Source organism: Cannabis sativa, chromosome 1 (assembly GCF_029168945.1).
Source record: "Cannabis sativa cultivar Pink pepper isolate KNU-18-1 chromosome 1, ASM2916894v1, whole genome shotgun sequence".
In the NCBI taxonomy this organism is placed as follows: domain Eukaryota; kingdom Viridiplantae; phylum Streptophyta; class Magnoliopsida; order Rosales; family Cannabaceae; genus Cannabis; species Cannabis sativa.
This window is the reverse complement of record NC_083601.1, coordinates 3,463,731-3,535,819: the sequence shown is the minus strand read 5'-3', so window position 1 is coordinate 3,535,819 and position 72,089 is coordinate 3,463,731. Positions and strand designations below refer to the sequence as shown.

The window sequence follows — 72,089 nt, the reverse complement described above, 5'->3', positions numbered from 1 at the left end:
CTTCAAGAATAGGATAGTAATTAAGCATTAACGATTTGGGTAAACAACAACAGGATTCTCCTCCCTATTATCTCATCTTGCTCAACTTTCAATTGTGTTATTAAGTTTTCTGAATTACTTTCATACTTTACTATTTTTAAATCATAATTACTTTTGATCTGCCAGATAGAATTATAAGTATAGTTTAGTGGTATTTAATCCAATTCCCTGTGGGATCGACCTCACCTGTGTGAGATTTACTACTTGATTGCGTATACTTGCGTAGCGTTCATAAAATATAGCAACAGTATTAAATAATATTATTATTTAATTAATGTGAGAAAATTCGTAAGTTTAGAGAAATTCGCAGGTTTAGAAACTGGTTTACTAAAACGACCATATCTGGAGTTTTATAACTCCGATTGAGGTGATTCTAGTGGCGTTGGAAACATAATTCAAAGATCTATATATTTTGTAGAAATAGCTATATCATAATTCGTAATTTTTCTAGGTCAAAACTAATCCCTAAAGTTACGAGATTGAGAGCTTACAACTTAAAAGTTAGATATTTGTTTATTTAATAATTTATCATATTATTATTGTTATTACGTTAATATTATTATTATTCAGAAAACTAAACCTAATAAGAGTCAGAATAGTATAGGTTTCATTAACTCTAAAATTATATCGTTCTATTCTTCTCACCATCTGAGCAAGACTAACCCTAAAATTTTTAAGTCATCTTTCCATTACCTCCTTAGCCAAATCTATACCATTCTTCACTCTCATCTTTGATCACCATCATCTTGTGTCTATTGATCCAAGTAGCTTGAAGTATTTGAGGTAAGAAACTCTACATTTACTGATTTATTGATCATAATAGGAGAATATTCGTAGGTCTCCTTTTCTTATTTTTTTTTTCAGAATGAAACATGTCTTAGTAAAACTGTCATATCTCTTTAAATACTAATCCGATTCTTGCAATCTTGGTGCCTATAGAAAGCTTATTGAATTTCCCATAATTCTTATGAAGAAAGGTTTTACTGAATCGAGATTTATCTATGTCAAAAATTAGTATTCCTATGCTGTTTGTTGTAAATCATTTTTTTTTTCATATTTTCTATATAAGCTGTCTCAGTAAAACCCAAATATCTCTATGAATAATGATTTAATTCTAGCGATCTTGGTACCGTTGAAAAGATAATTTGATTTTCTAAAAGTTTTATGAAGGAACCATTCACCAATTATTGATTATTCTAAGTCAAAATTATTGTTTTATTGATGTAGTCTGAAATCCATTTGCTTCAGGATTTCTAAAAAACGGTTTCAGTAAAATATCTATATCTATTACGTTGTAACTCTGATTTTAAAGATTTTAGTGTCATTAGAAAGGGAATTCGATTTTCTAAAACTTTTATGAAGAGAGTATTCTCTGATTTGAAATATTTCAGTATCAAAACTTTGTATTTCTGATGTCTCTTGTGATTCGTTACTCCATATTCCTTCTCAGAAATAGTTTCAGTAAAACTATCATAACTCCCTCAGTTTTTAATCTATTTTTAATGATTTATATATCATCAGAAAGATAATTTAATTTCCTATAATTTTTATGAAGGAAACTTTCACTAAATTCGTGTAGTTATTGGTCAAAAATAGTGTTCTTTCTGCTGTACTGTAAGAGTGCGAATTTTAATGTTAGGGCATGTGTTGTTATAGGTAGTAGTGACGAGATAACAAGTCTTAAGCAGCGGGATTTGAGGTAAGGAAATTAGATAGTTTTGTATGTGTTTATCTGTATAAATTTAAATTCTTTATGTATTGAAATATGATTTATGATTTGTTATTATGAATATGTATATGGTACTGAGAATGTGTGGTATGGACACAATATGTTGTATGACTTGTATATGTTGTATGTTGTATTTGTATGTTTCAGATTGTATGTTGTATGTTGTATGCTAACGTCTCAAGTAAAGTGAGGGACCATGGTGGGGTATGATACGGGATAAGGCCGTTGAATGTAGAGATACCCTACCCTGCATTTTACTGAGCCGTGTATGAGATTGTTATGGTGGGTATGATATAGTGATGTTACTCTTGAATATAGAGATACCCTATCCTATAACAATGGTAGGGCTGCATAGGCCCAAGTTATTATATGGGCAGATTAGGCCCAGGATATTGTAGGGCCAGGTTAGGCCCAGGTTATGTAAGTAATTGCTATGATATGCAATGTTATGGTAATGACATTATTATTTATAGTATCGATATGATTATGTTATGAATATGATACTGAAGTTATGATCTCTGTAAATATGTATGGTGTGAACAATTATTATGATACTGAAGTTATGTATACAGTTATTTGGTTATGGTTATAACATAAGGTGTATGATATTGCTAAAACTTAATAAATACATTAATGGTATGTGTGATATTATATGGTATTGTATGATAAGTATTTCCTTACGGAGCTTTTAGCTCACCCCCTTACTTTCCCCTACAGGTATTAGACAGGGAAGTATGTAAAGTGAGCAGGGTAGTTCTGGTACGTATACTGTGAGTGGCTACGGACGGGCAAACGATCTAGAATGTCGGTAGTGCCTATTTTATTTTAAGCAGTTGATAAATCTAAACACAATGGAAATGTATTATTTAAAATCATTTACTTATTGTATTTTGTTTTACAAATGAAAGATCCTTCTATATTGCATTTTTGATTTCTAAAACTCATTGTTGTATTTTAAGGATATTTTTTTTATCTTTTTAAATTATATATTTAAAATGGTATTTTTGTAAAGTAAATCAAAATATCGGGGCGTTACACATCCTAAAATGCATTTCCTAATGTATAAGTTCCATATAGATTTTTTTAATTTTCCAAGTAACTCGGATGGAGAAGACAATACTGAGTAAGTTATTTCATCAAAATGAATTATTTAGTTTATATCCCTTAGTAAGTCGACTTGGGCTGATTTATCAGATTTTGATATTATCGATCCAATCGCAACCGCAAAACCCAGCGCAAGCTCCGCCCAGACCCGCTTATAACAACGCAGCGCCTCCTTGTCATTTTTAGCTTAGATTAACACTAAGTTAGATAGTTGAGTTAGTTAGCTTTGTAAGTATACTGTTATGAGTTAGTTTAACTAATTTTTTTTAATCTCATTTCTTTTAAAATTTGTGGCTTATAAATAAATGAAATACGATCTCAGAGTTAAGCCTTTTGGTACTCTGTTTTTTCTCCATTTTTCTGTCTTCGTGCTCTGCTTAAATTCTACAGTCATTACTGGTAATTGATTGGTTTTTTTTTTATCTCTGTACAAGACTACTATTAATGCATTTTTTCACAATGCAATATCTTCTTAAACGTAAAGGTGAGGTGCACCACAACTGAGAACAAAACTTCGGAGTTAGGAAGATAGAATTCGTTCATTTTGATGGAGGCTGCAAAGTTCAAAACCAGTTAAGAGAGTGGGCCCAATAACTTTGTTATAATAAGTTTAAAGGATCAATACGATAAGTTAAGAGAAAAACAAACATATAACAAATGGATATGATCTGTCTCTAAGTCTCTAATCATGTGCTATCATAGCTTTGTCCTAGCTAGCGAGGTTCCCAACAATTCTAAGCAATTTAACCCCACATACCCTTAATTCATTCAAATATGGTTGGAGTTAGTTTATTATAAATAATATCCAAGTATAATATAGCATAAAGGGTATTATGTATTATGGCCAGCCGCCAATCGTGATATTTTCATCATTATTATGTTAATATCTTCCATTAATTATTTTGATTGGAATATTATAACGGCATGTAGTCCTATTATATGTATATATAATATCTATTTGCAATTCCTCGACGACATATATAGACAATGGCTGCCTCAAGATTTTAGTTGAGGGGTACTTTTATTTTTTTTAATAGGAAAGACGTATTTTATTTTGGTACTTTTTTATTTTTACACTTCAAAATATTTTTTTTTTTGTATTTTTACGAAATTTTACATAGAAATCCATATTGCAACTAGCGCTGCAATCTAAATTACAACAAAAAATCGTATAGAAACCCTTATTGCAACTAGCGCTGCAACCACTTTAAATTTGAAAACAAAAAATTAAAAAAATAGTATATAAGATAATTCTCCTTTTATTTTCTATAATAATAAAAATATTGGCATACAAAATTTAGTAGAGATTTAAAAAGTAAAGTTTAAATAGATTAATAAATAAAAATCGTCGTGTTAAATTTCAACTTTTCACCTTAAATATAAATGTAAATTGAAAAAAAAAAATCACAACTTATATTTTTAATTAAATGTTATACATTAATATATTTATTATTATCCTAAATTTAATAATAAGATATTAATATATAACACATTTAATTAATTTTTTAATTTTTATAGTTTAAAGTATTTTTTTTTTATATTTTTACAAAGATTCACATAATAATTAACAAAATATCTTAAATATTTACAATTAAAATCCACATAACAAACACCCATATACCCATACGTGAGCTGCCAATGTACGCAGGGCCGGCCTTGAGCTAAGACGGAAGAAGCGGCCGCTTTAGGCCCCCACCGCTCAGGCCCCATTTTAAAAAAAATAAATTAAAATATAATTAGTAATAAAATAAATAATAATACTTTTAATGTTAATTTTTTACAAAAATACTATCACACGGAGATCTTTATAAAAATAATGTATTTTTATAAAACACCAGTAGAACATAAAACAGAACAACTAAAAACAACAGTAGAATAACAGTAAAAACTTAACACAGTATACTGCAGTATGAAATTTATAAAAAAAACACAGTAAATTTATAAAAAAAAAATACAGTAAAAAAGTAAAAAATACTACCTGACAATATTTTTGTAAAAAATAACAAAAATTAGTATACGATGTAAATTTTTCTATATAATTAAGTACGTTGTTGGATTTAGAATTCGGATAGACATGAGTTACATTTGTTTTGTCGTGTACTTAGTATAGTATAGAGTGTATAGACAAGAGTCTAGTGGGAAGAAATCTACATTCAAAATCAAATTAGATTAATCAACTCTACCCATAACTTTAATTGCCAAATCTTTATATATATTATCATCATTCTTTTTCCTTTTTATTAGTCTACAAAGTAGCATATAGGAATAAATTATTTAATTCCCTTTTTTCTTGATGGGTCCTCAGTAAAGAAAACAGGAATGTAATATATACATTCATTAATTTGTCTATTATCGTTATTCTATTAATTAAACTGGAAAACATAATTTAAATTTATATATATATTAATGAAACTTATATTATATACATAGTTAGACTGCGCCGTATAATATATTAATTAATCAAGATTTTGTTAATTTCACTCAAAGATATTCTTAGTTCTTAATTGTGTCCTTTTCCTAAGTAACACGATGGATATAATTTAGTTCACGTAATTTGCCACAAATGTTGAAATGACTACTATTACACTACAAAGACGAGTACATGCAAGTTGGAAAGTTGGGGACCTAATTAATTAATTTTGGTTATATATAGCCACCAAGCAAAATTAAAGGGACCAACTAAAGGGCTCCCAATTCCAAAAATTTCATGCAGCAATCAAGGGAAACAAGTTGGGTATCTCTTGATTGGCCAATTACTTTCCTACATATCACAATATGAAGATGATATATTTTTTTTATGAAAGAAGATGAGATATTATTGTCCCATTTATTAAATATAAAGGATATTTACTGCAATAATACTTAATATTTACTTAATGTAGCACTCAAAATATTTACAAAAAAAAATTGACTGAAAAAGAGAATAAGACTATTTATTTTTCTAGTCACCAGCCTCCTTTTCGTAAAGAAAAAGAAAAGGGAAATTTACACTCTTTACTAACTTTTCCCCATGTATTATAAAAATACTGTGACACGCCCAAATTTACGTTTTTACTGTTTGTGTTTTTTTTTTTAATTTCGGCAGTATACTGCCAAATTGTATATGTTATTGTTTTGTTTTTTTTTTGATTGATTGGGACATGGGCTCAAGTTATTTATTTAATTTTTTATTTTAATGGATGTAAAAATTATTATTTATTATTTTTAATATTTAATAATTATTATTTTTTGAGATAATTTAATAATTATTATTTTGATTAAAAGGTTGATGGGATGTGTCATAAAAGTGACATGTTTTACTTTTTCTTTTATTTAAATAAATTTAAAAATCACACCCCATGTCTCACTCTTTTTCTTTTATTTAAATAGATTTAAAAATCTCACTCCCATTTCTCACTATTCATCTTCTTCTTCATCTTTATCTTCTAGCTTTTCACATAAATCTCACCCCATGTTCTAATATTCATCTTCTTCTTCAAGTTTTTTTTTCTTCATCTTTACCGTTGTTTTAGTATTGTTTTACTGTTGTTTTTCATGATTTTTATTTTTTTTCATGTTCAGTTCTTCTTCTTCATCTTCTTTTCTTTTCTTCTTCTTTTTTTTTTTTTTAAATTTTTTGAAGTTCTTAGTTATGTTTTTTTTTGAAAATATAAGAGTTAGTGCGGTTTTTTTTTTGTTCTAATTTTCCAGAACTTTCTTGCAAATATAGTGCATTTAGTATTGAGGATGTGCACAACATAGTTAATTTTTGATCATTTTTTTCTTTTATTGTTTTATTTGTTTTAGTATTGTTTTACTGTTGTTTTTCATGATTTATTTATTTGATGCCGATTTCACTGCCCTTGCTCCATCTCGCTGGAATTAATAGGTATTTTCTGGGTGTTCTCGTGTTGTTGTGATGGTTCTGTCTGTGAGTGTGGAAGATGGAGGCTATAAATACATTTCTTCTTCGTTCTCTTTGGCTATTTTTGTGGTTTTTTTCTTTTAGTTCTCCTATAAATACATTTGACGAGCTCACTCACAAGAGAGTTTTGAGGTGTGTATTTCTTTTATATTTTTCTAAGTAGTTATATTTGCTTCATTTGTTTTTGTGTTGTTTCAGTGTTGTTTTAGTAGTTTTTTTTATTATAATTTTCTAGGAATAGACTTGCAAATATAGTTGATTTTGCATCTGGTGTTGAGGTTGTGCAGCAGATTGTTTGTTTTTTTTAATCATTTTTTTCTTTTGTTTTGTTTGATTGTTTTAGTGTTGTTTTACCGTTGTTTTGCCATGATTATTTATTGACGTCGATTTTACTGCTTTTGTTCAATCTTGTCGGAATTAATGGTTATTTTCCGGTTGTCTTGGTGTTGTTGTGGTGGTTATGTCTGTGATTGTCAAAGATGGAGGCCTCATACTTTTGTTTTGGTATTGACAGTATAAAAGAAAAAAAAAGGGGGAGGACAGTATAAATGTTAATTCTGCCGTGTGGCAGTAAAATTGAAAAGTATTACCCCAAATCTAGTATTTTTGTAAAATGCCCAAAGAAAAATATCAAAAGATCATATGTCGGCATGCATAATTGGGGCGCCACCCTCAGTCCCTCGTCCTCACTCTCAGCCCGGCGGCCCACCCCTGGCCCATCCAACCCCATCTCCAACAAATCTTTCGTTCTTTATATAACTTTTTTTGATGAAATTATTTTATATTAATTTAAAATTATATATAATAATCATCCCGTGACTATATATCTTAAAATATCTATATCTTTAATTAAGCACAATCGCGGAATTGTATTTGACAATTTTACAATAATTTAATGTGGTACTTTGTATTGTTAGTGACAATTATTATTACCATCCCAATGCAATGTGTGTGTATAATATTATCTTACATTGTATGTATAATAATGACCAAAGAATAGAACTCTAGTGCAATTATTATTAACTATAGTACAAACTACAAAGTAGTGGAAATAATTATAAGAGTAATTTATAGTATAAATATTTAAGTTTAATTTTTAGTTGTAAATTAATATTTAATTAAGTTTAATTTTTGCGATAATAGTAATTAAGTTATATTTTTAGAATTCAATAGGTATCTGATTGTTAATTATTAAAAAAATTATTGCAACGTGGCAATCTTTGATTGGTCTAGGTGATGAATTTTTTTTTTTTTTTAAAATTAATTTAAATATACTAATAAAAAAATGACACGTCATTAAGTACTTAAGTTTCAAAATATAACTTAGGTATTATTAGCAACAAAAATTAGATTTAGATATTTATTTGTAACTCAAAATTTAATGCCACAAATTACTCTAATTAATGGAGTTTACCAACAAAAAAAAAGGTTCAAATTGTTCATACAAAGATAAGAACTCAACTATGTTCATACACATCCTTATTGGTTTGGTCCTACATAAAACATCCCTATCATAATCTAGCTAATATAGTTAGCTAGGGACCCCATAAAAGGCTTCAACTTACATAATCTAAGATAGTAAGGTTTACCCGCCCTTACTTAATCCTACTTTCTTTTGGGGCTCTATAAATTGATCACAACTTCTCTATTTTTTTTCATCAATACCTTCCAAATTCAAATAAAATATTTTCTATTTGATAAAAGTTAGAGAAAAAAAAAATGGAATCATCGACCACATTCCTTCTCACAGCACTAATTTTAATTTCTTCATACACACACTCAACCTCAGCAGCAAGATATCCAACATCGAAAATAAACACAGAGTTCATTAGAACTTCTTGTCTTGCCACAACATATCCCAAACTTTGTTATAGCTCACTCTCGAGCCACGCAAACTCAATCCAAACGAGCCCTCACCTCATTGCTAGCACGGCCCTCGAGGTGACGCTGTCGTCGGCCAAAACGACATCAGCCATGATGTTAAACCTGTCGTTGAGCCAGGGCTTGAAGCTGAAAGAGGTGGCTGCGATGAAGGACTGCGTGGAAGAGCTGAGTGACTCGGTAGATGAGCTGAAAAGGTCTATGGGAGAAATGAGCAAGGTAGGGAAGGAAAGCCGTGACTTTAAGGTGATGATAAACGATATTCAAACTTGGGTTAGTGCTGCTTTGACGGATGAGAGTACGTGCAGTGATGGGTTTGGAGGAAACGATATGAATGGGAATTTGAAAACTGTGGTGAGAGGGAAGATTGTGAATGTTGCCCAATTGACTAGCAATGCTTTGGCTTTGATTAACAAATATGCGTTGATTCACGGGTAAAACGGTCCGGTGTTAGGTCCATTATTATATGTGTCTTAAAATTAGGGGTCTAAGTTTGGTGGTATTACAAAACAAACAAAAAGAAAATTGATTTGTGACGCTAGCTTTTAAGATGTTTGAATTAAGATGATATAAATATATAGGGTAAATCTATTGTGGGGCTCCTTATTTTTTCCGCATGCTATGGGGAAAGAAATTGAGCCAATCAGAAGTTAAATAAATGTAAGTGTTGATAATTTTTGTTAAGACATATTTAGTAGATTTTTTATATTTGCAGCTAGTGGGTATAGTGTTTGTTGCTATATTTTTAAACGCTACGCAAGTATACGCAATCAAGTAGTAAAATCTCACACAGGTGAGGTCGATCCCACAGGGAATTGGATTAAGTACCACTAAATTATACTTATGATTCTATTCGGTAAATCAAAAGCAATTACGGTTTAAAAACAGTAAAATTTGAAAGAAATTCAGAAAACTTAATAACACAGTTTAAAGTTGAGCAAGATGAGACAATAGGGAGGAGAATCCTGTTGTTGTTTACCCAAATTGTTAATGATTAATTACTATCCTATTCTTGGGGTGAATGACAGATTATAAAATAACCTAGCTCCTTTCAGATCTTCTAGATTCTAAATCACATGTTATCTAATTAATTCCTTAATTAAACTAACATGAAATCAGCATTAAACAATAATCTACTCGTCACATAAGTCATGTAAATACTTTCGTTTCACATAGAACATCGATTATCTTAATTTTAGCATTCTCAATTCTCACTTTTCAGATTTTGAATTGAGATCATAGAGCATGCACAAGGTGATCAATCTTAAACATGAAATTAAACACAAATTAAGATAATTTCACACACACAAGAATTGAGGAATGGTAATTAAACATTAACTAGGAAAACATTAAACAACAATCATCATCCTCCCTAAATGGGAAATTTAGTTCAGAAACAAATCCATAACCATTCCTATAGCAATATTCAACATAAATAAATTAAAGAGGAATAAAGAAAAGAACTGTTTAAGGGTGAATTCTGGATCTTCACTTGAATCTCTACGCTCTTCCTGCCGCTCTCAGCTGTGTTTTAGGGTTCCAAATCGCTCTCCCTGACTTCCAATCGCAGTTTTCTATTTATACTTGAAATTTAGGGTTCGATGGACGAAATTACCCCCGGTCCGTACGGGATCTCGCCGCGGCCACACTTCCTCTCGCCGCGGCGAGAATGTGCCAAATTCTGCCTCTTTCTGTTTCTCGTATCTCGCCGCGGCGAGACTCTTCATCGCCGCGGCCAGATATGCAAAAACAGAAAAAATGAAGTTTTTCTTCGGCTCAGCACGTTTTTCAGTGAATTTATGCACCCGAGACCTCTTTTACTCCAAAGAACCTGAAAACATAGAAAACAAGCGTAATTCCGTCCCAACACAGCTAAGAATGCACATAAATCGGATCCATAACATAGGCTAAAAATAGCCTAACAAACTCCCCCAAACTGACTCTTTACTCGTCCCCGAGTAAACTAAGACTAAACTAAAAAAAACTAAAAATGATAGCTGAACTTTCCAACAATTAAATTGTTACCACCACCTGCACAATTTCAATCCTTCAATAACCAGAATTTCAACTTGCCAACTCTAAGAACTAAGTTGAATGTGCAGTTTACAAGTAAGTAATTCATACAAACATAAAGCATCGCAATTCCCATCAATATCACAACTGTTCTAACTTTCCAACATCCCACTAACACATGATCAATAAGTTTGAATGACATACCTCTCTCCACTAATGTTGACAAATTTCTACCTGGAATCAATAGGTCTTTTTCGGTTAAAATCACATGGCTTAGGTACATGGGTAGATGAGAAGTCATTTAGGCTATACTATACCATAAGCACTATTAACCAAGCAAGCCTAGACATTTATTTTGCTTTCTTTCCATATACCCCAAAAACAGAAATAAGAGATTGCAATTTTTTTCTTGTGTGTGCACCTCATAATTTTCTTAACTTTTTTTTTCAAGAAGACACATTTTGTCTTTTTTTTTTCATAGGCACAACACACAATATTCTTATTATTTTTTTTTTTCAATCTCTCATTCCTACAATTTATATTTTTTTTTTTTTTCACTTACAGCACTTATTCCCCCCAAACTTGCTTCAAGGCTCATGGCATAACAAAATATGTTCAGGGTGAAAAGAGTTTAGAATAACGAATTCAGCTCCGTGAAGTGGTGAAAAATTTTAAAACAGGCTAAGGCTCAACTTTGGGTATACTATGGATAAAACTTTTTTTAGGTAGGCTTGAAAGGCTCAATCGATCCAAAGAAAATTTGCCTAAATCATTTTCCAAACAAAAATCATCAAGGATTTCGCTTCAAGAGAGTATGTCAAACAAATTCTATTCCATGTTCAATCAGTCATTCCACAATCCAAATAGAACACAAGTGATATGTGAGAATAGCAAATGTTTTAAACCTACATGAATCACTTCCTAGCACACATCCAATTTAATTCAAACAGTTGCAAGTCAAGCACACAGTTATGTTTCAATCCATTGCACAAGTGAATAACAACAATTCAATCCATCTTTCAATTTAGCTATCACGCAAAACTAAAAAAAAACTAAAACAAATAAACGCGAAAAAATAGATTAAGTTTCCCCCCCCAAACTAAAATGCACATTGTCCCCAATGTGTGAAAATAAACCAGGAGGAGAGAAACTTACCTGAGCCCCTTAAAAGGGGTTTGGCGGCGGTGGCTGGTCATACGGGTTGAAACGGGGTGGCATGGGAAAATAGTTTGGATCATCCACACCGATGTTCATCCTCGTGACAAGGGTGTTCAATTGAGCCACCTGCTGCTCATCGAAGATACTCCTCTGGGCCATGTAATTTTGCATATGAATGTTCTGCTGAATCAGATAATTCAGCTGATTGTGAGTGTACTGCATGGCAGGGTCAAGAGGCCCGACAAGACGTGGTGGTTCGATGTCCTCACGTTCCTCTTCTTCTCTTGCCGGAGGACCTCCTTGAACTGGCGGTTGACCATGAGGATGAGGAGGTTTGAAGCGCAGAACAGTCGCCAAAGTAATAGGGCGCTGGGGCGGTACCTTTGTATCATATGAGTTTTGTGGTACTCCATGTTTCTCACAGAGGTCAGTGATTATTCCAGCCAACCCCAGTCCTCCACCGGAAGATCCCTCAACCATAATATCAAAGGTTGTTCGAACAATATCCCCCACATTCAGATTATACCCTTTCATAATACCGTAAACCCATTTAAGTCTGTCCATTTGAGCATCAGAAAAATGCTTGTTGGGGAGCATCCTTGCACTAACAAAGTATAGCCAAGCCTTGGCCACTGGATTGAGTTCACATCGGTACAATTGGTATGGTACTCCACTAAGCTCATGGAACCTAAGGCCAGGATACCCTAGAGTCTCAGCCATATCCACATAATTCGTACTTCTCTCATAGAATTGTTGTTTCAATTGTTGTTCTTCATAAGTGAAAGTTCGGAGATCATAAAGGGCATGAATAGCGTCTACGGTAGCAGGCACTCTAACCCCCCTAACTCTAACTTTTCCCTCTTCTCTTTCAGGCCAGTTGGCTAAAAACTCCAAAGCTAGAGTTTGATTACCACGCTCAGTGACATCGACGAACTTAGTCCACTGCCTCTGTAGGATTTGATCCCTAATAGATGCAAAAGCAGGGGGAATATTGGCAGTTTGGCTTAGGTTGACTATGTCTATCCCTCTATCTTCAATGAACGCCCTATCTTTCAATTTTAAAAACCTCTCTTGAGCCTCCACGTTGGCAAACCTAACTCTATCAAGGTTAGGGCGTCCCCTAGATGGGTTGGATGATGAAGCTCCCTCTTCATTAACCCTTGACCTCTTTGGACCCATAACTCCCAAATTTTTTCTAACTTTCAAGATTTTTCAAAATTTTGACAGCACTTCCCCTTAAAAATTGACTTCCCGGGATTAAAATCCCTTTCAATTTAACCCAATTCTATTCACACAATCAATTTCAACAATGTATATAGCAAAAATCCCAAATATCCACCAAATAATTCAAAACTATCCAACAAATTCAGAAATTTTTCAATAAAAATTGGAATGGAAGTCTTAGAATCAATACCTCAATGAAAATCACTCTTTAGTCAACCTCCATTGATGAGAACCTTGAAGCTTTAGGGAAGAAGAAGATGAATAGTGATTTTTCTGAAATTTGGGTGAGGTTTAGGGATTTTGGAATGGATTTTTAGAGGAAAAGAGTGTTAGATGAGAGAAATAAGAGATTATGATGATTTGGGATGAAAGTTTATGGGTGATTTTGAGGAAAATTGGTTTGAATGGGATTAGATGAAGAAATTAGGGTGAAAAGAGGTGGTTTTCGGCTGGGAGAAGAAAGTGTTTGAATGAGGTGTGATTTTGAAATGTTAGGGATTTTGGGATTTAAAAAGGGAAATCTGGCAATCTCGCCGCGGCGACATATACCCTCGCCGCGGCGAGAATTCGTGGAAATCATCCTGTTTCTGTAAGTGTTATCTCGCCGCGGCGGTATATACCCTCGCCGCGGCGAGAAATCTCGAAAATACGGGCCATTCTGTAAGTCTATTCTGGCCGCGGCCAGACATCTCATGGCCGCGGCCACTGACCCCAAATCAAATTTTTTTTTTTTTTTTTTTTTTTTTTTCAGTAACGAAACAGAATGAACATCAAGAAAAATAGCAGTAAACTTAAAAAAAAAAGTTCAACTAAATCAAAAGAACACTTGGGTTGCCTCCCAATTAGCGCTAACTTTATCGTCGCTCAGCTAGACGTTGATCGAGATCTTCAAAGTGGCGCCAGAATCATGGCGGACTTGGTTTGATCAAATTGACCTCCCAAGTAGAGCTTTAATCGTTGTCCATTCACCTTGAAAGTATTAGGACTTTCACCTTTTAGTTCCACTGCTCCGTAGGGAAACACTTTGATCACCGTAAATGGCCCTGACCACCTTGATTTTAATTTACCAGGAAACAACTTTAGTCTTGAGTTAAAGAGTAGAACTTGTTGACCAGGTTGAAACTCTTTTCTGACTAGATTTCTGTCATGCCATCTCTTAGTTCTTTCCTTGTAAGTCTTGGCGTTCTCATATGCTTCATTTCGAAATTCTTCCAACTCATCCAACTGTAGTAGTCTTTTCTGCCCAGCAGCTTTTAAGTCCATGTTTAGAGTTCTCATTGCCCAATAAGCTTTGTGTTCTAACTCTACCGGTAGATGACAAGCCTTTCCAAACACCAACCGATATGGTGACATCCCGATTGGCGTCTTGAACGCTGTTCTATAAGCCCACAATGCGTCATCCAACTTTCTTGACCAATCTTTCCTTGATCTCTGCACCGTTTTCTCCAGAATCATCTTTATTTCTCGGTTAGAAATCTCAGCTTGGCCATTACTTTGCGGATGATAAGGTAGAGCTGTTCTATGACGAACACCATATCTCGAAAGGAGTGCTTCAAATTGTTTGTTGCAAAAGTGACTCCCTTCATCGCTTATGATTGCTCGGGGAGTTCCAAACCGAGTGAATATGTTCTTTTGAAGGAACCGAAGGACTGTTTTACCATCATTAGCTGGTGTGGCTGCAGCTTCCACCCATTTTGACACATAATCCACAGCTAATAGGATGTATAAATTGCTAAACGATGAAGGAAAAGGACCCATAAAATCTATCCCCCATACATCAAACAATTCAACTTCCAAGATTCCTGTCAAAGGCATTTCGTTTCTCCTTGAGATGTTTCCTGTACGCTGACAACGATCACATGCCTTCACAAAAGTACTAGCATCTTTGAAAAGCGTTGGCCAAAAGAATCCACTTTGCAACACCTTGGCAGCTGTTCTAGTTCCACTGAAGTGTCCCCCACATGGTAAAGCATGACAGTGATTAAGAATAGAATACATCTCCTCTTCAGGCACACACCTTCTTATTATCCGATACGCACGGTGCTTGTAGAGGATTGGCTCTTCCCAATAATAATGTTTCACCTCAGAAAAGAACTTCTTTAGTTGTTGACGAGATAGCTCAGGAGGAGTGATATTGGCAGCCAAGAAGTTAACATAATCAGCATACCATGGTACCATCAGACTTTCCCTCACACTAAAGAGTTGTTCATCGGGAAATTGTTCATTTATTTGTACCTCTTTTGTATTCTGACTTTCTTCCAGCTCTAGTCTTGACAAGTGATCTGCCACCAAGTTCTCAGTACCCTTCTTGTCTTTTATATCTAGATCAAATTCTTGCAAAAGAAGAACCCATCGAATCAGTCGTGGTTTGGCATCCTTCTTAGTCATCAAGTATTTGATTGCTGAATGATCTGTATACACTATCACTTTATTACCAATTAAGTAGGGTCGAAATTTGTCACAAGCAAATACTATGGCCAGCATCTCTTTTTCTGTAGTAGCGTAGTTTAGTTGGGCATCATTCAAGGTTTTGCTTGCATAATAAATGGTTGAATACCTTGTCAACCCGTTGGCCCAGGACTGCTCCAATAGCATAATCACTTGCATCGCACATGATTTCAAAAGGTAATTCCCAGTTTGGTGTAGTCACAATCGGTGCTGAGATTAACTTCTCCTTGAGAATTTGGAATGCTTCAAGACAATCTTTTCCAAATTCAAAAGGAACTCCACTAGCAAGAAGATTGGATAGCGGTTTGGCCACTTTGGAGAAATCTTTGATAAATCTTCTATAAAACCCGGCATGACCCAAAAAGCTTCGGACTCCCTTCACTGAAATTGGAGGAGGCAAGTTCTCAATTGTAGATACTTTGGCTCTGTCAACCTCAATACCTTCTTTTGAGATTTTATGTCCCAAAGACTATTCCTTCGTAACCATGAAATGGCACTTTTCCCGATTCGGCACCAAATTAGAGTCTTCACATCTTGCTAAAACCAACTCCAAGTTACTCGGACATTGGTCAAACGATGAGCCAAACACCGAAAAATCATCCATGAACACCTCGATGCACTTTTCTATCAAATCGTAAAATATAGCCATCATACACCTCTCGAAATGTTCTTTGGAGCATTACATAGCCCAAATGGCATTCGTCGAAAAGCAAAAGTACCATATGGACATGTGAATGTTGTTTTCTCTTGATCCTCCGGTGCTATAGCTATTTGGTGATACCCTGAGTACCCATCAAGGAAACAATAGTACTCTTGTCCTGCCAACTTGTCTAACATCTGATCAATGAATGGGAGTGGAAAGTGATCTTTTCTTGTGGCCTTGTTGAGTTTTCGGTAGTCAATGCAAATTCTCCATCCCGTGACAGTTCTAGTTGGGATGAGTTCATTCTTCTCATTCTTCACCACCGTCATCCCTCCTTTCTTTGGAACCACTTGGACTGGGCTCACCCATTTACTGTCTGAAATAGGATACGCTACCCCTGCATCTAACCACTTCAAGACTTCTTTTCTGACAACCTCCTTCATTGGTGGATTTAATCTACGTTGTGCATCAATGGTTGGTTTCACTCCTTCCTCCATTAAGATTCTATGCATTACAGTTGAAGGGCTGATCCCTTTAATATCTGCTAAAGTCCATCCAATGGCTTTTGAATGCTTCCTTAGAACCCGTAATAGCTTATCCGTCTCTACGAAGATAGGGAAGAAGCCACAATAACAGGAAGTGTCTTATTTTCACCCAAATATTCATACCTGAGATGCTCTGGTAGGACTTTTAACTCTAGTTGAGGAGGCTTTTCAGTAGATGGGGTAGGCTTTGTTGGTATGACTCCTAACTCTTCATAATACTTTCTATTCAGCGGTCCATACGAATCGAGCCACATAGCATATTCAAAAGCTTCCTTACCATCTTGTTCTACCACCTCTTCTTGTACCAAAGTCAGATTAAGAGGATCTTCAGCATGTGTCTTTGTCTCCACCAACTGATCCACCACATCAATTGCAAAACAGTTGTCACTAGCTGTAGGATAGGTCATTGCTTTGAGTACATTAAATACAACTTCATCTCCTTGTACCCTTAGCTTTAACTCTCCTTTTTGAACATCAATTAGTGCTTTCCCTGTTGCCAAGAAAGGTCTCCCCAGAATGATAGGAACATTACTGTCTTCTTCCATATCCAGAACAATGAAATCAGCTGGGAAGATGAACTTGTCCACCTTTACTAACACATCCTCAATGACTCCTCTAGGGTGAGCTAGCGATCGATACGCAATTGAAGAGTTACGCGTAGTTGGCTTTGCTTCACCTAGCCGCAATCTTTTGAACACCGACAAGGGCATTAAGTTAATACGGCTCCCAAATCACATAGTGCATTTATCCACTTCAATTTTACCAATAGTACAAGGAATAGTGAAACTCCTGGATCTCCGAGTTTTGGAGGGAGTTTCTTACGTAGAATAGCGCTACACTCTTCGCTTAGAGCCACCGTCTCATAGTCTTCCATCTTCCTCTTCTTTGACAAAATTTCCTTCATAAACTTCACATAACTTGGCATCTCGCTCTAGAGCTTGACAAAAGGAATGTTAATGTGAAGTCTTTTGAAGACTTCTAGAAACTTGGTGAACTGCTTGTCTAAGCTTGACTTTCTCAGCCTCTGAGGATATGGTATCTTTACATGATGATCAATACTAATCGGTGGAGACTGTTGTGGTGGTGTTGGGCTATCAGTAGCCTTCTCTGCTGTCGGTGTTGGTGTTGGCACTGGTTGAGCATTTATTTCTACATCTACCTCAACCGTTGGTTGTGGTAACTCGTGCCCATTATACTTCTTACCGCTCCTCGTGGTAATTGCCTTGCAGCTTTTCTTTAGGATTAACTTCGGTGGTGCTAGGCAAATTTCCTTGAGGGCGGGTTGCTACCCGAGTTGCTACCGGCCCATCCGAGTACGCAGGTCTTTAATTGAAGATCTAGTTTCGGTCATGAATTGGAGCAAGAAATGTCCGCAAACTAGAACTTCCACCGCAGGATTGTTGCCGATTAAACTGTTGGGTCTGATTTCTTTGTTGATAGAACCCACTATTTCTTCGGTTGTTATTACGGTTGAACCCATAATTGTTGTTGTTGTTGTTACGTGAAAAATTCCCAATGGCCTTAGCTTCATCCATTGGCAAATCATCCACATCTGCTTGGCACTCCGAAAAGTGATGACTTCCTCCACATAACTCACAAACAATTTGGGCTTGCTTAGCTTGCCCTGCAATGATTTTAGTCAATGCCTCAACCTGAGCTGTTAACTTTGTGATGGCATCGACTTCTAACACACCAGCCTACTTTCTTGGATTGACTCCTTTCGGTTGGCCACCGCTGGTTGTTTAGAGCCATCTCCTCCAATAGATCATATGCCTCATTAGCACTCTTTCTCATAAAAGCTCCACCAGCTGCTGCATCTATTAGAGTTCTAGTATTACCAACCAACCCGTTGTAGAAGTTGTGAACCAGCATCCACTTCTCTATACCATGATGGGGACACCTCCTGATCAGATCTTTAAACCTCTCCCAAGCCTCATGGAGAGATTCATTATCTTGTTGGCAGAAATTATTAATTTCTCCTCTTAGCTTTGCGTACTTCGCTGGAGGAAAGAACTTTGACAAGAATTTTGTTGCCAGATCATTCCATGTAGCAATAGAATTCGGTGGCAAAGAATTCAACCAACTCTTGGCTCGTTCTCTGAGAGAGAATGGAAACAACCTCAATCTAATGGCATCGTCGCTAACTCCATTAACTTTAAAAGTTTCACAAAGTTCCATGAAGTTAGAGAGATGCAAATTAGGATCTTCAGAAGGGAGACCACCAAACTGAACTGAAGACTGCACCATTTGAAGGATGGCAGGTTTGATCTCGAAGTTGTTTGCATCCACTGCCGGTGGCCTAATACATGACTGCACTCCCGTCAGAGTAGGGAGAATGTAATCTCTCAAGCTTCGGCCATTAGCTTGATCTTCCACAGCGCCTCCATTATTACCATTATTACGCCCATTGTTCCCAACATTATTGTTCACATTGGCAGCCATGATTTCTGATGTTTCAGCAGTTGCTGAAACTCTTTCTTGCCTCTTGTTCTTTCGATTCTTCCTGCAGGTTTTCTCAATTTCAGGATCAACTGGTAATATGACTGATTGTCCTTGACGGCGCATGCACTTAGGATTCCTGAGATAAATAAAGAAAATATTGCAAGAAAAAGGTTAGAAAAATCAGCAAGAGAAAATATACCAAAGTAGAAGTTAGTATAATTTTATGTAATATTAATCTTTAAACAATTCCCTAAGCAACGGCGCCAAAAACTTGTTGCTATATTTTTAAACGCTACGCAAGTATACGCAATCAAGTAGTAAAATCTCACACAGGTGAGGTCGATCCCACAGGGAATTGGATTAAGTACCACTAAATTATACTTATGATTCTATTCGGTAAATCAAAAGCAATTACGGTTTAAAAACAGTAAAATTTGAAAGAAATTCAGAAAACTTAATAACACAGTTTAAAATTGAGCAAGATGAGACAATAGGGAGGAGAATCCTGTTGTTGTTTACCCAAATTGTTAATGATTAATTACTATCCTATTCTTGGGGTGAATGACAGATTATAAAATAACCTAGCTCCTTTCAGATCTTCTAGATTCTAAATCACATGTTATCTAATTAATTCCTTAATTAAACTAACATGAAATCAGCATTAAACAATAATCTACTCGTCACATAAGTCATGTAAATACTTTCGTTTCACATAGAACATCGATTATCTTAATTTTAGCATTCTCAATTCTCACTTATCAGATTTTGAATTGAGATCATAGAGCATGCACAAGGTGATCAATCTTAAACATGAAATTAAACACAAATTAAGATAATTTCACACACACAAGAATTGAGGAATGGTAATTAAACATTAACTAGGAAAACATTAAACAACAATCATCATCCTCCCTAAATGGGAAATTTAGTTCAGAAACAAATCCATAACCATTCCTATAGCAATATTCAACATAAATAAATTAAAGAGGAATAAAGAAAAGAACTGTTTAAGGGTGAATTCTGGATCTTCACTTGAATCTCTACGCTCTTCCTATGCATCTCGGTTTGTGTTTTAGGGTTCCAAATCGCTCTCCCTGACTTCCAATCGCAGTTTTCTATTTATACTTGAAATTTAGGGTTCGATGGACGAAATTACCCCCGGTCCGTACGGGATCTCGCCGCGGCCACACTTCCTCTCGCCGCGGCGAGAATGTGCCAAATTCGCCTCTTCGTTTCTCGTATCTCGCCGCGGCGAGACTCTTCATCGCCGCGGCCAGATATGCAAAAACAGAAAAAATGAAGTTTTTCTTCGGCTCAGCACGTTTTTCAGTGAATTTATGCACCCGAGACCTCTTTTACTCCAAAGAACCTGAAAACATAGAAAACAAGCGTAATTCCGTCCCAACACAGCTAAGAATGCACATAAATCGGATCCATAACATAGGCTAAAAATAGCCTAACAGTGTTGCTGGCAGAGGGGCTGAGGACTCGCCACGTGTCGATTGAAAACTTTGTGAGCTTTCTGCCTTTGTTTAGATTGCATATACAAACGGTTTTGTTTGTTTTGGGCATTGTATTTGCTCTTTTTTCATTTTTTTTTTTCTTTTCAAATATACCTGTTTTCTCTATTAAATTAACTAAAGATTAGAATATATGCAAACTAATTTTTTTTTTAACTTTATAAAAATATTAGCTAGAATTCATTTTATTTTGTACTTTCACATTAAAATAATATATTTTCTTTATCATTAAAAAAAAATATGTTTTAAAAAAATATGTATATAATTTTAAAAATGAAAAAAATATTAATGTGTCATAAAAAAATATATCACCAAGAAACTGGTTCCTTCATCAAGAAACCAGTTTCCTGGTAATTTTTTCAGTAATTTTTCTGGCGACAATACCAATTTCGATGACTTTTTCAGTGTCGGCAGCTAGGGGTGCTCGCGATGCGGGTGGTGCAGTTTTTGACTATTTTTCAAACCAACCCGCACATGTATTTTTCTAATTTCCCAAACCGCAGCGCGAAACTAAAAAGCCGCAAAAATCACACCGCAAAAAATGGTGTGGTGCGGTGCGGTTTATGCAGTTTTTGCAATTTGGACTATCACTAAATAATTAAATTATTACAAATACAACAAAGTTTGAGCAACACTTGTCAAAAATATCATAAGACTTGAAAAAAAATATGAAAAAAAAATTTAAGTTTCAACGATACAATAATTATTTTTTCAGCAAAAAAAAAAAAAATTAGTGGGCTTAGGTTGGGCCTTCACATATTAAATAAATATAAAAATTGAAATTTTTATAATATGCGATGCGGTGCGGTTTGAACCACATATTAACAATTCAAAACTGTAAATCGCACTGCACTACGCAGTTTAGGAAAAATTCAAATCGCCGCAAAGAATTTCGAACCACATTTTTTTGCAGTATGGTGCAGTGTGGGCGATTTGAACAGTTTGAGCGGTTTAATGAACACCCCTACATGCAGCAGCTCTAACGACTTTTCCGACATCGGCAATTACTCCGACGATAAAAAAAAGAGATGCTAATCTAGAAACCCATAAAATTTATTAATCAATAAAATGAAAAAAAAAAAAATAGAGGCTCCCACTTCAATTGTTGATGTTTTTACTGTAAATTCTTAAGTGATCCAAATCAATTTGTCATAATAATAATAATACAACGTAATATTATAGTCAAAATTGATAAAAAAAATGACTTGATAAAAAAACTCCTAAAATTTATTGATGAATAAAAGAAAAAGAAATTTTCTAACAAAAAAAAAAAAAGAAAAATAAATAAAAGAAAGAAAAAAAGAAGAACACACTAGTTTAATAGATTGAGTGAGAAGAAAAATTAGAATAACAATAATATTGGTGCGGAAACTGTCAAGATTTACATGAGAGTTAACTTAAAAAATAATAATAATTCAAATTAAAAATTAATAATTTTTTTAATTATTAATATTATTTTATTTTTTAAAATAAATATATAATTAAATATTATTATAATATGTATAAAGTTTTAATTGTATACAAGCAGTCTTATTGTAAGAGTATACACCTTATATCTTAATAACCACACGATTTAAAATCAATGGTTAAAAAAAGTTTCCTACCGGTAGGGAATTTTTATTAGGTCCTACCATAGTCTTGCCCTAAATATATATTATATATATACAAAGTTTGTGTTGTATGTATATTGTAGATATGTTCTATTTGGGGCCAGTTTAAGTATTTATGAATGTGCTCTATTTGAGGCTAATTAAAGTGGTTGTAGTGATTACGTCTGATTATTTACATTAAAAGTAAAGAAGAAAATTAGTACTAATTTTTATTAATTTGTTATAGCATGATCATTAAAAAAAAAAAACTTATGCTATGGTTAAGTAAATATTAGCATACCAATTGTTGAATACTCAGCTACAAGCCTACAACATACGTACATGTACATGTAGAAAACAAAAAAAAATTGCTAAGAACATATATATATATATATGTAATTAATGAGATATTTGCAACCAAAATACTGCTAAAATTGTACTAAAATTCAAATTCAATTACTACATAGCTTTATTTTTTACCGTAAAAATATCTAACATTAGAGTATGGCCCAACAATTTCTTTAAAATAGAAAAATTTCAAAAAATTTAAAGAATCGTACTAAAAATACACTATAGTAGATGCTCTAAAATTCTTCTTCATTTTAAAGTTTTTTTAAAATTTACTATTCATGCTCTACATTTATAAAATATTATTCATTGCATCTAAATATCTTTTATTAATTGTTTTAAGTTATAGTAATTATTTTTGCATGGAGATGTGTATATATATTAATATTATATATTTGAAATGAATAAAATATAATAAAATTTTAAAAGGTTGAGATTTTGATAATGTATTTTAAAGAAGTTGATGTATAATGTAATATAAAAGTGTGCTGTAAAATAAAGAAATTAAAATTTTGATGATGTATTTTAAAAGATAGAGTAGAGAAAGTTTCTCTACTCTATCTTTTAAAATACCTCACCAAAATTTTATTTTTTTCAATTTACCTGAAACTTTTACTTTTCACAATACAATAATTTTTTTATATTTTTCTCTACATCATTAAAATACTATATCTTTAAATATTTTAATTTATAAAATAATAATAAAAAAATAACAAAAACAAAAATAAATAAATAAACAAATATATATTTGAAGAGAGAGAAATAAATAAATGATTAAAATATGTTTAGTTCACATTGTTAGAAAGGGTATAGTCCATCACACATGATTATTCTTACCTTGATGAGCTGTCCATAGATTATTCTAGAATTCTAATTCCATGGGATTCCCTCATCCTAAGGAGCCAATCATATTAAAAGGAAATATTTTATTGTTATAGATTTTTTTACCTTTTTGTACTTTAAATATACACGTGTAATGATTGATACAATCATTGAGAAATTAATTCAAATCATATCCCAATATTCTCTCTGTCCCTTTTCCTTCTTTTAGCATTTTTCCTATTTTGATTTGGTATCAGAGCTGATGACATCTCCTGCTTCCCAAGGCGATTCCTCAGTCAACAATCCCAGGAACCAAGTCGTCGATGCTCCTCCTCTAGCTCTGGCAGCCCCACTTCCAGTCGTTGCTCCAACACTACCAACTCTGCTGCATCAGCCCCTTGCTCCTATCATCATTCGCTTGGATCGAGATAACTATTTGTACTGACGATCACAGGTTATCCCTATTGTACGTTCTCATGACCCTGACGAATTTCTATTTTACACAAGACCATGTCTGCCCCAGTTTCTTGACGTTCCAGTCGATCCCAATCCTGAAATAAGACATGTAAACCCTCAATACACCATTTAGATTTGTACTGACCAAGCCATTTTAAGATGGTTGCTTAACTCCATTTCTGAAGCGCCATGTGCTCTACTGTCAATTTTCTCATGAGCTATGGTCATTTCTTGAAACTCTCTTTGCCACTCAATCTAGAGCTCGCATACTCTACCTGAGATTCCAACTCCGGTCTCTTAAAAAAAGGATCCATGTCGATACACGACTACATTCTCAAAATAAAATCTCTTGCAAATGGTCTCAACCGTGCAGGTCAGATCTTCAATTATGATGAACTCATTATGCATATTCTTGGGAGCCTTTGACCAGAGTACGATTCAGTGGTCATAAATCTCACTTCCAGAGAAGATCAACTTACTCTCTCTAACATTCAATACATGTTATGAAGCCAAGAAATGCGTATAGATCAAGCTAATTTTTCCCCTACTACTGATCTTGCTAATCCCTTTACTAATTTTGCTACTAGAAATAAGAAGAAAAAAACACTTTGTTCCCTCTAATTCTAGTAGGTCCTCTAACTTCCACGGTTGAGGACGCGATCAAGGTCGAGGAATCAAGGACGCATTGTTTGTCAACTCTACAACAAACCTGGGCACCCTGTAATCAAATGTTACTATCGATTTAATGCCAATTTTGTCCCTCCAAATAATTCTCCCAACACATCTCAGGGGTCTTCCTCTGCCTCCCCACATGGTAATACCCAACAAGCCTTCCTAGCCAACTCTGGACAACATCCTCGACTAATGACAGCAACCGTGATGTGGATAGTGGAGCATCAAACCATATAACAGATAATGTCAACAATCTTCACACCCATGATGAGTACAATGGTAAGACACGACTCACGGTAGGTAATGGACAGTCTATCCCTATATTCCACAATCGAAGCTCTATGATTAAAACTAGTGATGCTTCCAAACCTATTAAACTAAATACTATCTTATGTGTGCCTCATATTTCTCATAAACTTTTAAGTGTTTCCCAACTCACAAAAGATAATAATGCGTATGATAAATTCTATGCTGACTCTTGTGTTTTGAAGGACATGGATTCGAAGAAGGTGCTTCATAAAGTGAAGGTTAGCAATGGGTTGTATCAACTCACACCACCAGCAACATGCTTTGCAAGTCACAAGTTCTCTGGTCTTCTAGCTCACGAGTCAACCAACAAAAGCTCTAGTGTTAGTCCACACTTAGAGTCTGTCGAGTCTTGTTTTTAAGTTTCTGTCAATGAATCAAGTTTGTGGCATCTTAGGCTAGGCCATCCTTTCTTAAATGTACTCAAACATATTTTACTTAATGAAAAGAAGCTTTTACCTTCTCATCTGTACTTTTGCTCTAGCTGTCAACTAGGCAAGGCACATCACAAAGCATACCCTTCAACACTAAAAGAAACCAAACAATCCCTTGAATAAATACACTCAGACATTTGGGGACCAATTACCAACAATAACTAGGCATGGTTATTATCGTTATTACATTTATTTCATAGACAATTACAGCCGCTACACATGGATCTTTCCCCTTTTAACCAAAGATGAAGCCTTTTCCACCTTCAAGTCCTTTCAAACTCAAACTCAAATCAAAAAACAACTTAATGCCACCATTAAAACTGTTCAAATAGATTGGGGAGGATAATATCGCACCTTTGAGCCTTATCTCAAAACCATAGGTACCAAGTTTAGACACCCATGCCCACACACTCAGCGAAAAAATGGCAAGGTGGAAAGGAAACATCGTCACATTGTCGAAACAGGCTTGACCCTCTTAGCCCATTCTAGCATGCCACAAAAATTTCGGTGGGAAGCTTTTCAAACAGAAACCTTCCTAATTAACCACCTTGCTGGACCAATTTTGTACTACGTACAAGTGTCCTATACAAAAACTCTTTGGTCTCACAGCCAACTATAAGTTTCTCAAAGCCTTTGGATGTGATTGCTACCCCTACCTTCGGCCATATAACTCTAATAAACTTCAATTTCGATCTGCTAAGTGTGTCTTCATAGGCTATAGTCCAAGTCGCAAAGGTTATCTCTGTCTACATACCTTTGGTCGTCTGCACATATAGACACACCACTTAGCCCAAGTCAATACCCCCAATGGCTACCATACCTCTGAACAGGGACTTCAAAACATGCAAATGGTGCTTTAATTGATGATACAGCTCCTTCATCATCATCCCAGCAAGAGTCACAATCTTCAAGTCATATTGTCTGTCATAAACATGAGACACAGTATCCACCACTCCACAAAAATTCAACCTCTACAGCCTCATATTCTAATGTTCCAATACATATTAACTTGCCTTTTTCCCTAATACTTCTTCCCTCACCCTCATCAAACCAGCAATCTCCATCCACCACTGCAAAATTACCTACCCCATTTCCTAAACCATCTCATCCTATGATCACCAGAGCCAAGGCTGGGATACACAAGCCTCACATATTTCACGCCTTTTCCTCATCGCCTTTAGCCTTACTGACTGATCTTGAACCAGTAAGCGTTGCAGAAGCTCTTTGCTTACCAAAATGAAATGCAGTCATAGACAACGAATTCTATGCCTTGCCGAAAATAAGACTTGGATCCTTGTCCCACGACTTCCTGACATGAGCACTGTTGAGAACAAATGGCTCTTTCGTCGCAAAATGAAATTTGATGGTACCGTACAACATCTCAAGGCACGCCTTGTGGCAAAAGGTTTCCAACAAAACCAAGAGTTGATTTCTTTGAAACTTTCAACCCCGTAGTCAAAAGCTCCACCATCCGTGTCAAGGTCCAGTAAGATAGAACAATAAAATAGTATATGAACAATTATAATAATCACATTTCATACATTACACATCTGCGTATATAATTGTGCCACCCCACTGTATATCACTGTTACGAATTTTATGTTTATTACGCAAGTGTACGCAATCAAGTAGTATCTCACGCAAGTGAGATCGATTCACAGGGAATTGGATTAAGTACTACTAAACTATACTTATGATTCTATTTGGTAAAATAATAAGTTTGCAATTTGAAAGTAAATTACTCAGAAAATTAAAGAGAAAATAAACGAAGATTAATCACGATGAGAGATTAGGGAGGTGAATCCTGTTGTTAAGCTACCAATGTTAATACCTAATTGCTATCCTTATCTCAATGTGAAGGACAGATTATAAATTAACCTAACTCTTTTCAAATCTTTTAGGTTCTAAATAATATGTTCTCTAATTAACTTCTTAATTAAATCAACACAAAATCAGCATTAAGCAATAATCTATTAGTCACTGAGGCTATGTAAATACTTTCGTTTCACATCAAAACCTAGACTATCCAAATTTTAGCATTCTCAATTCTCACTTTTCAGATTTCGAATTGAGATCATTGAACATGTAAAAGGTGATCAAGCTTGCACATGGAATTAAACACAAATAAAGATAGTATTCACACATAAGAATGGCAATTATTTATTAACTAGGCATAAACTTAAACAACATTCATCATCCTCCCTTATTGGGAAATTTAGTTCATAATAACTCTAAAAACATCCATGATTAATTCAGAAACAAAAAAAACAAACATAAAGAAGAATTTAAGGGTAAAAGAAAGAAACTAGAAGGTGATATCGCTCCGGGTCTTCAAGATAGCTTTCTCTCCACTTGCCTCCACTATTTAGGTCTATTTCTGCTTAATTCTGACCTTCAGTGTCGTATTCCTTATATAGGGATGAGTAGTGTGCCTCCAATTGAGAGAAAAATCAAAATTAGGTCAAAACCACGACGTCCGTACCAAGTCGCGACTAGCCCTTAAGCTGGTCGCGACTACAGGCAATCCTCGAAAATCAGAGGTTCTGCCAAATCTCGAAGTCGCGACCAGAGTCGCGACCTGGAAAAAGGGTCGCGATCTGGCTCTCATGAAGTCACGACTACTATAGCTTCTGGAACCGAATTTTCCAATTTTTTTCCAGTTTATCCCAGTTTTTTGCCATTTGGCTGAGTTTGAACTTTAACACTCCGGGAACCTGAAATAATGAAAATCAAGCGTAAAACTGCTCCAAAAGACACCAATAGACGAGATAATGCTAACTTTGAAGACCCGAAACATAGGCTAATTATAACCTAACAAAATCCCCCAAACTAGATTCTTACTCGCTCCCGAGTAAGATAAAAAAAAACTAACTACGCTATCAGATAATTACTATGCTGCTGACTCATGCTCTGTTTTCTTCCTTGCATAAACTAGAATTTTGATCCTACTAACTCTAACAATTAACTAGGATGCTCAATTAATAACACTATGTACAACTGCAACAATTTATTCAAATGTGAAACACTGTTATACAAGTTTTACTCTTTCCAATAATTCCACAATCCGAAAACTCATAAGCTTGCATGCTTACCTTTCTTCACTAATGTTGACAGTATTCTTTGGAATCATTAGGTCTTTTAAAGGCTTAAGTATAATGGCTCAGATATTCAGGGATAGGCAAAAGACAATTTTTTTGGCTTAACATATCATAAGCACAGAAATAGAACCCACAAGCTTCTTACTTTTCTTTTTCAATACCCATAATGTTCCCAAGTTTACCAAGATTGAGAGAAGACATCTCTATTATTTTCCAACATCAATGAAATCATTTTTTTTAACACATATTTTTTTTTTACTTTTTCATTGTATTGTTTTTTTTTCTTTCTTTTTTTTTTCAGTGACATTGAATTACACAATTTTTTTCTTCTCAATCTTACAAGTTTTTCTCCTTCTCACTATTTCCTCACACTAAATGTTTCTCCTCCCCCAAACTAATCATGTAGCTTATGATATCATGGATAACATGGTGAAGAAAAATTAATAGTGTGGTTGCAAAATTTTCAAATCAATGGGTGAAAAACATAACAGGTTTAGGCTCAAAAGGTTAACTAGGGATACACCTTATTATGGTAGGCTTGAAAGGCTCAAACTATCCAACAAATGCCTAAGTCATATTCCAATTGAACACTATCAAGGATTTCGCCTCAAAAGAATAAACATGCAAGTTCTAAGCTATCCTGTCAATCTTACCATAAACCATAGTAAAACAGTTATAACAATTTTCACAGATTGAATATTTGCAGAAAAACATAGGTTTCAAAACATCCGAACTAATCCAAAGAGTTAACAAAATCAAGCACACAGTTATTTTACAGTTTCAGATCACATCACACTAATCAGCAGTATACAACTATCATCAAGCTTATTGCCATTCCTTTACTAAAACAAAAAACTAAAATAGAAAATTAAAAGGCAGAAATTAAAGTGCAGAATTTAAAATGCAGAATTAAAAATTTTAAGTCTCTCCCCCCAAACTAAAATATGACATTGTCCCCAATGTGTACAGTACGATACAGAGAAAAGAGACTTACCTGAGACCCTCTCAGAAAGGGTTGGGTGGTGGCGGCTGGTCATAGGGATAGAATCGAGGAGGTTGCGCCAAATAGTTCGGGTCATCAATCCCAGTGTTCATTCTGTTGATAAGAGAGTTAAGTTGCTGAACTTGTCCCTCATCATAGACACTCCTCTACACCATGTATTGTTGCATGTGGTTGTTCTGCTGAATTATATAACTCGGTTGTGCATGAGTGTATTATGTTGTACGATCGATAGGCCCAGGAAATTGTAGGGGCTGCTCCTCTTCTTCTTCAACACTAGGCTCGCGTTGCCGCCTACGCCCTTGCGGTGCATCAGGTGGTGGTTGGCCATAGGGATGTGGCTCTTTCAGCCTGTTGACAAAGGCGATGTCCATCTTGCGAAGTGGCAACAGCGTGTTGTCATACTCTAATTGGGGAACTTCATATGCCCCGCAGAGTTCTGTGATCACTCCCGCCAAACCAAGACCACCTACCGTGGCTCCTTGCACTATCTGCTCAATGCTTTGCCTTATGACTTGTCCAATGTTAATGTTGTACCCCTTTATTATGGCGTACACATATTTTAGGCGATCCATTTGGACATCGAAAAAGTGCTTATTTGGCACTAACCGAGCACTCACAAAGTACAGCCATGTTTTTGTCATCGGGTTCAGCTCACACCAGTATAGGATATTTGGCGACCCCTCTGTGCCATCATTGTCATGGAACCTCAACCCAGGAAATCCCACTGTCTCCGCCACATCCACCATATCAAACTGCTCTTCCTCCTCAATAATTCGGAGGCGTTGTTCTTCCCTAGTGTAATCTTGGACAGAGAACATCACATTAAATGCATCAGCAGTAGCAGGAACTTTCTTCCCACGCACTTTCACTTCCCCATTCCGGCGGTTGGGCCAATTTGCAAGAAATTCACAAGCCATAGTAACATTAGCCCGACCCCGAGCATCCACAAAACTTCCCCACTTCATTCTTTCTATTTGAGCTCTGATTGTTTCAAATCGAGGTTGACGCCTCAAAGGATTCTCGGGGAATTCAATACCCCGATCATCAATATAAGCCCTATTCTTAAGTCTCATGAAGCGGTTTTGGGCCTCAATGTTTCCAAAGCGAGTCCTATCAAAACCTGTTGGTGGTGGGTTTGAAGACGAACCCCCCTCTACATTCCTAGTCCTTTTAGGTGCCATTTTTTTCTTTTTTTTTTTCTAAAAAATTGGGCAGCACCTCCCCTTAATTTTCTATATCCCAAAAATTGAAAAAAAATTCACCAATAAATCACACAACTACATTCACAATCCCAAATCTCACTATAAACCTAACAATCCTTATAGCAATCACTAATTTGCACCAAAATCACAAACAATGCTCAATATTTCATGCAACTTTCCAAATTCACTAGAAAAGAATACTTACAAACCCGAAGACGTATTACTCCACCTCCATTGTTGATTATCTTTGAATGTTTGAGGTTGAAGATGAAGAACCAAAATATTTTTCGGATTTGGGTTGTTATTGATGAGTATTTGGGTTGTTTTTGATGGAAAGTGTATATTGAGGAAAGAAATTAGGTTTTAGGATGGATTGGGATTAAGAAATTGGATTGGAGATGAAAGAATTGGAAGTTTGGTGAAGAAATTTTGAATTTTTGAGAGGAAAAGGGGTAGAGTCGGCTGAGAGGGTTTTTAAATTTTGAATTTTTGATGTAGGGTTGAATAAGGGGGAAAAATTTGATTTTATAGAAAATTTCGAGGGCAAGTCGCGACCTGGCCTAGGGCAAGTCGCGACTAGCTTACGATCGATTTTTAGCCTTCTCTGGAAAATAGGGAAGTCGCGACTGGGGTCGCGACTTGGAAAATAGGTCGCGACCTGGCAACAGGCAAGTCGCGACTATTGGAACCAAAAAAAATTCGTGAGTTTAAGTAAAAGTCCAGGTCGCGACCAGGGTCGCGACTTGAAAAATAGGTCGTGACCCAGGAACCCTCAGGTCGCGACCACTGGGCTCCAGGTCGAAAAAAAACTTTTTTTTTCACGCTTTTCACGATTCAACTAAAAAGAAATAATGTTTGGTACTAATCTAAAAATTGAAAATACTAAAAATGCTAAAGCATACTAAAAACATAATCAAAAAGTCTGAAAGATTAAAGAAAACACTTGGGTTGCCTCCCAAGAGCGCTGTCTTTATCGTCATATAGCCGGACGCTGAGCCTTGTGCTTCAAAGTGGCGCCAGAATCATGGCGGACTTGGCTTGGTCAAATTGACCTCCCAAGTAAAGCTTTAAACGCTGTCCATTAACTTTGAAAGTTGCTGGACCAACACCTTTTAACTCCATCGCTCCATAAGGAAACACCTTGACCACTGTGAATGGTCCTGACCACCTTGACTTCAGCTTCCCGGGAAACAGTTTCAACCTTGAATTAAAGAGTAACACTTGCTGCCCTGGTTGAAACTCCTTCCGTACTAGACCTTGATCGTGCCACTTCTTAGTTCTGTCCTTGTATATTTTTGCGTTTTCATAGGCTTCGTTTCGAAACTCCTCTAACTCATTCAGCTGTAACAATCTTTTCTCCCCTGCAGCTTTTAGTTCCATGTTAAGAGTCTTCATGGCCCAAAAAGCATTATGCTCTAACTCCACCGGTAGATGACAAGCCTTTCCAAACACCAACCGATATGGGGACATGCCAATCGGTGTTTTGAAAGCAGTTCTATACGCCCACAATGCATCATCTAATTTTGTTGACCAATCTTTCCTTGATCTTTGCACTGTTTTCTCTAGAATCATTTTGATCTCCCGATTGGAAATTTCGGCTTGGCCATTACTTTGGGGATGGTATGGTAAAGCAGTTTGATGTCGGACACCATATCTTGAGAGAAGTGCTTCAAACTGCTTGTCGCAGAACTGACTCCCTTCATCGCTTACTATTGCTCGAGGAGTACCAAACCGAGTAAAGATGTTCTTTTGTAAGAAGTGGAGAACTGTCTTACCATCATTCTGGGGTGTAGCTGCAGCTTCGACCCATTTAGACACATAATCGACGGCCAAAAGAATGTACTGGTTGCTAAAGGATGAAAGAAAAGGACCCATGAAGTCTATTCCCCACACATCAAACAATTCAACTTCTAAAATTCCTGTTAAAGGCATCTCGTTTCTTCTTGAGATATTACCTGTTCGTTGACAACGATCACATGCCTTCACAAAGGTAGTAGCATCCTTGAATAGCGTTGGCCAAAAGAATCCACTTTGCAACACCTTCGCAGCCGTTCTGTTTCCACTAAAATGTCCTCCACATGGTAAAGCATGACAATGATTTATGATAGAATACATCTCCTCTTCAGGCACACATCTCCTAATTATCTGATAGGCGCAGTGCTTGTAGAGGATTGGCTCTTCCCAATAATAATGTTTCACCTCAGAAAAGAACTTCTTCAATTGTTGACGCGAAAGCTCGGGAGGGGTTATTTTTGCAGCCAAGAAATTAACATAGTCAGCATACCATGGTACCATCAGGTTTTCCCTCACACTAAAGAGTTGTTCATCAGGAAATTGCTCATTTATTTGTACCTCCTTTGTATTCTGACTCTCTTCCAGCTCTAATCTTGACAAGTGGTCTGCTACCAGGTTTTCGGTGCCCTTCTTATCTTTTATCTCTAAGTCAAACTCTTGAAGTAGAAGTACCCACCGAATCAGTCTCGATTTTGCATCCTTCTTGGTCATAAGGTATTTGATTGCTGAATGATCTGTGTAAACAATTACCTTATTTCCAATCAGGTAGGGTCGAAATTTGTCACAAGCAAACACTATTGCCAGCATTTCTTTCTCTGTAGTGGCGTAATTTAATTGAGCATCATTCAGAGTTCTACTAGCATAGTAGATTGTGTGGAATACTCTGTCAACTCTTTGACCCAAGACTGCTCCAATGGCATAGTCACTTGCGTCGCACATCAACTCAAACGGCAACTCCCAATTTGGTGAAGTTACTATCGGTGCTGTAATCAATCTCTCCTTTAGAACCTTGAAAGCTTTTAAACAATCTTCTCCAAACTCAAATGGAACACCATTGACAAGTAAGCTAGACAAAGGTTTTGAGATCTTGGAGAAGTCCTTGATAAATCTGCGGTAGAAGCCAGCATGTCCTAGGAAACTCCTCACTCCTTTTACAGAAACTGGAGGTGGCAAATTCTCTATTATTGAGACTTTGGCCTTATCCACCTCAATTCCTGCCTTTGAAATTTTGTGCCCAAGAACAATTCCTTCGGTAACCATAAAGTGGCACTTCTCCCAGTTTAACACGAAGTTAGACTTCTCGCACCTAGTTAGCACTTTTTTTCCAAATTTTCCAAACAATGATCGAAGGAAGAACCAAAAACCGAGAAATCATCCATAAACATTTCAATACAAGATTCAATCAAGTCTGAAAAGATAGCCATCATACACCTTTGAAAAGTAGCAGGGGCGTTGCACAAGCCGAATGGCATTCTTCTGAAAGCAAAGGTACCGTAGGGACATATGAAAGGAGTCTTCTCTTGATCTTCAGGTGCTATAGCTATCTGGTGGTAGCCAGAATATCCATCAAGAAAGCAGTAATATTCTTGCCCTGCCAATCTGTCTAGCATTTGATCAATGAAGGGCAAAGGGAAGTGATCTTTTCGTGTTGCTTTGTTGAGTTTGCTGTAATCGATGCAGATCCTCCAGCCAATGACTGTTCTTGTAGGAATCAATTCATTCTTTTCATTCTTGATCACAGTCATTCCACCTTTCTTTGGAACCACTTGCACCGGGCTAACCCACTTACTATCTGAAATAGGATAAGCAATTCCAACATCCAACCACTTAACTACTTCTTTTCTGACCACTTCTTTCATGGGTGGATTGAGTCTTCGTTGAGCGTCGATTGTCGGTTTGGCATTGTCTTCCATGAGAATTCGGTGCATCACTGTTGAAGGACTGATTCCTTTGACATGACCTAGTGTCCAAGCGATGGCCTTATTATGAGCTCGGAGTACCCTCAGAAGTCTATCAGTTTCCACATCAGAGAGAGAAGCTGAAACAATAACTGGCAGCTTTTTATCTTGACCCAAAAACTCATACCTCAAGTGACTAGGAAGCACCTTCAATTCAAGTTCTGGAGGCTTTTCAGTAGATGGCTTTAGCTCTTTTGGAACTGCTCCCAATTCCTCAAAATATCTTCTGTTCAAGGGCCCATAGGAATCAAGCCACTTCACATAACCCATGACCTCTTGTCCCTCTTGCTCCGTCAATTCATCTTCGGATAAACTTAGTTCAAGAGGATCATCTAGCAGCTTTTTATCACCCACAATTTCATCAATCAAGTCAATGAAGAAACAGTTATCACTTGCCTTTGGGTACGTCATAGCCTTTAGCACATTAAAGACCACTTCTTCTCCTTGCACTCTCAGCTTTAATTCACCCTTCTGAACATCGATCAAGGCTTGGCCAGTTGCCAAGAATGGTCTCCCAAGAATGATTGGGACATTGCTATCTTCTTCCATATCCAAAACGATGAAATCAGCTGGAAAGATGAACTTGTCAACTTTAACTAACACATCCTCAATGACTCCTCTAGGATGGGCTAGTGATCGGTCCGCCAATTGGAGAGTTACTGTTGTTGGCTTTGCTTCACCCAGCTGCAATCTTGTAAACACTGATAGAGGCATCAAGTTAATGCTGGCTCCCAAGTCACAAAGTGCATTTATTCCTTCAATTCTCCCGATAGTACTAGGAATAGTGAAACTCCCTGGATCTCTGAGTTTGGGAGGGAGTTTCTTCTGTAGAATGGCGTTGCACTCTTCAGTTAGAGCCACTGTCTCATAATCCTCCATCTTTCTTTTCTTTGACAGAATTTCCTTCATAAACTTCACATAACTTGGCATCTGCTCTAAAGCTTCAGCAAAGGGAATGTTAATGTGAAGTCTTTTGAAGACTTCTAAGAATTTGGTGAACTGCTTGTCTAGGCTTGACTTTCTAAGCCTTTGAGGGTAGGGTAATTTCACATGGTGATCACTATTAATTGGTGGAGACTGTTGTGGTTGTGTTGGGCTGTCAGTAGCCTTCTCTGATGTGGGTGTTGGTGTTGGCATTGGTTGAGCTTCGTTCTCCTTTTCTCCATTCGCTAGTTGTGGCATTTCAAGACCATCATAATTTTTACCGCTTCTCAGGGTAATTGCTTTGCAGTTTTTTTTTGGGTTTACTTCAGTTGTGCTAGGCAGATTCCCTTGAGGACGGGTTGCTACTTGAGTTGCTACTTGGCCCATCTGTGTCTGCAGGTCTTTGATTGAAGATCTAGTTTCAGTCATGAATTGAAGCAATAAATCTGTTTGCAAACTAGAATTTCCACCAGGGGTTTGTTGCTGATTAAACTGTTGGTTCTGATTTTGTTGCTGATAGAACCCACTGTTTCTTCAGTTATTACCCTGGTTAAACCCATAATTGTTGTTGTTATTCTGTGAATAATTTCCAATGGCTTTAGCTTCATCCATTGGCAAATCATCCACATCTGGTTGACACTCTGAAAAGTGATGACTTCCTCCACATAACTCACAAACAACTTGGGCTTGTTTAGCTTGCCCTGCAATTAGCTTTGTCAATGCCTCAACCTGAGCTGTCAACTTTGTGATGGCATCAACCTCTAACACACCAGCTACCTTCTTTGATTGACTCCTTTCAGTTGGCCACTGCTGATTGTTTAGAGCCATCTCCTCGAATAGATCATAAGCCTCATTAGCACTCTTTCTCATAAAGGCTCCACCAACTGCTGCATCTATTAGAGTTCTAGTGTTTCCTACCAACCCATTGTAGAAGTTGTGGACCAGCATCCACTTCTCTATACCATGATGAGGGCACTTTCTGATCAGATCTTTAAACCTCTCCCAAGCCTCATGGAGAGATTCATTATCTTGTTGGCAGAAGTTATTGATTTCTCCTCTCAGCTTTGCAGACTTGGTTGGAGGAAAGAACTTTGACAAGAATTTCGTTGCCAGATCATTCCATGTGGCAATAGAGTTGGGTGGCAAGGAGTTTAGCCAACTCTTGGCTCGTTCTCTAAGAGAGAATGGGAACAGTCTCAGTCAAATAGCATCATCACTAACTCCATTAACTTTAAAAGTTTCACAAAGTTCCATGAAGTTAGAGAGATGCAGGTTAGGATCTTCAGAAGGGAGGCCACCAAACTGAACTGAAGACTGCACCATTTGAAGTATGGCAGGTTTGATCTCAAAGTTGTTCGCATCCACTGCCGGTGGCCTGATACATGACTACACTCCCGTCAGAGTAGGGAGAATATAATCTCTCAAGCTGCGGCCATTAGCTTGATCTTCCACGGCGCCACCATTATTACCGTTATTACCTCCGTTGTTTGCAGCATCAGCATTCACATTAGCAACCATGATTTCTGAAGTTTCAGCAATTGCTGAAACTCCTTCTTGCCTCTTGTTCTTTCGGTTTCTCCTACAAGTTTTCTCGATTTCAGGATCAACTGGTAATATGATATCTTGTCCTTGACGGCGCATACACTTAGGATTCCTGAAATGGATCACGAAAATATTGCAAGAAAAAGGTTAGAAAAATCAGCAAGAGAAAATATACCAAAGTAGAAGTTAGTATAATTTTATGTAATATTAATCTTTAAACAACTCCCCGGCAACGGCGCCAAAAACTTGTTACGAATTTTATGTTTATTACGCAAGTGTACGCAATCAAGTAGTATCTCACGCAAGTGAGGTCGATCCACAGGGAATTGGATTAAGTACTACTAAACTATACTTATGATTCTATTTGGTAAAATAATAAGTTTGCAATTTGAAAGTAAATTACTCAGAGAATTAAAGAGAAAATAAACGAAGATTAATCACGATGAGAGATTAGGGAGGTGAATCCTGTTGTTAAGCTACCAATGTTAATACCTAATTGCTATCCTTATCTCAATGTGAAGGACAGATTATAAATTAACCTAACTCTTTTCAGATCTTTTAGGTTCTAAATAATATGTTCTCTAATTAACTTCTTAATTAAATCAACACAAAATCAGCATTAAGCAATAATCTATTAGTCACTGAGGCTATGTAAATACTTTCGTTTCACATCAAAACCTAGACTATCCAAATTTTAGCATTCTCAATTCTCACTTTTCAGATTTCGAATTGAGATCATTGAACATGTAAAAGGTGATCAAGCTTGCACATGGAATTAAACACAAATAAAGATAGTATTCACACATAAGATGAAGGAATGGCAATTATTTATTAACTAGGCATAAACTTAAACAACATTCATCATCCTCCCTTATTGGAAAATTTAGTTCATAATAACTCTAAAAACATCCATGATTAATTCAGAAACAAAAAAAACAAACATAAAGAAGAATTTAAGGGTAAAAGAAAGAAACTAGAAGGTGATATTGCTCCAAGTCTTCAAGATAGCTTTCTCTCCACTTGCCTCCACTATTTAGGTCTATTTCTGCTTAATTCTGACCTTCAGTGTCGTATTCCTTATATAGGGATGAGTAGTGTGCCTCCAATTGAGAGAAAAATCAAAATTAGGTCAAAACCACGACGTCCGTACCAAGTCGCGACTAGCCCTTAAGCTGGTCGCGACTACAGGCAATCCTCGAAAATCAGAGGTTCTGCCAAATCTCGAAGTCGCGACCAGAGTCGCGACCTGGCTCTCATGAAGTCGCGACTACTGTAGCTTCTGGAACCGAATTTTCCAATTTTTTTCCAGTTTATCCCAGTTTTTTGCCATTTGGCTAAGTTTGAACTTTAACACTCCGGGAACCTGAAATAATAAAAATTAAGCGTAAAACTGCTCCAAAAGACACCAATAGACGAGATAATGCTAACTTTAAAGACCCGAAACATAGGCTAATTATAACCTAACAATCACATTCTCTTATATACAATGATGTCACTGCATCTAATGTCTATAAGATAGAAAACATATATTAATTATTAAACATTAATTTTATATGTTATTTATTTTCTACTTACATTTTATTATAGAGCATTGTTACAGTAGAACCTCTATCTAAGAATACTCTATTAAAGAATAACCTCTAATTTATTATAAAAAAATCAAGTCTCAATTTGGGCCAGTTATAAATAAGAATAACCTCTAAGTTGTAATTAGTTATACAATTTTTTAAGTCCCGTATTAACAAAGTATACCTTTATATAAGAATAATTATATCTTAATAAAATATATACATATATTTTGTAAATTTATTTATGTAGAATTAATAATTTTATTTCAAATTGTATTACATGTATAAATATTTTATTTACTCAAAAATAATTCTATTATGATATAGTATTAATGATAGTTTATTGTTATTATTGTTACATTGATATTTTTTTTTTGTATTTTGATTTTTTATTTTCTAGTGTAACTCTATTTTGTTATAACCTCTTAATTAGAATATAATTTTCTTGGTTCTAAGTATATTCTTGGATAGAGGTTCTACTGTATTAGGTATTAGTGGTGCTTATCACTATCTAGATGTGTAAGTCCTATGATTGGTTAGTGATACTCTTTAAAAGTTATTAATCAAATTATATGAGACATGATACTTAATTGTGCCAATAGACACTTAGGAAAATACTAAACATCAATAACTCTTTTGGCATTACTCTAATTTTTTTTTTATTAAAATGTATATTATATTAATATAAAATTATTACTAATATGTACTTTACATTTTTTTTTAAAATAAATAATAATTAAGAAAATATTATAATATATAATTTTTATTTTAAAAATCAAAAGATTATTTGCTATAAAATTAGAAAAAAAAATTAATAATTTAAATATATGGAATTGATTAGTATATAAATATTTTTATTTGTAAAATTGTTTTTTAATTATAAATACATTAATGTATTTTTTAAAAAAAATGCAGTAGAAAGAATAATATATAGAATAAATCATTAAACAAATAATAATGTATTTATTTAGAAAAAAAATTATTTATAGAAAAATACATTTAGAAATTGTATTATTAGAGTTATCCTTTTTTTTTTTTTTTTTTTTGTAAATAACTATTTGTTTTATTTATTAATGAGGTGTTAGTTGAGTGCCACATGCTCAATATGTGCTTCCAAAAAAAAGGATAAAATTAATAAAATATTTTTCCAATTTATATAATGTACATGTTATTCCATAATAAATAGTTTAAATCTTCAAAAGTCAACACAATCAATGGCTAATAAAATGTCACTATCCTATAGGGACAAATGAAGTATTCATATTGTAGAATTTTTCTATATATATATATATATTTAGATGAGATTCAAAAAGTTTATTTCACACACGTCTGTGACTCCTTTTAGAAGATACATTGTAAAAGCATCCTATAATAAATATGGACAATACACATTAAATTGTCAATTTAAATAATATAATAAATGTGTAAGAAAACAAATAATATGTAATATATGATTACATATTAAGTTGTCAATATTTTATAACATATAGTAAAGTTAGTTATGTTATTAATGTAAACCATAATTATTACCTTTTATCCCATATATTAGTGACTAAAGAGAAATCCCTTGAGATAGATATTAGGAGGAAGTGCACTCATATTGGGGACAAATGATTAGATTAGAATAAGCTTCTCTTTTTTTTTTTTTTTTTTATGGAACCAACCAATGATTAGATTAGTTAGAATAAGCTTATGGCTTGAAAAATTTGCATGTTGCATTTGACAATTTCCTATGCTATGGCTTAGTTGTTGTATTGTACGTTATTGTAAAAGGCATTAATGTAATCGTATGGATGGGTTTGCATATTGTATGATTAGGATATGGTTCTTATCACCCTCATCTCATGAAAGACATTGTATGACCATAATTTGGGAGATGGGAAGGAATGTAGCCATCAAAGGAGAGGACTCGCCCATAAAAGACAAAACATAAAGCGACCAATGAAAACAACTTAAGATGCATCACATGCAGCGTCCTATGAAAAATCTTAATTCCAATAAAAGAAAAAAAAAAAGTAGTTGGATTAATTGTTCAACTTAATATCTCACAAATATTTCCGAACAAGTGAGGTTCATCTCATATTTTTTTACCAAACACCCTTACTCTCCAAACCACTTTATAAGCTAGAGAAAACTCTTAACACATACCTATCCACATGATCCAAAAAAAAAAAAAAGCAAAAAGTATCACTTATGATTTAGAATGTCATCCAACAAAAAGGCCAAAAATATTACTTGTGATCTAGAAAAAGTGAGCCAAAACTGCTGGTTGCGATCAATCGTGCAAAATTAGTGAGCAAAAATATCCACCTCCATCTTGAAAGTGAATGTTGGAGTCCTAGAGTAAAAGTGTGTGAAAACTTATTACCATTTATAAAAATATGAATTACTCTATTCTTACATACTTCTTACTTCTTACCATACCCTTGTCTTTCTAAAATATACAACCAATTCGTGATTCAAAATTGGAGTATTCTGTAAGAAACAACGTTTTTGTTATGACAAATTATGTCCAGTGTTGTCTAGAGTATAAATTTTTTTTATTAGAGTTTTATTGTTTAGACATTGTCCACATCAACTTATTTTATGTTAGTTTGTTACAGTTGTCAGTTATCTAGTTATTATCTAATTCAACTAGGTATGTATATCAGTTTCTTGATTATGCTACAGCTAACACTTTTGATCGGAGATTGAGATCACATTCTATCTTTCCTCTCTACTGTTCTTGTGTTCTTGCAAGTCTGAGCTTGAAGCTTTGTGAATGGTGATTCTAAGTTTCGGTACAGGACCTACAGTTGATTAGGTGCGAGCTAAAAGAAGTTCAGCTACATCTTCGCAAGCAGATATGAAGGTGTTTAGATCTAGAGTTTCGTTGAAGGGATTTCAACATACAAGAAACAAGGTGAATCTTGTTGTGTTTGCCAAGGGAGTTGGCATATGGAGTAATTTCTTATCATAAGGGATTTGGAAATTTGTACAGAACTGGTATTTAAAAACTTGCAAATCATATAGTGAAGTTACTTACCCTAGTTCAAGGACCCAAGTAAACCAATGAGTCTATGGACTTCATATGAGATGGAGAAGGCCAATTTCAATTAAAAGGCAATGCATGCTTTCTTCAATGCAGTGTCTATGAACGCTCAAAGTCATTGCCAACTGTGAAATTACTACGAGGCATAAGAAAAATTGTGATTCAAGAATGAAAGGACTGATACGGTAAAGAAATCTCGTCTACGAGCATTGGCGAAGGCATTTAAGAATTTGTCAATAGAGGAATAAAATACAGTGGCAGTGCTCCATGCCGAATTGTGGGACATCTCAAATGAGTCCTATGCACCGAGAAAAACATACTCTGATGAAAAATTGATCCGTAAAGTCATTGGAATCTTTCCTAGGTGGTTCATGTCTAAAGTAACCTCTATTGAAGAAATCAAAAATGTGGAGGAATTGGATCTCAATGAGCTGATTGGTCTCTAGTGTCGCTAACCAAAAATTATACTAAATTCTTAAAAAAAAAATTCAAGAAAAACTATTCGAATAGAAAAGAAAATGTTCCTCGAAGAAACCCTAATGGAAGCTTTAAGCAAGGTCAGCAGTTTGGTGATAAGAAGAATACGAGCATTCAGTGCCAAGAATGTGATGGATTCGAACATATTCAAGCTGAGTGTGCCAACACTCTCAAGAAAGAGAAAGTCTTGGTTGCTACCTGGAGTGACAGTGATGAGGAGAAAAGCTCCATGACGAGTGAGAATTCAGAGGAAGGCAACCAAGTTATGGCCTTTATGGATCAAAGTCATCACTCCATCTGCTCAGAAGAAGATGCAAACTCCAGCTCATCGAGGGCAAACAATGAAGAAAGGTGGCACACATATGAAGATATGTTTGGACAATGACAATACATGTCCAAACATATTAAATGTCTTTAATTGTGCTAAGCAACAGCTAGAATCTGAGAAAGCTAAATTGGATGACACTGTGAAAAAGCTCACCAGACAACTTGATGAAAATGAGAATGAAATCTACAAACTTACTGCGGACCTTGTGAGAGCCAAGAAAGCACTCGAGTTAATTCCCCGGGAACTACTGCCACTAACCAAACATTACAATTAGAAAAATCTTATGGAGATAGAACATTCGAGTATAAGATGCTATACAAGAAAGTGGATAATTTGGTAATTGAGGATCCCTCTACATCTAAAAGCAATAAATACAAGGGAGTTGGTAATTCACCTTAACTCACTTCAAACTCTAAACTCCCTGATTCGACTAAACTGGTCAGTGCCTCATCTGGACCTACCAAGTTGAAGTTTGAAGGAAGGAGGACCTTCTTAGATGGTAAGGTTCAGAAGGAGAGGTTTTTTCCCATTGTCATTATTGCAACATAAGAGTACACATTAGACCCAGATGTACAAGTTGCAGACATATTTGAAAGCTATGATCAATCGTCCTAATAGATTTCGACAATCAAATCGAGTTAATGAGAAAAGGACTCGAAGTGAGTGGAAACCAAAATCCAACAATGCAACAGATTTTGGATTGGTTGCTCACATCTCACTATCTACTTTTCATGAACGTCAATGATACTTTGACAGTGGATGTTCTCGACACATGACTGGAAACAAGAATATGTTGGTGAATTACCAAGAAGGAAAGGAAGGAGTTGTGACTTTTGGTGATGGAAACAGAGGTTAGATTGTGGGGAAAGCTGACCTGGTCCTAAGCATGTAGCTCCTTTAATTGATGTTATGTACGTAAAAGGTCTAAAGGCAAACCTAACCAACATCAGTCAACTCTGCGACAATAACTACATTGTAAGTTTCACTAAAACTCAATCTCTTGCTTCAACTAACAGGTGTTCAATCTTGACAGGAAATAGAACCAGTGACAATTGTTATGCACTGTACAATCAAGTTGTGTGAAACCAATCATTTCTTGATAAACCAGATTTGTGGCACTATAGATTAGGCCATCTGAACTTTAGAGACCTGAAGAAAATTTTGAAATCGCAAGAGTTAGAGGAATCGTAGATAGACTGTTGTGGCCATGCCAACTAGGAAAACAGACAAAAACCTCTCATTCTTCTGTAAACATGCTTCTAACCTTAAGGGTGTTGGAATTAATGAACGTTTACCTGATAAGTTCTATGCAAAATAAAAGTTTAAGTGGTAAACATTTTGTTATGGTCTTGGTGGATGATTACTCATGGTATACATGGGTAGAGTTCCTTAAAGAAAATTTTAACACCTTTGGACTTTTCTCATCATTGGTTCTTCGACTTCAAACTGAAAAGGACTCCAAAATTGAAAAAGTATATCAGAAACGAAGCGATCAAAGAAAGGAGTTTGAGAACTCAATATGCTCATATTTTTGCAGTCAATTAGGAATTCATCATGAGTTTTCAGTTCCAAAGACACCTTAAAAAAATGGGGTGATTGAAAGAAAAAACAGAACTCTATAGGAAATGGCACGAGTTATGATACATGCCAAGGATATTTCAAACTGGTTTTGAGCAGAAGCAGTCAACACTACATGTTACATTTGTGACTAAGTGCATCTACAGACTAGCACAACTCAAACTGCCTATGAACTCTGGAAAGGGAGACCTCTCAATTCATCAAGATCTAGTTCCTCCACATTCATGATTTCTTCAACAAAGGTTACTTTAGACATGAACCTCCTGGGTAAGACTTCAAGGACCTTACGAGCTAGCTTTGCATTAGTGTATGGATTTCCAATGTATAGGAATCATTTGAGATGTCACACAATTCGACATGGAACTCTGCCATTGTCTCTTCTTCCTCCATTGATAGATTCCTAAATGCCTTTGCCAATGCTCGTAGATGGGAATTCTTTACCTCATCAGTCCCCTCATTCTTGATTTGCAACTTTTTCCATGCCTCTTTAACAATTTCACAATTGGCAATAGACCTTAAACTGGTTCGTAGACACTATTAAGGAGAGCATGCATTGCCTTTGAGTTGAAATTGGCCCTTACAGCTCATCTGAAATTTATAGACTCATTGGTTTAGGCCTAACACCTTCATCTTCAACCACGGTTGGGCATTTCCAACCGTCTTCAACAACCATCCAAACTCTTTCGTCAATAGCCCTTAAGAATGCTCGCATTTTTGTTTTCCAATAGGGATAATTGGCCTCTTCTAGCATCGGTGGCCTCAATGTAAAACCTCCTTTTCTGAACAATTCTAGCAACCTTTTATTCAATCAAAATAAGAATCCAACGTTGTCCCGGTAGGCGAGAGTCAAGGTTATTCTTATTTTATGAGCTTCCACCATTGTTTCATACCTAGTAACTTTATCTCTAAGTAGTCACCGTAGGGGAGAGTCTAATAGAGACGAAAACATACAAAATACTTATCTTTCGAGATCTTTACAGTGTTAAATGTTACAACGAATAACCATACATAAAGGGGGCGAAGTCTAGCGTCCCGAGGTTATATTGAAAACAATTAACCATGTAGGACCAACTAGGGGTGTTCATTGGATCACATCCAATGGATTTGGACCCAACCGATCCAATCCAATTATTTATTGAATATTGAATTTTGTCATCTGATCCAATCCAATCGAATTGAGACATCCGATCCAATTCGATCCAATGGATGTATTGGATTGGAACGGTTTCAACCATTGGATGCATTGACTGGTTTTTTATTGGATTAGATTGGATCCATCCAATCTATTTTAGCTACCATTTTAGTTGATTTCATTAAAAAGAAAAATATATATAAAAAAAACATAATTTAAAACTTTATAATCCAACATACATAATAAACATTAGTTTAATCCAACTTAATTCTCATGATCTCATAATATAACCGCTAAAAAATAAAATTTATTCAGTACACATTGACAATTTTATTAGCGTTTAGAAAGATAAAATTAATATTTTAGATCTAAGATTTTTTTTCTTTAATCTCATGTGTTAAATGTATATTAAATTAATTAATATATATTTTTAAATAAAATATATTAAATATATAAAATTATGAATGTATTTTAAAAATATATAAATATAATTGGATGACCATTGGATGATAATTGGATCGGTTTGGTCGGTATCCATTAGATCGGATGTCCCATCCAACAACCGATCTGATCCGATTGAATTTTCAAAATTTACATCCGATCCAATCCAATTATGAATGAATATCCGATTCTATTGGATCAGTTGGGATTGGATCAATCGATTGTAATTAGATTGGATGACTCTAGGACCAACAATTAACCATCAATCAGATCTTTGAACAAATGAAAGACCTAAGTTCTTTCATTATAGAGTCCAATTATGGATTATTACTTTGTTCATTCATTCAATTCAATTCAAATATTTTGATTGTAAATTGATAAGGCTAAATAAAACAAAAAAAAAAAAATCAATTTACAAGCTTCTCCTGCACTGGAAACACATTCCAATCAAGTAGTGCTTGGGTTCCATGAACCAAGGTAAGTAACTTCACTATATGAGTTGTAAATTTACAAATACTAGTTCTGTACAAATTGCCAAATTCCTTACAGTAAGAAATTACCCCAAATGCCAACTCCCTTGGCAAACACAACAAGATCCCATTGCTTCTTAAACGTTGAAATCCTTTCAACGAAACTCTAGATCTGAACACCTTCATATCTGCTTGCGAAGATATAGCTGAACTCCCTTTAGCTCACACTAATCAATTCTAGGTCTTGTACCGAAACTTAGAATCTTCATTCACAAAGCTTCGAGCTCAGGCCTACAAGAACACGAACAATAGAGAGGACAGATTGAGTGTGATCTCAATCTCCGATCAAAAGTGTTGCCCCAATAGAATCAAGAAACTGATATATATATATATATATATTATATATTAAAAGTGCCTATCTAACAGCAATTCTTGGTTTAACGATTCTTGGTTTAACGATTCCTTTTTTTATTTAGCCTTACACGATTAACTTAACAGACTGTTAACGTTAAACGTTAACAAATAAATAAACCCAATAATTAAACCAAAAAATTAAACAATCTTTTTTTAAATTAAAAAAATATCTTACCCACATATCTCTCTAATATATGTTCTTACTGGACATAAAAGTTTAATTTAAATTTATTATTCAAATCTTTCTAAATTAAATATTATTTATTTTTGATTCATTTATTTCTTTTCGAACTCATAATATAATACTTAATATAAAACATAACATACGTACATCGCACGTAACAATATACTAGTATATATATATATATATATACCTAGCTAAATTAGGTAATAACCAAATAACCGACATCTGTAACAAACTAACCTAAAATAAGTTGGCATGGACAATGTCTATACAATAAAACTCTAGTCATAACAACTTAAGACTCTAAACAACACTAGACATAATTGGTCATAACAAAAATATTGATTCTTACAGATAATATAAGGATATCAGAATCACCCATGAAAGAATAACAATGAAACAAAGATAAAAAATAAATAAATAAGACGACACTAGTAGAATGGAAAAAGAGATGATACTTGGAAAATTGCAAGCAGCGTGAAAATTCTATGAATCATGAGACACGAGAGAAAATTTCAAAGTGAATGACAAAAGATATAAAAGGAGAATAAACGAAGAAAAGGACTATTGCGGGTTGATATGGAATCCCGTTTGATTTTAGGCCCTTGGGTCCCTTTGAAGGGATGAACTAGATGTCATCAAGAGAAGCAGGAAAAGGTTTTTCCAAAAACGATCAGGTAATTTCTCAATGACTCCTATGCTAGCATGACACATTTACAAGGAAGGTACATCCAATATTAACTTAAAGGACGTCTATGGGGGATAGCAGTGCATTAGGCTTGAAGGAGATCAAGAAGACCAAAAACAAAGGGCTCGTGACATAATTAAAAGTCCCCACGCCTAGCACGAGCTAGATAGTTGTTGACACTTTGAGAAAAGCTTGACATTTTGTAGGCATATAGTCACCTGCTCAGAAACTATGCCGTAATGGCTGCTACAAGTTAGAGACCACTACATGCATAGGCTGCAGCATGATCCTAGTGTTAGAAAGAAAACGAGACATTTGTCTCATAAGTATTTCCAAAATAAATGAGAGAAACCAAGGATGCAAGGATGAATATATAACAAAGCAAATGACTTGATTAAACGTAATAAGAATGTCCCACACCCACTCATCCTTTTGAAAAACTCCCTAAGTTTCAAAAACAATCTCACTCATGTACTCAACTAAATCATCAGAATGTAATCGATCGGAATTTGGCATCCACATGAGCCACAAGACACGACCTCAAATTTGTTTTGAGCTTGTTTGGGAAATTATAATACATGTATATTTAAATAAATAGGTAAGCATTAATATCAATTTTATACTTGGTAATTGATACACCATGAAGTTATAATAATCTGAAAATTATACATCTGCTAACTGACAATACAAAATTGCGCAATTATGCTAAAAGCTCAAATTTTTTTTAAAAAAAGTTAAGCTGGTAAGGAAAAGAACTGCCCAACTCATATCTGACTAGCAGTAAACTTTTTGAAGATTCATCTACATCGATATCCAGAAGAAAAAGATGAGTGAAAATTCTCTCCATACATAAAACATGATCAGAGAGAAACATTTTCTAACTCCACATACAAAAATATGGAAATCAAATTTTTGATGAACTAGAATATCTACATCACAAATATATATGGGAAAGATCAACAGTGAAGAAAAAATTGCTGTTCGTTTTTTCCTTTCATAAAAACATGAGATAAATGCAATGTGACAATATAAAGGATAGAAGTACTTAAGAAGCCTTTTTGGGAGGAGACATGTTTCGGATGAGAGAAACTGCCGTACAAACGCTAAATATTTGGATCGAGAATCCTGCAAAAAGTAAATTTAAAATATTATACCATGACCATAAAGATATAAAATTAGAAGCAAAAAAAAAAACGAAAAAAAAAACACAAGGAAACAGAGACTTACCAAGTATAGCATGAGAGATCTCGAGAAGTTCAAACTTATGCCTTTCCCAGTTACTTAAATCTTGAAGAACCTAGCAAGTAATCACATAATAACCATTAGTGAGCTCCAGAATAGCACTTTAGATACTAAAAATGAAGGTTTTAATAATCATCAGAATGTAGAATGGAGTTCCTAATACTAATTAATTACTTTGTTGTGATTAGCTCTTTCAAATTACACAACTTAAGGGCAGCTCAAGCAGAGTGCTATATACAGTTCCCATACCTATATAGTTTTGCCTGGTGTTATACTATTACTGTCCTCATTTGGTTACTATAACCTCACTGCTCACTTCTACAGATCCTTGTTTCTTTACTGTATACATTGTAGATGTTCTTACATTTTCTAAATATCTCTTTAAGAATTGTTCTACTCTTAAGGATAAAAAAAAAAGATTTAAAATTATAGAACCACCTTACCTGTAGTGTGAGATTGTCCTTAGCAACACAATAAATGGATACGATTAGTGCGATAGATGATGCAACCATGTAAAATCTCAACAGATTTGCACGACTACGCCTTCGTCCTTTGACACAAGTTTTGGAAAAAAAAATATTTTAGTAAAAACGATAGTTAAACATGTAACGATAAATTGAAAACGAGAACAAGATAAATTACAGGAACAACTGACAACCTAAATCCCCAATAAATAGAGAAATCAAACAAACAGCAGTAGATGAAATAGCGATCCTATTGGGTCCTCCCTCCCAAGATGTCCGTAGAACAGCATACAACGCTCCTATAATTTGGATAATAGCCTGCAGTAGATAATGAAAACTATTTGTAGACATGAAAAAAAAAAAAGTTATTCCCAGCCAAAAAAAACAAGATAGCCAATTGATGCATTTATCCAAAATATGAAGGAGCAATAAGCATTGACACAGATTGATGGGTTCTGCTTTACAGTTCAAAATGTGTAAATTATAAGTATAAAAATGTCCTGAGGACGACTGTGTATAACGGTTAATTCAATCAACCACTTTTTTAATTAATTAATTTATTTTATTTTCAGTTGATAGCTAATCTATATTGTCAGGGAAAATAGAATTTTAAATAGCAATATTGATTATTGATTTAAATCTATTTAAAATTTCTTAAATGCTTGCTCGAACAACTGAGAAAACCAGAATTTACATAGACACCCCATTCCTCATTAACAAGACCTGAGTTTTAAGCAGAACAAAATTGTTCCATAAACTTACAGAAATGAATGGTTTATAAAATCTAATACACATACCACGCAGAGTAGAATTAGGCAGCTACTTAATGAAATTTCAGTAATGAAAAAATAAGAGCCATTAGCAGATATTACAAGCAAGCTATTCTGATATACCTGAACAAAAATTAGCTTAGAGAAACGTGACTTTCCTTCAGCTACTCTTTGATAACCTAAAATTCAAACTCAAATAAATAATAATAATAATAATAATAATAATAATAATAATAAAAGCTTACATTAGAGGCAAAGTCTGGGGCTTCTAAGGGTCTAATGAGATAGAACAAAAAGGATTGAAAAATAGTAGATGAAACTCACGAGATTCAACGACCATGCGGTAGGAGAAATCGGAACCATCCGTTCCAGTAGGCCTTCCAAATGTTGATTTTCTCTGCTGCATCTTCTCTTCTTCTTCTTATTGTTTATGGACAAAAGGGCTTCTGCTTCAAAACCCTGCACAAGTAACAGAGCATTCAAATCGGTATGTGTTAGAATTTGGAATAAGGTGAATGGAGTTCCATCTCAAAATTAATTGGCAATGTGGAACTCTCTAACATCCCCCTCAAGATGGTAGCTATTTTATCATAAGGTGAATGGGGTTGCATCTCAAAACCAATTGGCAATGGAAGGAGTAGCCTATTCCTTTTATATATTCTATTATCTTTCCACACATTAACAACGTGAGACTCTCTAACAGTATGCAAACTCTAAACCAAAGAAATCTCAAATAGAATTTTCCTTGCAAACAAGCTCTCCTTGAAATCCTCCCGCAACTAATAGTCCAATAGATTTGAGTTTGCTTAAATTTTTCAAGCAAACTTCCAGTATGATTATACATGGAAAATAGTAAGTAAATTTGAGCATAATGTAATTTGATTTAGAATGGAACATTATACATATATTAAAGTAAGAAAAAAAAAATCGTACCCAACAGAGAAATAATATCCAAAAAGATTAAAAATAAACAAAAAGTTATCTCAGACTCATCCCTTGGTCATGGTCTTTTCTAGAATTTTTGATTATATTCTATCAATAACATTCATACCCAGAAATTTTTAAGCTTCAAATTCGTACGCAAACACACAGATATTTATATACACTAGCAAGATCTATAATCTCATTGAAGGGTTTTATCAAACAGATGGTAGCTATTCCTAAATAGATTATACTTTCAAAAATTTTAAACATTTTATAAATTATAAACTAACAAAAGCAGTTCTCTAACAATGGTGGTGTGAGATTTGGACGGTAAATTTTATGATATTAATCAGAGGAGATCAAAATTAAATATAAATGAAAGATTCATATAAGAAAGAAGGTTACCACATGAAATATTGAGACGGAGGAGATTGTCTGAAAGGAAAAAATAATAAGCCGGAGAGTAGGGAACGGTGCAACTAAGGAGATACAAGGAATGAAATAACTGTAGGTTGTGCGATACAGCCCAAGTACAAATATTACAATACTGCCACTGTGTTGTGTTTGATATATAATAGAGTTTTTTCGGTTTAATCCTCTCAATTATCATTTCACTGTATTTAACTTTCAGTTTAAATTTTCTCAAAAAAAAAAAGAAAACTTTCAGTTTAAATTTTGGTAGTAAAAACCTCTACGCTATTAAACTGTTAGTAAATTTAAATTATCATTTATTTTCCACACTTAACTGCTAACATGGACTACTTATGTGTACACTCTTGTCAACCTAGGCACCTAGGTTGATATCCTCACCTAGAGTGTCAGTTTTCGGGATCGTCTTCGTACAAATGAGTCAAACTTTACATTAGGACATGAACTAGACATACCACTGGCATATTTGAGGCATCAAAATCATAGTCGAAGAAAGTTCATTTTTGAGCACCCAATTCCTAGGTTGACAATCTGTTAACATGGGCGACATCCAAGTATCATTTCGGCAATTTGCATCTTCTTTGTATTCATCAAAAATGAGAAAATAGGTATATTCGAGGAAGCAACAGCATTTCCTGGGTGCTAGAAGCAAGGCCCAGTGTCTAAGTTAACACCTGGGGCTGGCCTAATGCTGAGGTTATATTTTGTCAAAATGGGCCAATTTCGAGAATGTTTTCTAAGAACTCTTTTGCTTTTGTAAACTCCTTTAGTTGTTGTGGAAGTCCCTATAACCCACGGGAGAAACAGGGGCATAAACTTCTTTTTCAGCAAAGATTAAGAGTCAACTATTTTTGGCGACCAAACGGAACTTCCAGGAGGCCAAAATTGGGACCCAGCGCCCAGGTTGACACCTGGCATTGGGCCCAGGGCCCAAGTTGATGTCATTCTGGGCTAGTTCCTATCAGTTTCTTGAAAAAGTGTTCCAGAAATTTTTTTTTTTTTCTGCCATTAGAAATAACAAAGATTCAAGCAAACTCAGGGAGAAACCACAAACTTAAGGGCCTCAAAGCTGAGCCCAGGTCTCAGGTTGACAATCAACCTAGTGCGCTAGTTTCGATCATTCAAATGCCAAATTTGATCCAATTATTCTCTCCAAAATGGTAAAAATGGGGTAGGAGACCTCATCATCAAGTTCTAGAACCTTGGAAGTATCAAAATGACATCCTGAAAACTCCAAAATAAGCACCAAATGCCCAAGTTGACAAATTGTAAAGCCCGCTTAGTTAATTTGGAAATTAGCAGTTGTTTATGTTAATTATGAAATTATTTATAGCTATTTAAATAATTTATGATCTGTTATTTATGTTATTCAGTAGCTTGCATATTTTGCATTTCCGGTGTCCGGTATTTTGGAACTCGGCGTTTGGCTCAGTAGAAATCACAACTTAGTATGTTAGTAGTTTGGGGACGGGTTTAGACATTGGGAATGTCGGGAATGGCCGGGAATTTAGAATTTCCCAAAAATACCCCTTTAGTATGATTTTCATGATTTTATGGTGGAGGGGCAAAATGGTCTTTTTGCCCCATTAGTGTTTTGTCTTATGTGAGTGTATTATTTGAAAAATAAATATTTAATTATGTGTATTGTTGGCTGAATATAAGGAAATGTTATAGCTTTTATTCATTTTTTTCCCAAACTTAGAAAAAAATCACATTTTTCTCAAAGAAACTCTCTCAACTCTCTTTCTCTCTTTTCGGCCATTTGAGGCAGCTTCTAGGGTGATTTTTCCTCTTCAATTTCTAGTAGATTTCAGCTTGTTGTGTGTCTCTAATCAAGGTAATTCTTGTCTTGCTTTTTCTATTTAGTTTTCTTGAGATTGTTATGAAATTGGATGAAATGCATGCATGATTTTGGGATATGTTGCTGCTGTGTTTTTGTTGTTGATTTATGTGGATTAAGGCATGCTAATTGAAGTTAAATTGGGCTTTGTTAAAGCATATTAGTTAGGTTGTTCAAGCTCTTAGTTTTTATGTGAAAAAGTTATAAATTTTTGAAGGAAATGGTTCATTTTGTTCTGTGAAGTTGCTGGATGTTCTTGTATGTATTCAGAGGTGTTATTATGCTTATTTGAGTAGAATTAAATAGGTTTGGATGCATGATAGTGGATTTAACCAAGTTTGAGTTTTGGAACTCAAAGCTTGGTCTTTAATGGTGAATTTTGTATATGTGTTTTCTGGGTGGTTTTGATGCTTTGGATTTGTTCTAGGGATAGTTTAGAACAGGTCTGGAAAGTTTGGGACCAATTGGGGTTGAATTGGTCGAGTTATGAGATTTTTAGTTGAGTCGCTCGCGAGGAACCGAATTCGGTTGTGCATCCGAATTCGGATGGGGGTTCAGAAATTCCCAGAACCGGAATTCCGGTTGGGCAACCGGTCTGCCGGTTGGGGAATTTTTCCGAACCCTAGTTTTCCTCGTTTTTAGGTTTTTAGGGGTATTGCCATGCTTTTTGTCGATAGGGAAACTTTTAGTTCCAAGTTTTAGTCCCCGGGATGTGATTTAGCGTGTCACTTATAGCGTTGTGATTTTTATGGTTTAGGAGCCAAGCAATCCGCCGTCAGCTCGGCTTCCGGTCGGGTTGACCGCACACACGAAATCGGAATCCGGTGTAAGATTAGTATAACAGTATGCATATGTAGATTACATGTTTAGCGTGCATGTAGGAAGCCTGCTAGATTACATTAGTTATGTATTTAGGCTTCGAACCATCCAACCCCGTCACGTCGGTACGAGTGGAGTATGACCAACGGCGGAGTATGACCGGTTCGACCGATCAGCCGACATTTGGTTGGTGGTTCGGTGCTATTGACCTATCCCGTCGGTAGACAGCCGGAGTATGACCAAGCGGCGGAGTATGACCGGTTCGACCGATCAGGAGGATACTTGTCAATAGTACCGTCCCCTGAACGTTCAAAACTCAGTACCATGTTGGACATGGCAGTAGTGCTCAGTACCATGTTGGACATGGCAGTAGCGGGACTCAGTATCGTGTTGGACACGGCAGTTAGTTATATATATGTTATTATTATGCTTTTCTTACTGAGTCTGTCGACTCACAGTTTATGTTCATGTGTAGGTAAAGGCAAGGCTATAGCTGATGGACCGTGAGCGAGCTTATGAGATTGTACATGTCGGGGCGGTTAGGCCTGGAGCGTACGATCCTCGGGACAGCAAGGCTGAGATTTTTGTATCTGTCGTTAGACGACTTTTATTTTGATGTAATAGTTAAACAGTGAAACTTTTGTAAACATTTTTATAAATCGGGATCCCGAGACTTTTGGTAAAATGGTTTATAAGTTTAATGAAAAAGCAAAATTTTAATTAATCACGTTTTTCCATAAACCTCGTTGATTAGCAACGAGCTGCACAGTACGTTTAAAAATCACGTAATACGCCTAAGATAGTTAGGGTGTTACACAAATGGTCTGGTGCGCTGGGTACTGCTTATCTAATTATGATTCCTTCTCGATCGTCCATCTAATTTTTCACAATAAATAAGAGTCATGAAGTCAAAAAAGTCAAATTCATAACTTTGCATTTCTCAATTCTAACATGGGAAGCCCACTCGAAAATAAAGAGTTTCGAGTCTCTCATTTTCGCAGAACAACAACGTCTCCGAAAATCGGTGACCAACTTTACCAAAACACAGAAATGGACTAAGTGATGTCAAAATATCACTTAGGCATCAAAAAATACATCCCTAGGACGTTCTCACACTCACCCAACGTCGAGGTTGACCTCATATGTCAACCTAGGCATTGGATGTCAACCTAGGTGTTGGGCCCAAAACAACCTTCAGTAAACACAGCCATAACTCACTCAATATTGATTCGATTGACGTGATTCAACTTCCATTTTCAAGCTATTTCAATGCTCTATCAAATCATGTCTCACACTTCAATTGCAATTCTGAAGTTATCGACCTCAAATTTTACCCCTAAAGGAGTTACAAAAATAAGCTTTGGCTTACCCGGAACGGGTCCCACCACTGCGACCTGGGCTCAAAAAATTGACTATCAATCTCAGAAGTTAATTGTAACTGTCAGATCATCATCTACAGTCAAAATTAGCCAATTTAGATTTTATTTTCATATTTTGAATTATTTTTTCCTATTTTCAAGGATCTCCTTCACCTATAAAAGAAGAGCTACTCTAGCTCATTTTTCATATTTAGAAAACTACCTACAAGGTCAGATCATCTCTCTGTAGTTTCCCTCTCTAGAAACCAGAGCTTAAACACTTAGAGGTTGTTTGGTTGTGTTTTCAGTTTTGATTTTTTAGAATTGTTTTCAAAAGTGAGAACAAAATACAATTTTTTATAATTTTAAAATTTTAATGGTGTTTGACTCACACTTTTTAAATCTATTTTTGGATTTTTTTTACTAAAAAAAATTAATATTCTACACCATACTATGACATGAACCCATCCAACCACAGAACAAGACCCGAACCCAAACCCCAACCCAAACCCAGACTCAAACCTAGACCCGAACCTTGACCAGAATCTGGACCCCAAACCTAGACCCCGAATTCAGTCCCAGACCCGGACCCATCCCCATCCCCAGACCCGAACCCAAACCAGCACTGGACTTGGTTTAGGGTCCGGGTCTAGTTTCTGGGTTTGAGTCCTGGTTCGGGTCAGGTGGAGGTCTGAGGTCTGGGTCCGAGTTGAAGTCCAGGTGCGAGTTTTAGGTCAAAGTTTGGGTTTGAGGTTGGGGTTGGGTCGAGTTTCGGGTCCGTGTCCGGCGTCTGGGGTTTGGGTCTGTGTCTAAGGTTCAGGTCCTAGTCCGAATCCGGGTCCAGGTCTGAGGTTGGGGTTCAGGTGTGAGTTAGGGTCCAAGCCTGGGTTCAAGTTCGGGTCCAGGTCCAAGGGGTTCGAGTCAGGGGTCCATGTTTGAGGTCCAAATCTTAAGGGTCCGGGTCTGGGTCGGGTCAGGAGTCTGGGATTCGAGTTTGAGGTCCAGGGTCTGGGGTCTAGCGTCTGGGGTCCAGGTCCGGGGTCCTGGGTCCCAAGTTCGGGGTCTGGGGTCCGGGGTTCGGGTCTGGGGTTCTGGTATGTGAATAAAAATGTAAAATATAATATGTTAGACAAAAAAATAATTTTTAATAATTGAAAACTACATTTTGATGTTTCTTGTTTTCTAGTTTTTTAAAACTCAATTTTTAAAAAATTTGGCCAAACAACTCCTATTAGTTTTTAAAAGTTAAATCCTATTTTAAAAACTGAAAACAGATTTTAAGTTATGAAGCTAAACAACCCCTTAGCCTTTTTCTATAATTATCATCTTGTGAGAAATAAAAACTCGAAGTAGACGTAGCTCCATTACCATCGCGACATGAGAGTGAGCTACTATAAATTGTGTGTCTCTCTATTTTTTCACTTAAACTCATTATTCATCTCGCGAATCTAGTGAGCTTGTGTTGGCCACTTTTCAGGGTCAATATTTTGGTACTTTCTTGGGAGTCACAATTTGAGATCCCCAACTACAGTTCGAATTCTCTCTAGGAACTTTGTTTCGAAAGGAATTCAAGCAAGTAATTATTCATGAACATGCAAAGCCACACTACCACTCCTGGTAGCCATGCCACTACTCAGCAAGCAACAGCCATTGGGATTCCCCATAAGGAAGCGAACTATGAGCGAGCGTCTGAAAGGACTCAAACTCAAGAACATGGATCTATGGGTCCTCCTCCTAATATGGAGCGGTCACCTGTTAGGGAAGCGAGCTACGAGTGAGCGTCTAAAAGGACTCATACTCGAGATCGCAGACCTACAGGTCCACCACACACAAATGGTAAGACCAACTACAATTCTGCTCGAAGTAATTCAAACAATGCATGAAACAAATCTCCTCTATGGAATTCTCTTCACAATTTTGATGACTCTAGACCACCCCATGACCCTGCAAAGGGAAAGGGACCTGCAGTCAAACATAGGAGAAGAACCCAGAAGCTCTGTCACAAAAGTGAAGAGTATGAGATTCAGAGGCTGAAGATTAATGAACTACTCCACACTCAAAAATACTTATGTGATGCACAAGGTGCTTGGTGTAGGTACTTTGCCTGAGCTCTTGATGGCCAGCAGTACAAATACTTCCCACAGGTGCATGGAGACGTTGAGAAATCGATCCAACTCCCTCCACACATGTCACTCTAAGGAAGACTATTTTGAAGGAAATAGTCAGTATAGTACTGCGAGTAGCTCCTCACAAAGTAAACGCTTAAGAGATGACTCTATCATTATAAAGGATAGATCCCCACAGTTGCCAGCAAAGCCACACGACCAGGTTACAACCACAAGGCCTATGTCGATCAATGCCTTTCATAGACTAGGAAGACAAAAGAGCCTGCACAACAACATTAACAAGAAGCAGCCAGCTAATACACACATCACCACACATGATGTGTGTAGGGCCAAATTCGACACCCTTGCTGCTCTGGTTAAGGGTATCACTACTCTTGGGATCTTAGAGAACCTTTGGCACTTGTCACATTTATTAATATAGTCCATTGAATCCCCGATCATTGTAGGCCAATAATACCCTTGTCTGAGTATCTTCTTTGAAAGACTGTCCCCCATCGTGATTGTTGTAGAAACCTTCATGTACTTCGATCAGTAGTCGTGCAACTTCTTCTTTGGTAACACATCTTAAACTGGCATTGAAAAACCACAACAGTACATAATTCTATCTAGGATTAGGTACTGGGCAGCTTTTCTCATCATCTCTCTTGCTTTATTCCTAATTTTTGGTAGGGCTCATGACTAGAGGTATGGTGCTATTGATGTCATCCAGGTTGGGCTATCATCCAGCATATCTATTCCTTTCAAAATAGAAATACTTGGATCTTGTAGGTATTGAATAGGGACTATTTGTCCTGTCCACTAATGTGTTGCTGGCTAGCTGGGTAAGGGCATCTGGTGTGGTATTTTCTTCACTAGGGATTTGTTTGATGGTGTACCCTTTGAGTTGGCTTAGTAAGTTTTGTATCTTGCTTAGATATGCCATCATCTTTTATTCTCGGGTAGTGTATTCACCTATAACATGATTAACCACAATTTAGGAGTCACTGAATATGTTAAGGTACTCTACCCAGACCTCATGTGCCAATATTAGTCTGGCAATGAGGGCTTCGTAGTCAACTTTGAAACCAAACTTTATGGCAGCGTCCAGTTGCTGCCTCAAGGTGCAATGAGAGAAATTCTTACACCAAATGATTAATCCATACAAAAACCATCAACGTGCAACTTCCATGCCAATTTTTCTAGCTCTTGCACTCGCTACTTCTCTTACTCTCGCTTCTTCTTTCGCTTTTTCTTCTGTTCTTGCTCTTGCTCGGAGTTTTTAGGAGTTACATTTGTGCATTCAGCCACAAAGTTAGTGAGAGTCTGACCTTTTATTACTATCCTTGGTTAGTAGGTTATCTCTTATTATCCAAGTTCCATTGCCCATTTAAGCAACCGACCAGACGCTTCAGGTTTTTGTAGCACTTGTCGTAGTGGTTGGTCGGTGTATACTCTGATAGGATGAGCTTAAAAGTAGGGCCTTAATTTTCTTGAAGCTAGTAGCAAGCAATATGTTAGCTTTTTGATTACAGGGTATCGACTTTTTGCATTAATGAGCCTCTTGCTAACATAATACACTGGATGATGAACTCCATTTTCTTCTCGAATGAGGACCGCACTTACCACAAATTTTGTAACTGCCAGGTATATTCCCAATTCTTCATTATCTAAGGGTTTTGACAGGATGGGAGGTTGAGCTAGGTACATTTTCAATTCTTGAAAGACAACTTCACACTCCTTTGTCCATTCAAACTTCTTATTTTCCTAGAAGATGTTAAAGAAAAGGACACACTTAAATGTGGATTTTGATACAAATTTGCTTAGTGTTATTATATAGCCAGTTAAACTCTATACCTCCTTGATATTTATGGGCAGTTTCATGTCTAAAAGGGTTTTGATCTTCTCAGGATTTGCTTTGATTCCCTAGGCATTTACTATGAAGCCAAGGAACTTTCATGAGTTGACTCCAAATGAGCACTTAAGGGGGTTGAGCTTCATGTTGTATTCTCAAAGGACTTTAAAACACTCGTTTAGGTCCTCTATGTACATAAAGGTAACCATTTTATGAGAAAATTTATCCATATTTATGGCAAGAAATAATGAGATGATAAACCTTTTAACAACTAATATATAAATAAACAATGCTTGGAAAGGTCTTGTAGGTGTAAACTTTGTGTTAGTGTGTTAAGACTTAGAGATGTAAAACACGAAATGCTTTAATTACAAAATTAGTGTCCTATCCAAAGAAACTTCAAGGATATGATACTCAAAACTTTTTATTAATTAATTAGTTTTAAAGGAATCTACAGTGGAAAAATATCAAATGAGAATATACATTTACATATAACATGCATGAAGAAACTACATACATATTAATTTTATTTTATTATTAAGAGTTTTAGTGAGGGTATTTATAGTACAAGTGATGTGATATTTCACTAATATATTGTATTAAACGTACTAAATGCAGTGTAGTTTAATTATTAATGAATTTTTTTTCTCCTAAAAAAATGCAGTGTGGTATAGACTATAGTGTCGTTAGGTGTAGGGAAAACTTACAACTACCATCAATCATTTGACAATTAAATATTACAATAAAAGTTTATTAAGTCTACCAAAAGAGCTAAGTTTATTATGTCTACATAGTTTATAAGTCATCAAAAGCTACCCAATCTATTTTGACCTCAACACCAAGGAAAGACTGAAAAAAAAAATTAAACAAAGTTTGAAACAAAGCTGATTGTGTGACTAAATATGATGACCCATAATCCATTTTAGAAGTTCTGGTAATAGTTTAAACCTTAAAACTTTAAGTAGACTTCTTTATTGACAAATCCAAACTCTTTAGAGGAAATAATTGAATTTGAAGAGAAAAATAGTATATTTAATGATGCTGAAACAGAAATAGTGTACAAAAGCACAAATACAACTATAATTGAAAGCAAAATTTTTGAAATAGTCAAAAGCAAAAACTACCAATAATATAACATACTTTAGATTTTCTTATATCTTCAACCCCTCCCAAGTAATTATTCACTAGACTCAAAGCATCAACTGTGATGAAATATAACAACATAGGAACAAGCAACAATCGTGATTCACCAAGAGAAGTAAAAAAAATGTTGAAATATCATAGAGGCCTTTCTTCAAACAGCTTATGTCCCAAACTCAAAATATCAGTTTCTCACCCCAAATTCTAATAACTAGTCCCAAAAAAATTGAGAGAGACAAAGAAAGCAAAAGTACAAACCTCATAATCATCTCACAACACCAAAAAAAATATATATAATTTGAAAAATTAAATCATCGTTGACAAATTTCATAGCTCCTCAAATTTCCAACCCACACAATAGAAATCATAAATGACCAAGTTTAAAATTATATCTCCAATACATGAATGCGAGGAGGAAATTTACTTACCTCGATCAGATGTGAAGCCACGAAATCAAGTGGGATGTTGATCCACGGTTACCTTGGTGTGATCTTCGTGCACCAGAAAAATAAGAGAGAAAAAGAAAACGAAAAGAAGAGCGAGATGAACGAGAATGGTGAGGAAGAAATGATTTAGGGTTAGAAATTGGAATTGGGTTGTGAAATATTTTCTTTCGTTAAGTTAAGAAATGATAGTTTCATTTGTCAAAAGGGGGGTTTAGCAAAAATTAAAACATTTTGCTTCTGTTGATAATACTCGGTAATGTTTTAGCTTCAGTTTTAAACTGAAGTAAAAAAAAGTTAGCCTCTCTTTTGAACCGAAGCAAAATGTAGCGATATTTTTCAAAATTTTAGTTTTTTTCCTCGGTTTTTCTTTTAGTGTCGAAGAGCTAACTGACGTTAATTGAACTTTTTTAGCTTCAGTTACCCTTCGAAGCATAAAATCACTAGCTATTTATTGTGTCGATCAACTATTTTGTGTGATGCGTTGACCCATAAAATAGACATTTTGTAGTAGTGTGTGCCCCCCGCCTTTTCAGACTTGACCAATATGTCATTAACATAAACTTTCATGTTGTAGCAGATGAGGTCTTTAAACATCTTATTTACAAGACATTGGTAGGTGGCTCCTACATTCTTTAGCCCAAAGAGCATAACCCTGTAACAATAAAGGCCTACATCTGTTAGGAAACTTGTTTGCTCCTAGTCAGGCAGTTACATCTTGATCTGATTGTAACCTGAATTGACATCATTAAATCTTAGGATCTCATGACAAGTTGTGGCGTCCACTAGCTAGTTGATCTGTAAAGACTGCTTAATTTTTATTATGAAACTAGATTATTGATTATGAATTTTCGGAGATTTATTTGAATTCTAGGTGTGTTGTATATGCTATATATGAAATTTTACGTTTTTCATATTTTATGTCCGGCAATATTAGAACGCAGCGTTTAGCCAATAGAACCAAATTTTAGTATTTTAGTAATAGCGGAGCAACCTGGTCAAACATTGGAATGTCGAGATTATTCAAGGAATTAGATTTGACCAAATTACCCCTAGGTGAAATTATGGCTTCTTGGTGATGAGAGGGATAAAATGGTCTTTTATCATAAGGTTAGTTTTGTCCTTTAGTGGATTAATTTGAAGATAGTGTAAGCTGATTTTATGTTGGTTAATATTAGAAAGAAAACCTTAGTTATTCATTTTATTCAAAAGATAGAAATTAGAAAATCACATCTTACCTTTATCTCTCTCCCTCCTTCTCGAACCCTCAAGAAAACCCAGCAAGAATTGGAGTTTTAGTAGCTTAACTTAGGGTTTTTGGAAAGTATTTTGTGATTCAAGTTAAGGTAAAACTCTCTAACCTCTCTCTTCATAATTTCTTAAGCTTCAAGTTAAGTTCATGCATGTTTTTTCTAATTTTAGGGTTCTATGGTGATTTATAGTGTTTTAACTTTGTTTTCTGAAGTTAAATTAAAGTTAGTTGTGTTGATTTGAGCTAGGTTTGTGGGTGTTGTGATGTTTGAGCAAGCTTTGAGTTTAAGAACTCAAGCTTTGCTCTTTAATGGTAGATTTTGATTATGGATGTGTTGGTTGGTTTTATTGCTTGGAATATGTTTGTTGTAACCTAATTAGGTGTTCTGGAAATTTTTGTGAAGTTTGGGATCGAATTGAGGTGTTTAGAAGGTTTTGGGTGTTTCGTGCATTGAACTGGTCGACCGATTCAGTGGGACCTATAGGAACCGGAATTCCGGTTGGTCCCCAACAAACCCCACTAAACCGGTCTTTCGATTAGGGAACCGGTTTGCCGGTTGGGCCAGTTTTGGGAACCCTAGTCTTTCCCATTTTTGCAGTAGTTAGGGTATTGCCATGTTATTCATCGATAGGGAAACTTTTAGTTTTAATTTTAAGTCCCCGAAAAGTGATTTAGCGTGTCACTCATCAGTTTTGCGAATAATGTGATTTAGGGGCCTGTAAATCATCGAGCAGCAGTTCCACTCAGGTTGGCCGACACACCTGAATTCAAAAGTGAGGTAAGATTAGTATAATGACATGCATATGTATTTACATATTTAGCGTGCATGTTTATGAAGTCTGTTAGATTACAATGATAGGGTATCGGTATACATAGAGTTGTACTGGATACAGATAGATGTATGTTTGGCTCAAGTACAAGATCGACGCTATCACATGGGTACGACTAGAGTGTGACTAGAGTGCCGATTATAGGCTGATATTATGGTCGATAGTATTGTCGTAGGAACGTTCTAGACTAAGTACCATGTTAGACACAGGGATAGGATATGGTTGGGTGTATGTGCGTCTAATTATAATCCGAGTTATAGTTATGTTATTGATTATGCTTTCCGTACTGAGTCTGTCGACTCACAGTTATTGTTTGCATGTGTAGGTAAGGGCAAGGCTAAGGTTGAGCAGCCATGAGAGCGAACTAATGAAGATTGTACATGTCGGGGCAGTTAGGCCTGGAGCGTATGATCTTTGGGACAGTTGGTCTTATTTGGTATAGACCCTAGGCGACAGCTTTTGTATTTAATACTTGAAACGGTTGTAAATATTTTGTACACGAGATCCCAGTAATATATATATATGTTATTTATTTTGGTATTTATAAGTATTTAAATTAAGTTTTAGTTATTCACGACTTTCAATAAACTCGTTGATTAGTAACGAGCTGCACAGTTAGTATAAAATCGTGATACCACGCCTAAACTAGTAGGGTGTTAGAGTTTGCTATCAGAGCCGCCAGGTTTTCTTCCAAAGATCGTCACGACATATACAATCATCATCAGCGATAAGCTCGACTCACGGTTCAGTAAGCCTTTATTACTTTAGTAGTTTATTTTATTGGGATATTGGCGGCTAAACCACCTGAACTTTACGGTTTGTAACACTTAACCACAAAAACCGAATCTTTGGCGGCTAAACTACCTAAACCCTTGTTCCGTTTTGCTCTACACACCTCCGTCCAAAAATCACAGTTAAGTGCCACGGTGGACTGTCCACGTGTACACACTTGTACACGTGGTAAATTTTTAGTGGTCCACGTAATATTAATTTTTAAAAAATAATTATAAATATTTTAAAAAATTAAAAAATCAGATTAAAAAAATTTAATTCTTTTTTTTTCACTTTTTTTTCCTTTTTCTTTTTCGTTTTTCTTTTTCTTTTTTTTTTTCTCTTTTTCTTTTTCTTTCTCTTTCTTCTCGACAGAACCTCCATCCCCTATCCAGAAGAAGACCCCCAAATCAACCATTACCTTCAACAAGTCAACCCTAGCCGCCCCCACCATACACCATCACCATTCTCTGCAACCATTCCCACCTCTACTCTGACCACAATAGCTCAGTCCCACCATCACCGTTCAACATTTGAAGCTTCACCACCAGGCTCCACGCACAACCAAAAACTACCTCCATCCACCTTCACCGCCCAATAGCCGAAACATCAACCATAAATCACCATCCATCCGCAAAGCCTTGCCATCAGAACCAGTTCCACGCACGCTAGTCACGAACCACCATCTCCACAAAGCTCCATCTCCCACTCCACCCATCGTCACCACCTCCCACTCTGCAGAAACACAACAACCAGCCCCATTCGAGATCCGGTGGTGAAACGAGAGAGAGAGAGAGAGAGAGAGAGAGAGAGAGAGAGAGAGAGAGAAAGAGGGCTAGGAGGGTTCGGGATCCGGTGGTGAGACGAGAGAGAGAGAGAGAGAGAGAGAGAGAGAGAGAGAGAGAGAGAGAGAGAGAGAGAGAGAGAGAGAGAGAGAGAGAGAAAGAGGGTGATACGAGAGAGAGAAAGAGGGTGGGAGGGTGTCTGCAGAAAAAGAAGAAGAAAGAAGAAGAAGAAAGAAGTAGAGGAATAAGAAAGAAGAAGAAAAAGTAAAAAAAAAAATTAATTTTTTAATTCTTTTTAAATTAAAAAAAGAAAAAAATCTGATTTTTTAATTTTTTTTAAATATTTATAATTATTTTTTAAAGCTAATATTATGTGGACCACTAAAAATTTTCCACTTGTACACGTGGACAGTCCACCGTGGCACTTAACTGTGATTTTGGACGGAGGTGTGCAGAGCAAAACGGAACCAGCGTTTAGGTAGTTTAGCCGCCAAAAATTTAGTTTTTTGTGGTTAAGTGTTACAAACCGTAAAGTTCAGGTGGTTTAGCCGCCAATATCCCTATTTTATTAGTATGTTAAGCCTAATAGGAAGCATGTTAGTAGCCTGATAGTTGAATGCGCACATGTTTTAATTTCTAAAACAAGCGGTAATTAGTAAATTATTCTTGATCGCGATCTGACCATGCTGGCTCTTAGTTTCGCAGGTTGTTCTATTAAAATGGACGTCAGGCGAAACACTAGGAGCTAAGGTAACTTGGTTGGATCTAGTGGCGGTTAGGGAGTTCAGATTCCCCTTAATATACGTGGCCAAGGCAGAGGCATGGCACGCGGTCGGGGAGATGTTAACCCGTTGTAGGCTGCCTAGGATTGGGAAGATAGGCTTGCAACAATGCAAGCCAGGATAAAGAGCAAGATGAAGAAATTAGACGGCTAAGGCAGAAAGGTGCTCCTGCAATGCATGTTCCAGAGATGCAGATGGCTCCTGCCCCTGCTGTGTAGATGGGGCCAATTCCTACAGTGAATTGAATGTAACCACTATATGAAAAGTTCCGCAAACAGGCACCTCCAGTTTTTTTGGGAGGTCTTAATGTGATGAAAGTCGAGCAGTGGCAGACGGTTATTACACGAATGCTGAACTTTATGGGTGTCACTAGCAAGGATAGAGTGGTCTGTGCCACGTTCCAATTCTAGGAAGATGCCCTGGTATGGTGGGACATGGTGGGCCTGACTCGGGATGTTACTACCATTACCAGGGAAGAGTTCTAGGAGTTTTTCAATGCAAAGTATTATAACGAGGCAGTCAGAAGTGCAAAGAGAAAGGAATTTACCCAACTGACTCGGAACGAAAGTATGACTGTTACTGAATACATAACTCAATTTGATCGATTAGCTAGGTTGGCCTTGGGAATTGTTGTTGAAAATATTTTACCATGATCTAGATTTACTACCAAGTATGTTTCATTAACATCCTAATATGAATTCTAAAACAATGAAATAAACACATATAAAGTTTAGTAAACCTTACATTGGGTGCAGCAGAATATTATGACTCTTTCCATTCAGATCTCTAGCCCTTGATTCCTTTCTGTAGCAGAGCATTATCAAGATCTAAATCTGGATCTCTTTCTCTCCTTCCTTTGATGCTGATTCTCCACAGTCTTACACACTATGATTGAGGTACCACTTGATGTGAGTGGGCACTACTCTATCACTCAAGGAATTTCGAAACATTTAGAGAAGAAAAGAGAAAGAGGGGCGGCTAGGCTTTTTCTGAAAGAAACAATGTGCAAAGTCATGAGTTTCTTGAAGCCAACACTTTTTATTTATAGAATGCCCTCTAGGTTTAGGTTAGAATTGTATGGCATTAAACTAATGGAAAAAAATAAAATGGTAAAAGGCTTTGTATAGTGGGCGACCATTTAAGGAAATTGGGTCTCACTTTGCAACTTTCCCATTTTGTGATTTCTCATTCCCATTTTCTCAAAAATGTCAATTTTCCAATTTAACCTTTTAAATGCCGATTCTAATTATTTAATAACTTAAAAATAATTATTAAATAATATTGCCATTTAATATATTTATTAATTTAGACATATAAAGTATCTTAATTAATAAATAAACCTAGAATCTCTTTTCTTTATAATTTCGCCCTTGCTTAGTGAAAATTCATAAAGTAAACATAGTCTAACTTTAGAATTATAATTCATTAATCAAAATCAATTAACTGAGTCTTACAAGCAGTATGGTCTCAACTAGTATGGGGACAATGGGTCTATATAACCGAGCTTCCAATAAGTTGAACCGAATTTACCAAGTAAATTCCCTAACTTATTAATTCCTTATTGAATCCACACTTAGAACTTGGAATTGCACTCTCAGTCATATAGAACGCTCTATATATGTTCCATGATATAGACGCGTCATTAGTTATCGATTGTTATAATCCTAATTTGATCAATGACCCTCTAATAGATGATCTACATTGAATAGGCACTAAGTTACCGTTACACCTTCAATGTATTTTATCCTTAAAACACTTAGCTCCGTATAAATGATATTTCAGCAAAGTGAAATGAGATCACCACCATTTATCTCTCTTTAGCCAAGCTCTAAGGATATCATCGTTTCGCTTCTAAATTCCTATAGAAGTTATAGACTCCATATTTATGTTAGCGCTCCCACTCATTTATACTATCATGTTCCCAAAATGTACGTATCACCCTTACCCAAAAGTATGCTTAACTAACAAATCAAAGAACATGTATAGTACACTTGAGATCGAACCTAATCATATCAGGATTAAGATCATTTGATCTAGGATCAACAGGTGATATTGAATTGAATAGATATTATGGTAAATTTTAATATATCTAATCAAAGTTCAATATCGGTCTCTTCCGATGTATACTCCATACATCCGATACTGGTATACTTTGCCAATGTCCTCGAAAGGACATAACACTTTTCCAAGGTGTAAGAATACCTATCGTTGATTATCATGTCAGTCTAAATCCAGTGAACTGACAAATCAGGGAATAAACTTTCGAACATATAATTAAGATTATATTCCACTTTGCTGACAACACTATAATCTTTAACAAATTCATATGTTCTGGACTTAAATAGAATTCATACATTATATATATATAATCATGTGAACCATGCAACATAAAATGTTATTTCTGATCTTTATTAATAAGTAAATCTGATTATATTGAAATGGGTTTTATTTAGGGCACAAAACCCAACAAACTCCCACTTGCACTAATGTAAAACAAAATGTGCATTTCAAATAATCTCAACACCTTGATTTACAAATAAAGTGTAGTAGTAGTAAACTCCTCGAAATAGGATCTGACAGGTTGTATTAATAACAACCTTTTCTCCACCATTACTTTCCCTTAATTACAAAATCTTTGATATTGTGAAATTCCTCTCTATATGTCTACTCTTTTGGGATATTGGATTCTATACTTTTGGCAACTACTTTTAGTTATTCAGAAAGTAACACTAGTAGTTAAGACAAGTTAGAACGGTGCCACAATTGTATAGAACTTTCCTTAGACTGAATAAGTACCTTTCTTGCAACTTTAACATTCAGTCTCTCTCTGGTAGACCTAGAGACTTCAGATAGGTTTTTACACTTCTCCAAAATCACTACTCCACCCCCAGAGTAATCACTATCTTATCAGCAGACTTTCTAGCACAAAGGCTAGTCTCGAAATCTAATGTGGTGTAGTCTAAGAGTTTTAAACACACCCTTATTAACTAACATATAGCTCTTCTCCTTAATCTTAAGATTTACTTGATTGTCTTCCAATGTTCCTCTCCTACTCATTACTCCCACTCAACAGCAGGTGTCTGGTCTAAGGCATACTAAAGCATATCTGAGACATCTCACTGTTGATTTAAGAAATTCTTTCATGGCTTTATCTTTTCTGGAATAGTTGAGACTTTTCCTTAGATAAATAAAATCTATGTCTAGAAGTTGTGAAGCTTCTATAGATTGCCATTGGAAAGAAAATGCTTCAGCATCTTACTAAAGTAAGCTGCTTGCACTAGAGTAAGTAATTAACCAGGTATACCATGAGCCATAGATTTAGATAAACTCAAACCTATAATACTAGGAACAGGGAGTTTTGTTAAGTCCATTGAATAGAGTTATTAACGAAAATTTCCTTTTATGTCCTCGTAACAGAAAACTTTAGGTTACTCCATGTGAATGGATTAAATCATAGTTCTCTTGGCTTTTCTTCTTAGTTTCTTATCTTGACAATCCATTACTTGTTTAAACTCACAATGGATTATAATCACTAGTGTCTTCCAAGTCATAAGAAGAGTGAGTTCCTTGAAACCCTCCCACTACGACAAGGTACCGTGAATTGTGTCTAAGAAAACTAAATGGTATTGACCTCTTAGGTTGTGTCAAAACAACAGAGGCAATGGGATCATCATATGTAGAATAAGATGATAGAACACTTTTGGAATCAATAAAAATATCTCCTTTATTTGCTTCTTTATTTTCAGACTTAGTCATTCTCTTAGAAAAGAAGTATTTGTTTAAACAAACACTTTCTTATCTATTGACTATGGGATGGTCCACCCCTAATCACTTAGAATAGCTAACAAACATGCAAACCATGGTTAACAGTTCCAGTTTTTCTTAAGATTTCGATTAGGTCATCCATGAATCTAGTAATGATTTACATTAAGTATACAACCATTGCATCATTCTAAAATTGTATTACCATAGAAGGATTTAGGCAATGACTAGTAACTAATCATCAATATGCAAATCGAATTTCTTGGGAGGTAAGTTTGGATATAATTCAAAAATCAACTTAATGATCTTTGAACTGCATATCTACTAAACTATTTCTCCACCCTATCAGTTCGCAAGATCTTTAACCACTTACCTTAATGGTTTTTCACCATTGCTAGAAATTCTTGAAATTTTTCAAACATTTCAAATTTCTTTTGCTTAAGGTAAAATCTAGAGTGATCGTTTTAAGAATACAACGAAAACTCATATCCACCCCTGAATGTACATCCATCTGCGAATGAGATGAACTTAATTTCAGTGGATATAGGCATATTAACTCTTTGCAGAGAATGATCTTGTCAAAACCACTATGAACAAGATACAAATGCCATAGATTTAAATTGTGTGGTTGTATCTTTTGATGACTTAGGTTTAGTTACATCAAAGAGTTCTTAGAATATTGCAACTGGATTCTGGTCACAGAATACTAAACTCATACAGTTTGAATCCATTGAAAGAAAATGGTTATTAAACACCTGTGAAAGTGTAACTGTATAATGAGTAATTCTTTCTTGGACCACCACTACTAATCTAACTCTAAGTTTGATTTGCCCATACAAGTAGGAGATTTCTAAGATTGAGGATTTATATCATTTTGGGATAGAATTTCAGGAATATAATCATATGTGTCATTTAATTTCTTAAGAGAAAATATAGAATGACATGAAATGATTTATAGACCATTCATCCAATGATATGTTATTGAGCTAATTCGAAGTGAATAAGCTAAGAGGAATTAGGATAATTTCGTATTTTAATAAGAACCAACGATGCTCCAATTAGCGAGAGACAAAGTAATCTTATTTATACAATCTTCTTGTTTCATATTGTAAATACTAGTCTAAGGTGTCATCTATTGATGAACAGCTAGATGTTGCATTTACAATATTTATCTTTCGAGATTTAACACTGTTATGTTTGTCTCATGGTGAAAATCTATTAGGGATTTATCTCATTAGAACAATAAACCAAGTTAGACCAACAATGAAGATTCGAAATTAAACTACAATTTAATAACAGAAAATAACATGGTTCAATATAAATTCATACACAATTCTGAAATTATCAAACATATAGCAAGTAGGAATGACAGGTGAAAATACTAAAACATACAATCCTAAATAATTTCCAAGGTCTTCAACAAATTGATATCAGTGTCCTGTTTAGGCGAAAGTCAAAGCTACCATCCATTGAATAGAGTTGTCAGCTCATCTAAAATGATAAACATTCTAGCAACCTTTTATTCGATCAAGATTGGAATCCGCGTTGTCCCGTTTAGGCGAGAGTCAAGGCTATTCTATCTTATGAGCTTCTACCATTGTTTCATACTCTTGCAAGTCTTATACAGTCGCCACCATTAGGGTGATCAATACTATATAAAAAACTTACAAAATTACTTATCTTTTGAGATTAAACGGTGCTAACTTGCTAATTCCATTAGGGAGGATTACTCACTAAAACAATAGCTATGTAAAACCAACAATGGAGATCGAATGTCCTAATAATAATAAATCTCATTATTTAATGAAAGTTGTATTTTCCTCTAATATTTATTATAATCAATTTATTTTAAATATATATTTATTTAATTAAAATTTCCAATTTAGAATAAAAAAAATTCTAAACATAAATTTTAATTTAATATTTATAAATTATACTTAGATGGATATGAAAATAACGTGAATTATTTCCATCTTAGTAATAATTTCCAATAAATATTTAGAAAATTATTCAATTTAGGTTGTTTCAAAAATTAATTCAAATTAATTTACAACTCAAATTTAATTTTCTATAAATATATATTGCATTTCGAAAAATGAAGTGTATAAGAGTACTACTTTCGAAAATGCTTTAAAATAAAATAAAAATAAATCCTGGAAAAATTATCTTAATTTTATGTTGGCCCAAAATTAATTAATAAAATTAATTTACAACAAAAATATAATTTTTCTATTTAATTAAATATTTAAGAAAAATTTCAAATATTTAAGTATCATGATTAAGAATCAACTTAAATATTAATTTTCTATTTAATTAAATACACTAGAAAAATACTTCAAGCAAAACAGATAATAACTATCTAGACTTTCATAGACTAATTAATTCAATTTCTAATTATAATATATTTTAGTTCATTTATTTTAATTAATTATTAAATGAAAAAATCATTGATTTAAGTTGGTCCAAAATAAATAATTTTTAACTTTAATCTATTTTTCAAATAAAATTCGAAATTTCTGCATTAAAGAATTGCAATTTTGAAATTGTGGGAAAAAGATTAATAAAATAAAATAAAATATATTTTGAAAATTATTCAGATTTAAGTTATTCTGAAATAAGATTCCAAACTTAAGATAATTTTCAACTTTAATTAAATAACATGAAAATAACAATATTTAAGTATCATGATGAAAATCAACTTAGATATTGAAATTTTCAATTTAATTAAATGTATTAAATTCAAGAAATAAATAATTAAGTATAGAGGAAACTTAATTATTAATTCTAGTTTAATACTAGGAAAATATACTAAACTTAGATTGTACCAAAATTAATTATTAAACAATTAATTTCACAATCAATGATATTTTCCTATTTAATATTAGAAATAATAACTAGTATAGAAATAACTAGCTAGAATATATATCATTAACTAAGTGTTTTTCTAAAATTAACTTTAAACTATTAAAATGAAAAATAAATTTCATATATTTTAAAAGTTAATTATGTTGCTAATTTAATTTTAATTAGGTTAGACTAATATAATTAACCTAATACAATTATTTAAATAAGGCAAATGTGCCTTCACAATTGGGGTAGTTCATGTGAGGGGGAGTTGGGTTCAGTATATCGTACCCACTTCTATTGGCCCCCAACTCTCACACAAGGCCCAAAAGAAAGGAATTCAACCTTTAAATAAAAAATTGTTATTCATTGAATAAGCCCTCTAATTGAGCCTAAATAAAATTACTTATGTCAAATTTTATTTTAGCAACCTAGTCCATTTACTTAGTAAAAAATTAAATGGGCTTCCTATATGCATCTAAGTCCAATAGCAAACATATAGGCTCACACTGGTCAAATGATTTGGATGGGCCCTATCATGTTACAAGGTTTACACAGATGAAAGAAG

At 35.2% G+C, this 72,089-nt stretch overlaps 2 protein-coding genes and 2 non-coding genes across 4 annotated transcripts; 3 read left to right on the top strand and 1 right to left on the bottom strand.

The window, feature by feature from the left end:
- Positions 1-8,396: 8,396 nt before the first annotated feature.
- Positions 8,397-9,347, top strand: LOC115704931 (21 kDa protein). The gene has a single exon (XM_030632150.2). It carries the CDS (start codon positions 8,496-8,498, stop codon positions 9,093-9,095), a length of 600 nt encoding a protein of 199 aa, XP_030488010.2. The 5' UTR covers positions 8,397-8,495; the 3' UTR covers positions 9,096-9,347.
- A 9,223-nt stretch (positions 9,348-18,570) lies between these two features.
- On the top strand, positions 18,571-18,677 carry LOC115715426 (small nucleolar RNA R71). The gene has a single exon (XR_004011297.2). It is a non-coding gene; the product is annotated as a small nucleolar RNA R71 (small nucleolar RNA).
- Positions 18,678-36,214: 17,537 nt separating this feature from the next.
- LOC115708547 (small nucleolar RNA R71) lies at positions 36,215-36,321 on the top strand. The gene has a single exon (XR_004010038.1). It is a non-coding gene; the product is annotated as a small nucleolar RNA R71 (small nucleolar RNA).
- Positions 36,322-47,856: 11,535 nt separating this feature from the next.
- Positions 47,857-60,741, bottom strand: LOC115706611 (uncharacterized). The gene is made up of 7 exons (XM_030634321.2): positions 60,481-60,741; positions 49,910-50,044; positions 49,709-49,764; positions 49,010-49,133; positions 48,795-48,901; positions 48,337-48,406; positions 47,857-48,234 (listed from the first exon to the last, which is right to left on the bottom strand). The coding sequence occupies exons 2-7, from the start codon at positions 49,989-49,991 to the stop codon at positions 48,155-48,157; spliced, it is 519 nt and encodes a 172-aa protein (XP_030490181.2). The 5' UTR covers positions 49,992-50,044; positions 60,481-60,741; the 3' UTR covers positions 47,857-48,154.
- Positions 60,742-72,089: the final 11,348 nt, after the last annotated feature.

Bases quoted from the DNA above. Each gene is read 5' to 3' on its own strand.
- LOC115704931 (XM_030632150.2), top strand. From the start codon at position 8,496: ATGGAATCATCGACCACATTCCTTCTCACAGCACTAATTTTAATTTCT.
- LOC115706611 (XM_030634321.2), bottom strand. From the start codon at position 49,991: ATGCAGCAGAGAAAATCAACATTTGGAAGGCCTACTGGAACGGATGGT. The intron at 49,765-49,909 runs GTGAGTTTCATC...TTTGAATTTTAG, and splicing joins CCGCATGGTCGTTGAATCTC to GTTATCAAAGAGTAGCTGAA. The intron at 49,134-49,708 runs GTATATCAGAAT...TATCTACTGCAG, and splicing joins CTAAGCTAATTTTTGTTCAG to GCTATTATCCAAATTATAGG.